This window comes from Capricornis sumatraensis, chromosome X (assembly GCF_032405125.1).
Source record: "Capricornis sumatraensis isolate serow.1 chromosome X, serow.2, whole genome shotgun sequence".
Taxonomy (NCBI): domain Eukaryota; kingdom Metazoa; phylum Chordata; class Mammalia; order Artiodactyla; family Bovidae; genus Capricornis; species Capricornis sumatraensis.
In genome coordinates, this window is record NC_091092.1 from 52973507 (window position 1) to 53045595 (window position 72089).

A 72089-nucleotide genomic window follows, 5' to 3' on the forward strand; every position below is an offset into this window, starting at 1 on the left:
CCTCTTCTCTCCACTTAATTTTCTTACTACACTACTTCTTCCTAATCTAATCTTATATTAATAAACAAATAAGTTTTTCTCACGCCAACACCGTCCACCCTTCGAATTCCCTGGATCCACCGGGGCTGGACCCCAGCAACTAGTGATCTCTCAAGGAAAATTAGAGATAGCAAAGGAATATTTCATGCAAAAATGGGCACAATAAAGGACAGAAATGGTATGGATATAACAGAAGCAGAAGAAATTAAGGAGAGGTGGCAAGAATACACAGAAGAACTATACAAAAAAGATCTCCATGACTCAGATAACCTCAATGGTGTGATCTCTCACCTAGAGCCAGACATCCTGGAATGTGAAGTCAAGTGGCCTTAGGAAGCATCACTACCAACAAAGCCAGTAGAGGTGATGGAATTCCAGCTGAGCTAATTCAAATCTTAAAAGATGATGCTGTGAAAGTGCTGCACAAAATATACCAGCAAATTTGGAAAATGCAGCATGGTCACAGAACTGGAAATATCAGTTTTCATTCCAATCGCAAAGAAAGGGAATGCCAAAGAATGCTCAAAAGTATCCAAGCTAGGATTCAACAGAACTTGAACCATTAACTTCCAGATGTTCAAGCTGGTTTTAGAAAAGACAGAGGAACCAGAGATCAAATTGCCAACATCCGTTGCATCATCAAAAAAGCAAGGGAGTTCCAGAAAAACATCTATTTCAGCATTATTGACTATGCCAAAGCGTTTGACTTTGTGGATCACAGCAAACCGTAGAAAATTCTTAAAGAGATGGGAATACCAGACCACCTGACCTGTCTCCTGAGAAATCTGTATGCAGGTCAAGAAGCAAGAGTTAGAACTGGACATGGAACAACAGACTGGTTCCAAATCAGGAAAGGAGTATGTCACCCTGCTTATTTAACTTATATGTAGAGTACATCATGTGAAGCCAGGCTGGATGAAGGACAAGCTAGAATCAAGTTTTCCAGGAGAAATATCAATAACCTCAGATATGGAGATGACACAATCTTTATGGCACAAAGCGAAGAAGAATTAAAGAGCCTCTTGATGAAAGTGAAAGAGGAGAGTGAAAAAGTTGGCTCAAAACTCAACATTCAGAAAACTAAGATCATGGCATCTGGTCCCATCACTTTATGGCAAATAGATGGGGAAACAATGAAAATAGTGAGAGTTTTTTTTTTTTTTTTTTTGGGGGGGGGTCCAAAATCACTGCAGATGGTGACTGCACCTGTGAAATTAAAAGACACTTGCTCCTTGGAAAAAAACCTATAACCAACCTAGACAGCATATTAAAAAGAAGAGAAGTTGCTTTGTCAACAAAGGTCCATCTAGTCAAAACTGGTTTTTCTAGTAGTCATGTATGGATGTGATGGACTATAAAGAAAGCTGAGCACCGAATAATTGATACTCTTGAACTGTGGTGTTGGAGAAGACTCTTGAGAGTCCCTTGGACAGCAAGGAGATCCAACCATTTCATCCTAAAGGAAATTGGTCCTGAATATTCATTGGAAGGACTGATGCTGAAGCTGAAACAAATACTTTGGCCACCTGATGTGTAGAACTGACTCATTTGAAAAGATCCTGATGCTGGGAAAGATTAAAGGCAGGAGAATAAGGGAATGACCGAGGATGAGATGGTTGGATGGCATCACTGCCTCAATGGACATGAGTTTGAGTAAACTCCAGCTGTTGTTGAAGGACAGGGGAAGCCTGGTGTGGTGCAGTCCATGGAGTTGCTAAGAGTCAGACACAACTGAGCGACTGAACAACAACAACAAGGACAGAACACCATGGTCTGCAATTTTATTTCAGAACCAGGTCATGTTGTTTCTGTACTTTTTCCTGTTTCATCTTCCATCCCTTCTTTTAAGCTACTACATCATAATTAAGCATTTTTCTTGTGACTAATATCTGACTATGTAAGAGAGGAAGGAGAAAAGTAAAGAAGAAACTTTCTTAATCTTTTAATACTCAGTCCAGAGATGCTACAGATATCAGTATTTATCCACAAGCCCAACTGCCAGAATACAAAGATGCATTTTTTAAATGCTCTTATTGGCATTATTATTATTTTTTTAATCAAGAGCAATGTTATGACTTATAAGAAAGGCCAATCAGGCATCTATTGTGTGAATTCAAACTCATTGGACAGACTCATTTTAGTGTGCTTTCCTTCCTGGGCAGTGATGCCCTTTGAAGACCAGCAAATGAGAGTCATCCACAGTCATGGTGATTCTCTTTTCCAGTTTCTAGAGTTTTCAGTGCTTTCCAGTCTCTATGATGAATGGAGGTTTGAGGAAGAGATAGCTTCTCATAATCCACATTGCATTGCATTTTTTTTATTGTTTAATGATGCTTATGTTCAGAGATATTTTGAAAATAAAATGAAAAGCATGGCATGTCTTCCCAAATCAATAGTTCAATATCTTAGTTACAGATACTACTGCCATTAATCTTGTTCTGTTTATAAAGCTATCGGTTATACATGATGTGGCAAGTAAATAAGCATGCCCTTGCATTGGTTTGGACTCAACAAGATAAGTATATTTTATATGTGCTTCACTTTAGGGAGGTGAGTATCATTATGAACCATTTAAATAAAACTTTTTTGCTCAAAAATATAATTTCCTTATCACTCTTTAAAAGTAAATAAAACATTTGCAGCTAGCTTTATGGTATGCTCAGTACACAGTGATATATGACAAATTTAAATTTAAATACATAAGCTATAGCCCTATATCTCAATTCATTTGTACTTTAAGCTATTCATTTGTATAACAGAAACCTAACCCTTTAATGGAATTCACTAGGCTCTGCTTGAGAACTTATCAATGTTGAGTGAATTTTGTAGATGGCTGTAAATGTTAACCATTCATTTCCTTATCACAATGATAATCTTCAATTTATGAATCCAGGAAGCAAATCGCTTCTTTAAAAGCTAGGTGCATGAAATCATATTCATTATGAAAATGGCTAGTCACATTTCCAGGAAGTGATTTTTACAACATTCATCAAACTCTTTCCCCGAGTAGAGGTCATTTTAGAAAGGAAGTAGCAATGTGGATATCAGTGTCATGGTTATCCATAGACTTTGAAATAAAGAATGTTAGAGTCAGAAGGGGTCGTAGAGATCATTTAGTCTTCTCCATCTTATGCAGGGAGAAAGTGAAGGCAAAAGAGGAGAAGGAAGACACTGACTAAGATTGCCCAGCTTAAGTGGAAAGAAGTCCTGTGTGTGTGCAGAGTCAGAGTCAGAGGGAGAGATTTACCCAGTGGTAGTCCTTCCTTTCATTTGAGCAGCTAGTATTTTGGTGACTTAGGGCTTCAATGAACATAACATAATCTTTTTGGAAACAACCAAAGTCTATATCTATTAAAAATGTGGGGAAATACTGTTATGCTATCTGCATGCATTTTCACATCAAAATCAGCATAGATGCAGAATGATCCAAATTTTAGTATATACTGCAATTAAGATCCAGGAGATTCAAGGGAGAAAAGAACCCAAGAAAAATCCTCAGGAAAACATGTGTCTGTTCAGACATATATCTGTAACATGGTATAATTTATATTGCCACTGTTTGCTTTATTTAGTATGTAAATTCCTTGAAGATCCAAGTTAGCTATTAATCTGAAGAACAAAATAACTATTTGAAACTTGCTTTTATGAGCAAGAATGTCTAATACTTCATTGTAACTTGACATGTTCTAGGACAACTCTGATGTATCCATCTGCATGGGCAAGGAAATCTAAGGACCTTTAGTTGCTCGTCACAATCCACTGACATCTGCTCTTTATCTCAGAGCCATCAGCAGAGCTGAGCAATGTTTATGAAGACACCTGGAGGTCCAGGGCAGGCTGAGGTAGGGCAAGGCTAAAAATGGAGTAAGGAAAATGGAAGGGCTGGGGAGTGGTGGGGGTGGAAACTGACTGTAAAAGGAGAAAGAGAAATAGAGACGGGAGAGAATACAACAAGGGGATTAAGAAAGGGCATCAAATGCCAGGATGTGATGTTACATCAAGTTGAAGATCCTGGCACTACTATCCTGCTATGAACGTTTTTAGGGTATTTCCAAAGTTTCCAAAAGACCATTTTGAAAAAAAAGACCAATATTTCAAAACATAAGCTGTTTTGTAAAGAATGAAATGTTCATAAATGCTATTAAAACACCACTTTTAACCCATAATACAGCAAATGCCTATATCTTTACAAGGTGAACTTCCATATGAGCCTATGGAATTTATATCATCAAAAGCATGAAGTCAGGTGTTTCAAGTGTTTCAAGAGAGCTTATGCTGTTGGAGCTTCGTTCATTTTAAACTAATGATTATTGCTCTGGTTAAAAAAAAAAAAACTATTATCAAAACCACAAGTAATCAAGAAAGTGCATTAAATGAGTATTGTGTTACTGCTTCCCACCAAAGAACAATTACTCCATGAGGCTTTTCTTGTCCCTTATGTTATTTGCTCGGAAAGCTAAACTGTCATGAATAAGACTTTCATGGTAACCCAGAAACTTCTCTATTTTGGCAACCTAGTACCAGATAGTGTCCAAAAATCACCTGGTTTTCATTTAGAAATATGCCACTGCATCTCAAATGTCCATTGATGAATGAATGGATAAACAAAATACGGTATATCCACACCATGGAGTATTATTCAGCCTTGAGAAGGAAGAAAGTCCTGACACATGGTGAAACATGGATGAACCTTGAGGACATTATGGTAAGTAAAATAAGTCAATAAGATATAGACAAATATTGTATCCTTTGACTTATATGAAGTGCCTAAACTAGTCAAATTCACAGAGACAGAAAGTAGAATGGTGGTTACCAGAGGGTGGGAGAGTGCATAACAGGGAAGCACTTATGGGTAAAAGGTTTCAGTCATGAAAGATGAAGAGCGTTCTTCTGATGGATGGTGGTGATGGCAGCACGACAGTGTGAACGTACTTGATACCACATAGCTGTATACTTAAAACTGTAACATGGCAAAAGTTATGTGTATTTTACCACAATCTTTAAAAATAAAAAGAAATCAGTCATAGGAGCTCCTCTAGGGCTCCTGATTTCCACCTGTTTTCTTGAATCCTTCTCAGTTACTTTAAGATGTTGTGAATCTTAAAGAATCTCCCCTAAAGCCTTCAGTGCCAAGTATGTCCTCACTGCCAGTTCTAGAGCTCTCTTTGTATAACATGTTCTTCTTTGGAGACTGAGCATTAAAATTGAGCCCATTAGAGCCTTGCTCCAGTCAGACCTCTCTCAATTAGCATCCTGCTTATAATGGCATACTCTCTCAGGTGAGAGGCCTTCCTCGCTGAGGGGCTGGGGCATTAATGGATGGAGTGGGTGGAGTGGAAGTTTTCTCAGCATAAGGAACAGTGTGATTCTGAGTCATCTGGTACTTGATTGCTTAATGGAGTTCAAGGGATGGCATCTAACCTTGGGGATAGTTGTTGATCTGCTTTGTTTCTGTCTGTAGAAAGCATTAGTCATTGTCCCTAATTTGAAAGGTCAGACCCTTGAAATTCTGCTTTACAAGAAACAGCCAGTTTGACTGCATTCTGATCCAAGGCTCTCAATCATGTACAAATGACTGCCTTGATATTGGATCTGTCCATTGCTGAGCTGTCATGGTACCCAGGGCAGAGCTAGTTCTACTCAGGGACTTGAAAGGGTTATAGAAACTAGATACCTGGAAAGTTCCCACTTATCAGCCCTGTCATTGTATCATTTCTTCTTTATTCAGGCCTATATGAAATCCTTGGATTTTTTTTTTATGAAAAAAAAAAAAATCCCATTAAAGCAGAAGGATAGAAGTGTTATTAAGCAAATAAAACAGATTTGCATTGAAACTCACTGGGAAAGTGAGAGAAATTAACATAAGAAATTAATTAATTCCTGGCTTGACACAGTTAAGGATTGTTTAGACACAGCAAAATGGGAGGTATCTATTTTTTAATAATAAAATAAGCCTATATATCAATATGCTTTTTCAACAAACATGACAGAACAAGCACATTATGATTTAGATACTTTGAGCATACATGCAATGATAAATTTAGTAGACTTGAAAAAAATGGCCTGAAGATCTCATAGAGGGTGTCATGTGGAAGAGACAATGGGAGGCACCTTGCTGATGAACTAAGCATGAAGCCACAGCTACACAACTGGAAGCAATAAACACCTATGATCTTCTCTCTTAAGTGTTTGTTCCTCATTCCTGCATATGAGGAAGGTTTTTAAGTTACAGTTGCCCAGAGTGACAGGTATTATTATAAGGTTGTTGCCTCCACTATTTTTGAGGCACTCTGTAATCTTAAATAAGAAGGGTGAACTGTTACTGAAACCAGTTCTCTACAGCCTTATTTCCATTACAGGTTAAAGTTCTGCACATTTGAACTGATGCTGAGCAGGGTGTCTTGTGTTATGTTCATACAAGTGATTGCCTTATATAAATATTAGTTTTAATTTGGGCACAAGAGGGACCAGATATTTTAGTGCCAAGTCCAGGCAGTTAGAGAAGCAGCACACTTCCATGTCACTGGGGCCATTGCTTAAAAGATGAAAGCAATGTAGTGATTTTCAAATTGATTTGAAGGAAAAGGCATGACTTTGCAAAGTGCCAGGAATCTGCTTGAGGCTTTGAGTTGCAACTCAGTTACTACCAGGGAGTAAACTCAGATGGTACATCTAGATGCCAGCACCCTCTTCTCTATAGATTAAATGCAGCCCAGCACAGATGGTTGGGAATCCTTTCTCTTACTTATACATTCTATAAAACCCCATCACTTTTTGCCATAGGAAAAATATCACAAATTATCCAGAAAATATTTGGTAGAGGAGGGTTGCAAAACAACCCTTATTCTACATGGCTGTCAAAGCACTTGTGGGCCTTCAGCAATTCTCAGTGAAATGACCCTTGTTTCCTCCTCAGAACCACCTTTCCCACTAACATAGGCTCTTCAGCTTTCATTCTAGATTTTTAAATTAATGCTCAATGGTGTCACAAAAATGTTGAACTTGGGAATTACACATTCCAACGTAGTGTAAGCCCCTCATTTTGCAAATGGCAGAATATATATTAGGTGAAATGACTTGCCTAAGGTTGTATAACTAGTTAGCAGTGGAATCTCTGTTCACTATCCCATGATTAATCAAGTTGTGACAATGCGCCACTGTTGTTAAAAAGTCATCCCCTCAAAATCACCTGTGAAGTGTGTTTTCTAATGGAAAATAAATTTACAGGATTTCAGGGAGACTCCTGTGCTATGTTTGTGTGTATATTTCTTTTCAATTTTTTCAAATAACATTAATGTTGTTACATGAACCCAGTTGCAATAATTTAAAACTATACAGAGAATTTAAGGTAAATACCAATTCTTGCCTCCAAATTAACTGACTTAACTGTTTCAATCTGGCTTTTCTATAGGCTAGTATGTATATACCAAAATTGTGTGTTTATGCTTAATTATACTGCAATGGCAAATCACTCCAGTACTCTTGCCTGGAGAATCCCATGGAGGGAGGAGCCTGGTAGGCTACAGTCCATGGGGTCGCAAAGAGTTGGACATGACTGAGCGACTTTACTTACTTACTTACTTTATTGAAATTAGTTTAAAACTATGCAGTATGGAAAAGACTTCAATTTACAAGCAAGATGCATGTCAGGAAAGTTTTGGAACCTGAAAAGAAAAGTTTTGATCAATTATATTCTATTTCCAATAAGATAAGCTGGAAACTTTGAGGGATTTTATTAAAGTTGTATTTTGTTTGCCTGCTTTCAAAGATTATTAACTAATATATATTTGTTTTGTAAAATAGATAATACAGATTGTTAATAATGAAATAAAAGGAATAAAATCACCCCAATCTCAGAGAAAAATCTCATTCTTTTGTCTCTATATGTTTTTTCAAACTCATAAATACATGTTGTGAGGTAGTCCAGTTAATTGTTTTAAAAGTCAATACTAGAGGTCTTTTTAGAAAAGAAAATAGTATTTAATTTAATTAGGTAAATGCCTTGATAAGTACTTTGGGATGAAAAAGATGAGGTCCCATGCATATGAATTGAAGAAAGAAAGAAAATAAGAAAATGTTCTGGAAAATCAAAGAGAAAAGACAGACATTTGATGTGAGACAGAGGCAGAGAGAGAGAGGAAATTGAAAACTGTGTAGTCAAGTAGGAGGATGGCACCTGTGAGGGAAGGGAAATTAGCCAGAGAAATTTAGAGAACAAGGATGCCAAATGGCTACACCTGCATTCAGTCAAGTCATCAGTAACACAATGCCTTGGGTAAGAATGTGAGCTCCAGTAGAGAGTAGGCTCCTTCTGAACCAGAGTAAACACAAATACTGTGTCTGTGACAGGTTGAATGGATAAAGTGATGGTTTGGGAGAATAAAGTAGCCCAGGAAGGTTAAAAACAGGAGTTAAAAAGGAGCAGGAATTCAGAATCAGAACTGAGCATGGTAACATAAATTGTCAGGAATTTAAATAAATATTGGGGGAGACTGGACTTCCCACTGGACATTTGATGGGAAATTAAAATTTGTCTTCAAATTTCAAATGTTAGAATGACTTCATCTAACATTGAGATTTTTCTGTTTTTCTCTGCTTATATATAATTTTACCCAAAATTTTAATGGTCATCTTGCTGTGCCATAAATATTATAACATAATTTTTTAAAACTTAGAAATAAATACAAATTTATGTTCATTTCAATGGCCTCATGTTTTGTTGTCATTGTTTAGTAACTAAGTTGTATCTGAATCTTTGTGACCCCACAGACTGTAGCCCACCAGGCTACTCTGTCCATGGGAATTTCCCAGGCAGGAATAATGGAGCGGGTTGCCATTTCCTTCCCTAGGGGATCTTCCAAACCCAGGGAGCGAACCTGTGTCTCCTGCACTGGCATGCGGATTCTTTACTGCTGAGCCACCAGGGAAAACCAGCCTCATATTTAATGGATATAAATAATATAGTTAATCTTTTATTAGTCTTCCATTTTTCATTATGGAAACAATGCACTACACATTCTTGTTAAGTAAAATGCTCACACAATTATAAAAACAAGGGAAGTCTGTAACATTGCTGGAAAACAGAAGGAACCCATCAATAGGCAAAAAACTGAGGATGTTCTAAAAGCTGTGATATGGTCAAGGGAAATACTTTTCTGTTCTTCTTCCACAGATGAATAAAACCCCAGTTGAGGAGGAACACTGAGCAGCAGTTCGTAAATCCCCAGGTCTAGTGTTGGCATGCAAATAAGCTCTTGGAGCTATGGGGTGGTGTGGGGCATGAACAGTGCAACCATCCGAGAACGACTCCACTCCGCAGACTGCAAGGCAGCAGGTCAGGGAGCTCGCGCATTTACTTTCTGCCCTAATATGGGTGAAGAGAGAAGAAATGGCTGCAACAGCCTCAGATAAGGGCAGTCTAGACAATTTGGCAAGGAGAAGGTCCTCTAACTCCATGCCACCATCACCAACAGAGCAAGAAACTGCTGGGTGCCATACTGTTCACAGGCATTCATTCCCTCCATATTTACTTATCAGCAACTAGATCCTCAATCTAGTAAAATACAACTACAAAAATGTAAAACCCCACTTGTCAGAAATAAAGTATTTGTATAGAAACCCATCCCAACTAGCAGAATTCTGTAGAGACCACTCTGGTTAGGGTGCGAAAAGAGAACAACTTCACAGACATTTGAAAAGATGTAGTCCCAAAGAAAGCAGCTAGATCAAGAAATAAGATTTCTCCCAATGAAAGAGATTTAGTCGGTAAAACTGGAGAAAACCATTAGATAAATTCGATTTTGTGTTTTCCAAGAATCCTGAGAGAACATTTCATAGGTAAAGACAAAGCAAAATGAAACCTGTCAAGATTGATTTCAGATTAAAAAAAAAAATAAAACACAATTACAGAATGAAAAAAAATTCCATGGAGACAGGGAACAGGAGATAGATTACTGCAGAAAGCCGAATCTGTAAAGTAGACATTAGAAAATTCACCCAGAACCTAGAAAAAATTTAGAGATAAACATGATAAGCAAAGAAATAAAGGCCATAGAATTCTTAAATCCTGATGATTGTAATTCTTAGAAGATAAAAAGGAACAAATGAAGGAGAAGCAATAGAGAAATAATAACAACAAACTCTGAGCTTAGGCTAATTAAGTTTTAGCTAGTTAAATCTTCTCCTGATTGGGGGGGAAATACAGGATGCTCATTCATGCTGCTGAAACGAATACATAGTGTAGCCAGTCTTTTTCTTTTGACATTTGCCAAATAGCAGAGGAAATCAGCATTTTTCCCTTGAGCAAAGAGACAGGAAGCTGAAAATATCAGCTGGCACTCCAAAGGACAATTATAGTGATTCCTTGGATGAGGTAAGAGGAGAAAGATAAAGAAAGATCTGAAAGTGGGATGAAAGCCTAAATGGAAGCTTACTGGTTTTCTGCCAAAGGTAAAAGTGTCTGAGGATCACGGTTTACCTCCAGGTGGACTATTTCAATTGTAGTTTCCTCCTAAGAAATAAGGAGTCCCACAGATGTCTTGTCAGCTAAACCAAAACAACAAACTGACAACGTATGTCACAGAATTTCTTTATATTATCTATAACAATATGTAGAAATAGACATATATATATGTATATAATCAAAGGTGGTGAACCATATTCTCCCATATAAATATTTAATTTATGTCACATGCCTTTGTGGGTTATATATTGTTTGTCTTGTAATAGTATTTAGATCCCAATGAAATTTAGTTCAATTATCTCTGTGCTTACTATATGCCAAACATGTATATGACTTCTGTGTTTCAGACTCTTTTTCTATTTGGAAATCAATGAGAGGCTAATTATCAGAAAAAGTACAGAGTCTCATCAAATGTCAGTGTGAAATCAAGGGAAACACATTAGTTCTCATTCCTATAAAAGATATTTCCATAGTTATTTTTTATATTCCTTCATAAAATTATTTTACAATGCATTTTAAAATATTCTGTCTGAAAGGATAATTTTTAAGAAAGTCTCATATAAGACTTTCTTGTATAAAACTTATATAAGACATTTAAGGTCTCCTTTCACTTTAAGAACAGGATAATACTGGCTTGATGCACCTTTCCATATCCTATTGAAGTTCAAGATTTTCCCAAGAATGTTATGACTTTCAGGATTATGCAGCTGGGAGGCAGGGGAGGTGTCTCAAATTCCCATGGTGCTCAGTGGTTTCCAGCCCCTGCTGTATTTGACCAGTTGATGGGTTGTCTCACTCTTCTAGGGAGACCTTCACTGGTTACACAAAATGACAATACACAGAGGGAACTTGTTTTTTTTTTTTCTTTCAAAAACAAAAACAAAAACAAGCCACACAGTTTTTTTCTTTCAAAAAAAAGACCAAGCCACACAAAGATGCTTCCTGCAGCGTCTCTTAAAAATAAATAAATAAATAAAATAAAAAGTGAGCTATATCTGTAGAAATCAAGGTAGAGCAACTTCAATACATTATATGAAAAATGGCAAAAAATAAATTAATAAAAGGACAACATGGAAATAGGCTTGCCCTCCCAAATATGGGCTCTTCTTAAGAACTCACAAGTCACCTTGAGTCACTTTTTTCCTATGGAAGAAGGAGTGAAAATGCCAGTGAACAAGAATGCTTTAACCCGACTGCCACTGCTCAGTAATGGGAAAGAAGTATTCCCCTTCAGAAGCCAGAGGAGGGGCCAGGTTTCCTTGACTGCCATTAAAAACTGCTTACTTTTAAAGATAACTTTCATGTCTATTTTAACACTTAGCCTCTAACACATCTGAAGATATAGAGAGCCTCATTTCCTTCCTACGTAGATCTTTCCCCATGATGAGTGACTGAGACCTTGCTTGGGTTTGGAGGTTTTACAGTTAGCTGCTCAATGACACTGGAAAAGGCAATGGCGACCCACACCAGTACTCTTGGCTGGAAAATACCATGGGTGGAGGAGCCTGATAGGCTGCAGTACATGGGGTCGCTAAGAGTCGCACACGACTGAGCGACTTCACTTTCACTCTTCACTTTCATGCACTGGAGAAGGACATGGCAACCCACTCCAGTGTTCTTGCCTGGAGAATCCCAGGGACGGAGGAGCCTGGTGGGCTGCCGTCTATGGGGTCACACAGAGTCGGACACGACTGAAGCAACTTAGCAGCAGCAGCAGCTCCATGACACAGGCTCTCCCTATAACTGTGAACTTAATAAGCCCTTGACTGGATCCTCTGAATATTCTAAAGAGTAAAGAGGAGTGAGTACAACCATGACTTTTTCACTTTTGTCTTCTTTGATGCTGAAGGACTGCCTAATTGAGTCTTTTGACTATATGCCATGTAGACATGTGGGATGATCAATAAAACTCAACAACTCATCAGATTAGTTAACCAAAGTTAAGGCCATGATATCAGAAATTAGATTGCTAAACCAAGTACAGCCCCAAAGATACTCCTTCAGTTTTATTTGCTGACAGTATGATGCCACCATTAAACTATAGACTCCAGAGGCTGATTAACTGGAATCCTGATGTTGCCAGCTTACTTGTGTGAGCTTGGAAAACTTCCTTCACCTCTGAGTCTCAATTTCTTCATCTTTAAAATGGGGATACTAATAGTAACTACATTAAGGTTTCTGTGAGGAAATAAAAGACTTAATATACATATTCAATGCTTAGAACATTGCCTGGTAAACAGTGGTAGCTACTATTATTTACAAAGGAGGGAGTTCCCCATCAGAGTTACATCCTAGGAACAGAAGATTTGAAATGACATCACTGCTGAAGTACTTGGCCACTCCCCCTCTCATCATGTATACTAGAATATTTGAGCATGACTCCACCATTAATAGATGTATGAGTTTCAATAAAGTGTATCATTATCAGCTCCTGGAAAAGACCCTGATGCTTGGAAAGATTGAGGACAGGAGGAGAAGGGGATGACAGAGGATGAGATGGTTGGATGGCATCATTGACTCAATGAACATGGGTTTGGGTAGACTCTGGCAGTTGGTGATGGACAGGGAGCCCTGCCGTGCTGTGGTTCATGGGGCCGCAAAGAGTTGGACACGACTGAGCGACTGAACTGAACTGTCTTGTAAAATTGAGATAACAACAGTACTTGCATCAAAAGGTTGTTATGATTTAATAAGATAATGAATGTATGAATGCTTTACAAATGCTAGTTATGATAGATATTAGCTGCCACTTTTGAAAATCCACAAGCAATTAAGAAGTTATATTAGGATTGAAAAATATAAGGCTTAACTTGTGATTTGAAAGACTTAAGTTTAAATAATGAAAAGTCTTCTTATAATGAGGATCATTAGACACAGAAGTAGAATCTTTTCAACATTGCATTGGTAGAATTAATTTTCTTAGGACTGACATACTAACGCCCTTTTACAGGACAATGGACTTGGCATCTTTAAGATTTTATGAAAGATTTTCTGTAATATGCTTAAATTCTCAGAACTAAAAATTCAATTGCATGACTGGTTAAGTCAGTTTTTATCAAACATCTTTAGTAATTTCTGTATGCTATTTCTAGATACTGTGTTCTGTGCCTCAGACCTTGAAAATTCATTTGGGAGGTATTTTTTAAAAGCTTTGATACTTAGGATATGTTCTTTCTAAAGTAATACGGAACAGATATTTGTAATTTCAATTTTATGAGACTTTGGGGATTTTCTGAAAACATTTTATAAGGGCTCAGCTCTGGACCACCTGATGTGATTATTCAAAACAAATCCTGGGAAATTTTACCCAATAAATGTTGAATATTTTGAGTCTCAATCTATGCAATTTTTGCATAGATTCTTTGGTTATAATGGGAAAGTAAAGAACCCCAATGCAGGTGGCTTTCATATATCTACAATAATAGAAATAGTTAAGGTTGATCAAGCACTGTTGGAACTTACTCACACACTCCACTGGCTTAGGAGAGAGAAAAAACTTATCCAAAGGCCTCTTATTACTGGTTTACTTCTGGATCATGGCACCCTCATACTCACTCTCTTGATCTCAGGAATCCAAGCCCTTCGCATCATACAATATCCTCCTAAACCCATCTTAAAATTTCATCAGTTTTGCCAACCTGCACAGCCTGGAGTTTCTTCATTTCATAGAACTCATTCAGGCCTCTGCACTCTCAACTTGACTAACCCCTTAGCTCAGTGTTCCAAAAGCTGCAGATAGGAGATGCTACTGACATTACTTCTAGCTCTACAGAAGAAAGAAATTTAATAAGGCTGGGGTAAGTAAAACATAAATTATTTTGTACATTATGAGAAGCAAGTTATGTTACTTTAGTTACTTCTATCTAAGTTAGTGAAATTGTTTTTCTCTTTACCATGTCTAATAATTAGAGCTCTCTGATTTTGTTTACCATTATTTGGAGAAATGTACACATATGCACACACACACATTCTGAGTTATATACAGAATGTGTATCACAGTTATCATAACAAACAATATAATACATGAGATATGCTTATACAGTGAACTTACTGAGTTGAATTGTTAAAACATAGATAGAGCCTGGATAACTATAACAACTACTATATAAAACTTTGGGGCATGAAGATAAAAATCTTCAGCTTTATAAACATGGTTTTTGTGTGCAAACAAATTCTATACCATTATTCTCCATTAGTAGTTCACCAAAAGACTTAGCTGTCAACAGAAGACATAATTGCTTATCTTTTCTATTAGTCCCCTGTTGTACAGTAGGTGAAGTACATTTGTGTCTGTGTGTGTGTGTACTCAGAGAGTCTTACATGAAGCATAACTTCTTTTCTCCTTGAAATAAATTTAGACAGCAGGCCATCAAGTGTACTTTTCATTATCTTCAATTAAAATATTCTTCAGTTTTACTGATGTAAGATAATGTGCACTTTTTATACACCCATAAAAGATTTATCAAGTCAAATGTACATGTTGCTCAAAACTGGCTCTAAGTTTTCCCTAGTGCCTAAGTCATTTTTTGTTGGTTAAGAAAGCATTTGAGCTCTTTCATGTCACTAGAAAAACTACCTAGTCCATTGCCAAACAATTACTTATTTGAAAAAATCAATTGGTGAATTTTTCAAACAGAGCACAGTTCTTTAATGAGTTCCCAATTAAAGGGTCAAATCTCAGCAATGATCTCTTGGTGAATCCTGAAATCTCTAGAAAATTCAGCTACTTAGACCTTATTTTATTTGTTATTAGGATATTCATTCAGATGAACTCACTATAATGAGTATGGGTGATGTAAATTTAGCTGATTCCAAGGAAATTAAACCATCTACTAAAGCACAGTAACCACTAGCAATTAATTTCTCTCAGTGTTTGCACTGCGTCTTTTCCCTAAGCTGTTTGTTAGACAAAATGTGAATATCTACTGTTAAACCTCAATCATTCCCAAGTCTAGAGTAATGCTCAAATGGCCTGTGTAGCCTTTAAACACACCTAGATGCAGAATTACTTTCAAATCAGCACTATTCACTTTTCTTTTACATAAAAGATTTGTAAATAAATGGGTGACCAGTGAAATGACAAAGTTTTTCTCTGGGTCCTGAATTGCCTGTCCAGTGGACATGCTTCCTGTTTTAAGAGCTCTCCTATAAGAAACTGGACCTTTGCACAAGGTCAGCTGTTGTCTACTTCGCCAGAAAGAATGCCAGTTAAAAATTCTAAGGTTGGTATGTGGGAATGAGTAAGACCTGAGCTAGCTGTATTTTTCCAACTTGACTTAAGATGTTACTGTGAACTAAAGTGTGCTTAATTGTCACTGGTGATAAGAATGTCTAAAAGAGAAATGATTGCAGAGGATCTCCAAACTGTGCATGAAAACACTACCACAGATGAAAATAGTACCTCAAATGAAAAAGGAAAGTTGCTTTTTATTTGTAGGAAAAATTTATTTGGTGGAAAGATTATTTTTCTTTTCTAATTATGAAAATACATTTGAAGACACTTAAGCCAATAGTTTCTAAATTGTATTCAGCACAAACCCTCATTGGCCACCTCATTGGAGAAGGGCCCTGGAATAGGGACAAACCCTTAGCCCCCAAAGCAGCTTTCTACCCTTTTTACAATATTTCAATGAAGCCCATTACTAAGAACACAGAAACCATCTGACTGAATAATTTCCCTTACTAGAATCCATAATTTTAATTTACTCAAAGTTCTCTTAGTGGTGAATCATTTGTTCTCATTATAGGCTGTGTGGAAATTAGTGGACATAATTAGGGTGCCTGCTCTACAAAGGAGCTATTGCTTTTTGCAAAGATGAGACTTGAATTCAGACTAAAGTTTTAGCTTTTGGCATTCTGCATAATCTGTCTGAAAAGCCTCTTCTTTCCTCTCCTTCAAATTCTGGAAAGGCATTTCTAAATGACTGGAATGCCTCAAAAGAAAATTTGGATATAAAATATCACCTGGGTTTCCTCTACCAATAAAACTACCAGACAGTTGAATGAAAATGTGCAACTTGAATAATCTGCTATTTAATTCCAAGCTTGTCAGACAGTCTGTCCACGTGCTAGGCTTATTGATAATCTACATGAGCTATTTAATTTGTCATGACCTTAGTTTGCTAAAAACCAAGATTCTTTACTCTCGATTTTTAAATAGTTTTCATCAGACAACCCACTGGAGGCTATTTGGAGCTGGAAATTTTATTAATTCCTGGATCCAAATGTGCTCTTTGTTAATTTAAGGGTCAAGGTAAATTAGAGTGGACATTGCCTTGTTCCTGCCCACTGGGTTGGGCAAGCCCTATGTATGGGGACATGGCTCAAAGTTTGATCCTAAGGTAGGAGGATTCTTAACTAACTCAACTCTGAAGGAGTGCCTTACCAAGTCAACTTGAAACTGCATAGTTTTGGTGGACAACCAGAATTACTGTTAAGAGAAGCCAAGGTGGAAAACAAGAAAATGGTGCAAACTATAAACCTGATAGGGAAAGTGAAGACAAGAGATCACCAGCAGTAGATTAGGTAACCTGGAGAGAAAGGTTAGAAACAAGGTCAAATGTGAGTAATGTGTATATTTCAGATGTAATGCAAACTTTATGATGAAAGAAGCTGTGTGGCCTCTTTCAAAATCATGTTTGACTCAAAGTCACTACTTACAGTGCAGCTTTGGGTTTATATCAATGACTTCTCCGTACACTGACTTTCACATGTTTAAAGTATGGATATTGATGCCTCCTTACAGATAGTGTTTTTAAGGAGTCAATGTGTAAAGGTAACTACTAAGCAGTAGGATTGTGATGGGCTGCCGAGGTGGCTCAGTGGTAAAGAATACACCTGCAATGCTGGAGACCCCTGTTCTATCCCTGGGTTAGGAAGATCCCCTGAACAAGGAAATGACTACCCACTCCAGTATTCTTGCCTGGAAAATCCCATGGATAGAGGAGTCCGGAGGGCTACAGTCCACAGGGTCACAAAGAGTCAGGCATGACTGAGCACACACATACACAGACACATAATAGATGTTTAGCAAACAGTCACTGTTATGATTACAACAAGTTTTTAGTAAAAATGAAAAACCAAAAGATAAATTTGTTTCTGAGCCACTTTGCACTAAGGGGTAGTGCAAAGAGGCACTAAAAAGCAACATGAAAGCCGAATACAGTCCTCAGAGAATGGAATAAGGTTCACCAATAATAAAAAATAAAATTTAGTGTTGCCTCTATACAAAGCCTTGTGCTAATAATGCACTGCATGCATTATCTCATGTAATCCTCAGGAAGACTGATAGGTATTGATTTCATTTTACAGTAAAGAAACCCAGGCTCAGAGATGTTAATTTGTCAAGGGTTCATTGTAAGTGGTAGGAAGTTGGGATTCAATTTCAAGTCAGTGTGATTCCAGAACCTATGCTCGTTTTATTATACAACACCTTGGCTCCATAACCAAGTGTACCTAGAAACACATTTTTTTCTTACTTGAGAGTTTTGGGACATGCTGTTTACTTTGTCGTGAATATTCTGCCTGGTTCCAGCTCTTTGCATATCCAGTCTTAGCTAAAGTGTTATTACTGCTTGGCCCTACCACCTGCCTAAATTGGGTCCCTGAAAGTATGAGTTCAGGGTTCCCTGGTGGCTCAGATGGTAAAAGAATCCACCTGCCAATGCAGATCTGGGTTCAATCCTTGGGTTGGGAAGATCCCTTGGAGGAGGAAATGGCAACCCACTCCAGTATTCTTGCCTGGGAAATCCAGAGGAGCCTGGTGGGGTACATTCCCTGGGGTGCAATAGAGGCACATACTAGTGAGCGACTTTCCTTTTCACTTTTCAAGTATTAGTTCATAACATGCCTTTCTTCCTTTATGTATCATTCTGCAATTAATAATCAGATGCCTGTGTACCATTTAATTATATGTCTACCATCAACATACCAGAAGCTCCATGAGGGCAGGAATCATACCTGTTTTGTTAATCACTTTTTTGCCCAGGCTCCAGCACAGTGGCTGGCACGTAATAAAAGCAAGTTTCCAGAAGTTAGGGGAATGGTGTCAATATTCGAGTGATTACTGATGGCTAATATTAATGGGCACTATAAATAAAAGAATAACTAAATGAATTTCCTGAAGGAAGTATAGTTTATATGTAATAACACTTGTTTTCTGGTGACTCATACTGTAAACAATCTGCCTGCAATGTGGCAGACCTGGGTTCGATACCTGGGTGGGGAAGATCCCCTGGAGAAGGGAATGGCAACACACTCCAGTATTCTTGCAGGGAGAATTCCATGGATAGAGGAGCCTGGTGGGCTTCAGTCGATGGTGTTGCAAAAATTCAGACACAACTGAGTGACTAACACTTAACTTGGTGTGAAGTGGTATTTCAGTGGGGTTTTGATTTGCTCCAGTCCATGGGATTGCAAAGAGTTGCACACGACTGAAAGACTAACACACATACAGACACTTAAAATGTGCCAGGCACATGGTATGGGCCTTGTATTCTTTCATTTCACAATCTAAACAAATCTATCAGAGAGGGGTTGTTATTATACTCAGAAACTGAGGCAAGTGGGGGTAATGAGCTGTTTAATATCAGACAACCTAGTCTAAAGTGACCTCCACACCCACAGAGAATAGAAAAAATTTGAAAAACAGGATGAATTATCATGATCTGTTCAGAGCTTATATGAAGAAATCTAGAAATCTTTCCTGAGGGATTATATACACATACACACACAGACATATATATCTGTGTCTGAATGTGATGATTCAATATTATCGACCTGCTAATTTTTCTCTAATTAGGGTAATTACATTAAAATCTTAATGCAACTTTAAAATTTTATTTTCAACAATCCAAAGAGCCAGCACATTGGAAAAGACTCTGATGCTGGGCAATATTGAAGGCAAAAGGAGAAGGGGGTGGCAGAGGATGAGATGGTTAGATAGGATCACTGACTCAAATACCACAGTATTTGAGTATGTGTGTGTGTTAGTCAATCAGTTGTGTCCAACTCAATGGACATGAATCTGAGCAAACTCTGGGAGATAGTGAAGAACAGAGAAGATTGGTGTGCTGCAGTCCATGGGGTCGCAAAGAGTCAGATAAAATTTAGTGACTGAACAAGAAAAAGAATAAACAGTTGTGGGTATTCAGGAGAAAACTAAAAAAAATTAAATGGCATATTTGCCATATCAAATATTAACTGGGCACTGTAAAGCTAGAATAGTTCAAATGCTGTAGTATTGACTTAGAGACAGAGAGAACAATGTAGGAATGGTGATACTTCAAATCTTGTTGGTTAAAGTGAATATATATATATATGTATATCTAATATCTATCTAAGATATATAAATATATATGCACACATATATATACATCTAATATATATGTATACAAATATATATATATATATACACTCAAGGATATTGAGGATAAACTGAGATGGACAAAACTGTATACCACAGTTTGTTGTGATACATGGAGTCAAAAGCTTTAGTGTAATCAATGAAACAGGAGTTTGTCTGGAAATCTCTTGCTTTCTCCATGATCTAGCAAATGTTGGCCATTCGATCTCTGGTTCCTCTTCCTCTTCAAAACGCAGCTTGTACATCTGAAAATTCTCAGTTCATGTACTGCTGAAGCTTAGCTTGAAGGATTTTGAGCTTAACCTTGCTAGAATGTGAAATGAGAGCAATTATGCAGTAGTTTGAACATTCTTTGGCATTGCCCTTCTTTGAGACTGGAATGAAAACTGACTTTTTCCAGTCTTGTGCCATGGCCGAGTTTTTCAAGTTTGCTGACATATTGAGTGCAGCACTTTAACAACATCATCTTTTAGGTTTTGAAATAGCTCAGCTGGAATTTCATGACCTGCACTGTTTGTTCGTAGTAATACTTCCTAGGGCCCACTTGACTTCACTCTCCAGGATGTTTGGCTCTAGGTGAGTGATCACACCATCGTGGTTATCTGGGTCATTAAGATCCTTTTTGTGTAGTTTTTCAGTGTATTCCTGCCACTTCTTAATCTCTTCTGCTTCTGTTAGTTCCTTACTGATTCTGTCCTTTACCATGCCCATTCTTGCATGAAATGTTCTGTGGCTCAGATCACGAGTTCCTTGTTGCAAAATTCTCTTTTTACTGAATATGTTATTAGTACAATTTGAAAGCAATTTGGATATATATGTTAAGAAGCAGGTATTAGCTCACAAAATAAAAGTTGAAAAAGTTAACTTAAAACTCAACATTCAAAAAACTAAGATCATGGCATCTGGTCCCATCACTTCATGGCAAATAGATGGGGAAACAATGGAAACAGTGACAGACAGACAGGAAGAGGGGATGACCGAAGATGAAATGGTTGGAAAGCATCACCAACTCTGTGGACATGAGTTTGAGCAATCTCCAGGAGTTGCTGATGGACTGGGAGGCCTGGCATGCTGCAGCCCATGGGGTTGCAAAGGGTTGGACACAACTAAGTGACTGAACTGAAATGATTAGCTCACATACTACAACCCATTTTAATAGCAAACCTAAAGAACAATGCCATTTTCCTGCTAAAAATCCTCCACTGTTTGTAGAATAAAACTCAGTCTCCCAACCATGATCTATGAGGTCCTAGAGGACTGGCCCCTGCTTACCTAAACCCCTCCCACTCTCAGCTTCACCTCCTGTGCTGCAGTTCACCAGTCTTCATTTTGCTTTTCATATTTCTAAGTTCTATTTCATCTCAAATTCTTCCCTCTTTGTTTGAAACATTCTGCTTTCACAGTGTAGCATGGCTGGCTTCTTGTCACTCAGGCATCAGTTCAGATACTGCCTCCTTGAAAAGGCCAGCCTTGATCACCCTATCTAAGGTAGGGCTCCTTTATAAATAAATTTCTCTTGATGTTTCTCACTTGTTTAGTTCTTTGGCTCAACACTCCATCCCCAAAGAATGTTCAAATTACTGTATAATTGCACGCATTTCACATTCTAGCAAGGTTATTCTCAAAATCGCTAGGCTTCAGCAGCACATGAATTAAGAATTTTCAAATGTACAAGCTGGATTTTGAAAAGGAACCAGAAATCAAATTGCCGACATTCATTGGATCATGGAGAAAGCAAGAGAATTCCAGAAAATACTTGTGCTTCATTGATTATGCTAAAGCTTTTGACTGTGTGGATCACAACAAACTGTGGAAAATTCTTAAAGAGATGGGAATACCAGACTACCTTACCTGTCTCCTGAGAAACCTGTATATGAATCAAGAAGCAACAGTTAGAACTGGACATGGAATGATGGATTGGTTCAAAATCAGAAGGGGAGTAGACAAGGCTGTATATTGTCACCATAACCTATTTAACTTATAAGCAGAGTGAAAGTGAAAGTGTTACTCATTCAGTTATGTCCCACTCTGCAACATCATGGACTGTAGCTGGCCAGGCTCCTCTGTCCATGGAATTCTCCAGGCAAGAATACAGGAATGGGTAGCCATTTCCTTCTCCAGGAGATCTTCCCAACCTGAGGATCAAAGCTGGGTCTCCTGTATTGCAGGCAGACTCTTTACCATCTGACCCACCCATCATATGAAATGCCAAGCTGCATGAATCAAGCTGGAATCAAGACTGCCGGGAGAAATAGCAACACCTCAGATATGAGATGATATCACTCTAACTTCAAAAAGTGAAGAAGAACTAAAGAGCCTCTGGATGAGGGAGAAAGAGAGTGGAAAAAGCTGGCTTACAACTCAACATTCAAAAAGCTAAGATCATAGCATCCGGTCCCATCACTTCATGGCAAATAGAAGGGAAAAAAGTGGAATCAGTGACAGATTTAATTTTGGAGGGGGGGGGCTCCAAAATCACTGCAGACAGTGACTACAGACATGACATTAAAAAACACTTGCTCCTTGGAAGGAAAGCTATGACAACCGAGACAGCTTATTAAAAAGCAGAGACATCACATTACCAACAAAGGCTCATATAGTCAAAACTATGGTTTTTCCAGTAGTCATTTACAGATGTGAGAGCTGGACCATAAAGAAGGTTGAGTGCTGAAGAACTGATGCTTTTGAATTGTGGTGCTGGAGAAGACTCTTGAGAGTTCCTTCGACAGCAAGGAGATCAAACCAGTCAATCCTAAAGGAAATCAGTACTGAAGATTCACTGGAAGGACTGATGCTGAAGGTGAAGCTCCAGTACTTTGACCATGTGATGTGAAGAGCTGACTCATTGAAAAAAAAGTCTGATGCTGGGAAAGAATGAGGGCAAGAGGAGAAGGGAGTGACAGAGGATTAGATGATTGAATAGCCAACTCAATGGACATAAGTTGGAGCAAACTGCAAGAGATAGTGAAGGACAAGGAAGCCTGGCATGCCACAGTCCACAGGTCCGCAAATAATTGTGAACATGACTGAAATAATTGAATGTGACTTAGCAACTGAACAACAACAACAATGGTCATATACCTAGAAAACTTCAGAGGAAACAAAAACTCCAACGAGAATATATGAGATTTTCATTAGATGGTTTTATATGAAAATAGTTGCACATAAGTTAACAACTCTTCTTTGAACACCAAGAGCCATTTATTAATAGGCTGGAAATTTAATCTAATCAAAAGACAATGATAATTATAAACATGCAAGAATAAATGCATCAAGAACAGTAAAGAATATATTGTGCAGAAAATTACAAAATTTCAATGAAAAAAATGTAGAAATGGAGATACATACTAGGTTCCTCATAAAACCAGTACACAAATTAGATGAAGTTCTCCTCAAAATTCCAAAGGATTATCCACTGTGCTTCTCTTGACACAACTTCTACCCTTCTCTCTCCTAACCTGTGACTCAGGAGGCTGACTTGTATGGATTACATTAACCCTCCCTATGTTCTATGTTGCATGGTAAGTTTTGGGCAATAGGAGGCACTGGCAGGAGTTCTGGAAGTAGGAGAATAAGGTCAGGACATTTTTCTCCATGGCATCCTCCCAGCCAGGTGCCACAGGTTGGATCTGCTTGCTATAGAAGTTTACAACTTTTGTTGTTATCCCTCTCCAATGTCGATATTCTCTCAGGACTCTGCCTTTCCTTCAACCTTCAAGACCTGGAGGTGGTTATGGCTCCTTGCTGTAACTAGCCTGAAAGTGCTTCACCATTTCCTTTCCTTACCCTTTATCTCATTCAAACATGTTCCTTTATCAAACTCTTCCTAATTATCTAAGTGAATGTGTCATTTGTTTCCTGTCAGGACCGTGACTGATAAAGATTTATTTTTGAAGCTTATTTACAGCAAATAATTATTGTCCAAGAATAGCTAAGAATTATATGAAAAAGAATAGCGAAGAGATTTGCCTAACCAGATATGAAAACTTACAACGAGACTATAATTCCACTGACATAGATGTGACAAACAGATAACTAAAAGAGAAATAAAAGTCCAAAGCAAAATGTTCAAGAGTATATAGGAACAAGTTTTTATTTCAGTGAGGAAAGGCTGATTTATTAATTAATGGTGGAAAAATCATTTTAATGAAGTAGAGAACTAATTCAGACTTTCATCTTCTACCAAATAAAAAATGAATTTCATATGGACTAACATATGCAGAGTACATCATGAGAAATGCTGGACTGGAAGAAACACAAACTGGAATCAAGATTGCCAGGAAAAATATCAATAACCTCAGATATGTAGATGACACCACCCTTATGGCAGAAAGTGAAGAGGAACTAAAAAGTCACTTGATGAAAGTGAAAATGGAGAGTGAAAAAGTTGGCTTAAAGCTCAACATTCAGAAAATGAAGATCATGGCATCTGGTCCCATCACTTCACGGGAAATAGATGGGAAACAGTGGAAACAGTGTCAGACTTTATTTTGGGGGGCTCCAAAATCACTGCAGATGGTGACTGCAGCCATGAAATTAAAAGACGCTTACTCCTTGGAAGAAAAGTTATGACCAACCTAGATAGCATATTCAAAAGCAGAGACATTACTTTGCTGACTAAGGTCTGTCTAGTCAAGGTTATGGTTTTTCCTGTGGTCATGTATGGATGTGAGTTGGACTGTGAAGAAGGCTGAGCAGCGAGGAATTGATGCTTTTGAACTGTGGTGTTGGAACAGCCTCTTGAGAGTCCCTTGGACTTCAAGGAGATCCAACCAATCCATTCTGAAGATCAGCCCTGGGATTTCTTTGGAAGGAATGATGCTAAAGCTAAAACTCTGGTACGCTGGCCACCTCATGCAAAGAGTTGACTCATTGGAAAAGACTCTGATGCTGGGAGGGATTAGGGGCAGGAGAAGAAGAGGACGACAGAGGATGAGATGGCTGGATGGCATCACTGACTCGATGGACGTGAATCTGAGTGAACTCCGGGAGTTGGTGATGGACAAGGAGGTCTGGCGTGCTGCCATTCATGGGGTCACAAAGAGTCAGACACGACTGAGTGACTGAACTGAACTGAACTGAAGTATATAAGCATAAAAGTTAAAATAATAAAGTAGTAGCAAAATCTAGAACAAGATTTATATGTTTCTGAAATAAGATATATTATACCAAGGAAAGCAAAAAGAAAAAAAAAAACAATATATTTAAAATTAGAATAACATGTATGGAAATTAAAAATTGTTAAATGAGAAGAAATACAACTTAAGAAAGACAGATGACAAAAATATGTGCATCACATATGGCGGATAAAATATAATGACCATAGCATACCAAGTGTTTCTACAAATTTTCTTAAAAAAAAAACAATAGAAAAGTTCAGCAAAAGGGGTCAAGAAGTACAAACTTACAACTATAAAGTAAATAAGTCACAGAGATATGATGCACAACATGGTTTCTATGGTAAATAATATTGCATACTTATAAGATGCCAAGAGACTAAATTCTAAAAGTTAACTTTTTATGGTGGATGGTAACTGGACTTATTGTGGTGATCATATCACAATGTATATAAATATTGAATTTTTATGTTGTACACCTGAAACTAATATAATGTTATATGTCAGTTATAACTTATAAAAAGTCAGCAAAGTTTTTAATATCAAATAATAGAAAATATACAATAGTTAATACAAGTTTAATGATGATGATGATGAAGTAAATGAAAGTTAAGTTAACAATGAGACATCATTTTCTTTACCCAAATGACTGGTTGAAATTAAAGGTTGATAACATCCAGTTCCAAGAGAGAATGAGGGGGAGATGGCAGTCTTATTAATGGTAGAGGGTGAATTATTGCAAATAATTTAAAAAGTGATAAAGAAATCTACTAAAATCTGAAAAAATTGACACAACAGTCTCACATTTGGGAATCTATTCAAGATCTCTGGGTTCTTAACACCACTAATAATAATATTGATAATTATTAGCATTTACTGATCAGTTTAGGCAATATGCTGAGTGAATTTATATGGATGATCTCACTCTTCTTAAAAAGTATACCGCATACTCTATTTTCATTTTTATCTTATGGTTTTAAGATCTAATGAAGCAACACATGTGAAAATAATATTTAAAGTGAAAATAAACATAAAAATATAAGCAAATATATTATTCAAATACCTGATTCTTTTTGTCTCTGTTCTCACCTTTGTTATTTTCTGCCTTCTAATAACTATGGGCTTTGTTAAAGTTAGGTTATTAATTTGAGATTTTTCTTGTTTCCTGAAGTAGGGATTTTTCACTATGAACTTTCCTATTAAAATTGCTTTTGCTGCACACCATAAATTTTTGTATGTTCTATTTATATTTTCTCAAGATATTTCTTTTCTCTTTGATTTCTTCTTTGATCCATGGTTTGCTCAGTAACATATTAATCTCCACATATTTGTGAATTTTTGTTTCTCATTATGTAATTAATTTCTCGCTGCATACCCATTGTTGTTGGAAAGAAGTTTGATACGATTTTTTTTTCTGTAAGTGTTTTATTTATCATTGAAGAAAAAACACAGCAGCAAGTTATGTGTTGGATTCAATAAGACCAAATAGTTAATCTTTAACATAGCTACTATACTCCAAAATTGAAGTCAACATAGTCATTACTACAAATTACTTATTGAAAGCTTGATATGATTTTTAACCAAGCTTCAACAGTACATGAACTGGAAACTTGAGATGTTCAAGCTGGATTTAGAAAAGACAGAGGAACCAGAGATCAAATTGCAAACATCCATTGGGTCATAGAAAAAGCAAGATAATTCCAGAAAAACGTCTACTTCTGCTTCATTGACTACACCAAAGCCTTTGACTGTGTGGATCACAACAAACTGTGGAAAATTCTTAAAAAGATGGGAATACCAGACCACCTGACCTGCCTCTTGAGAAATCTGTATGCAGGTCAAGAAGCAACAGTTAGTACTGGACATGGAACAACAGACTGGTTCCAAATTGGGGAAGGAGTACATGAAGGCTGCATATTGTCTTCTTGCTTATTTAACTTATATACAGAGTATATCATGTGAAATGCCAGACTGGATGAAGCACAAGCTGGAATCAGGATTGCTGGGAGAAACATCAATAACCTCAGATATGCAGACGATACCACCCTTATGGCAAAAAGTGAAGAGGGACTGAAGAGCCTCTTGATGAAAGTGAAAGAGAGTGATAAAGCTGACTTAAAAGTCAACATTCAAAAAACTAAGATCGTGGCATCTGGTCCCATCACTTCATGGGAAATAGATTGGGAAACAGTGGAAACAGTGACAGATTTTCTTTTCTTGGGCTGCATATTTACTTCATGTGGTGACTGCAGCTATGAAATTAAAAGATGCTTGCTCCTTGGAAGAAGAGCTATGACTAACCTAGACAGCATATTAAAAAGCAGAGACATTACTTTGCTGACAAAGGTCTGTCTCGTCAAAGCTATGGTTTTTCCAGTAGTCATGTATGGATGTGAAAGTTGGACTATAAAGAAAGCTGAGCACCAAAGAATTGATGCTTTTGAACTGTGGTGTTGGAGAAGACTCTTGAGAGTCTCCTGGACTACACAGATATCTAACCAGTCCATCCTAAAAGAAATCAGTCCTGAATAGTCATCAGAAGGACTGATGCTGAAGCTGAAACTCCAATACTTTGGCCACCTGATGCAAAGAACTGATTCAGTAGAGAAGACCTTGATGCTGGGAAAGACTGAAGGCAGCAAGAGAAGGGGAGGACAGAGGATAAGATGTTTGGATGGCATCACTGACTTGATGGACCCGAGTTTGAGCAAGCTCCGGGAGTTGGTGATGGACAGGGAAGCCTGACGTGCTGCAGTCCATGAGGTCACAAAGAGTCAGACATGACTGACAGACTGAACTGAACTGAAATGTATTAAGACTTGTTTTGTGGTCTAACATATGCTCTTGGAAAGTTTTTCATGCACATTTGAGAAGAATGTATCTTGTTTCTTTTGAGTGAAATGTTCTATAAATATCTATTAAGTTCTTTTGGTCTAATGTGTCCTTTAACACCTATAATTCCCTTATTGATTTTCTGTCTGGATACTCTATCCATTGATGTATGTGTGATATTAAAGTCTTTACCCTTATTGTATTGTTATCTATTTCTTCCTGTAGGTCTGTAAAACTTGCTTTATATATTTAAGTGCTCCTATGTTTGGTGCATAAAATTTTAAAGTGTTATACGTTCTTGTTGATTGACCCTTTTATCGTTATGTAACACCATTCTTTGTCTCTTATTAGAGTCTTTGTTTTAAAATCTATTTTGTCTATCATAATTGTAACTACTCTAGCTTTCTTTTGGTTTCTATTTGAATGCAGTACGTTTTATCATCCCTTCACTTTCAAGTCCGCTTGTATCCTTACATGTAATGTGAGTCTCTTGTAGGTAGCATAGAGATTTGTCTCTTGTTTTCAAGCATTAAGCCACATTTTGTGTTTTGATTAGATAATTTAGTCAGTTTATATTAAAAGTAATTATTGATAGGCATGTGCTTAGTGCCATTTTGTTCATTGTTTACTGGATGTCTTTGTAGTTCTTCTCTGTTCATTTCTTCTCTTGCTGTCTTCCTCTATGGTTTGATGATTTTCTGTGGTATGCTTATATTCCTTTCTGTTTATCTTTTTTTGTATTTACTATAGTTTTATGTTTTGTGGTTACCATGAAGGTTACATATGACAACTTATATCTATGACAGTAGATTTTAAGTCGATAACAGGATGATGGCATCACTGACTCAATGGACATGAGTTTGAGCAAGCTCCAGGTGCTGGTGATGGACAGGAAAGCCTGGTGTGCTGCAGTCCATGGGGTCGCAGTGTCAGACATGACTGAGTGACTGAACTGAACATTAAGAAAAGATAAAGCAACTATGAAAATCGAATTCTTTGAGTCTTGTGCATCATTTCCTTTATTTTTGAAAACATACTCCTTCAGTATCAAGCTGATATTTTTCAACATTTGAAGGAAGAAATTTTCTCCTATCTATAGTCCCTCTAGTATTGTATCTGAGAGGCACAGAAGGCTCTTAGTTTATAAGTGGCTAGGTTAATGGAAACAAGTTTGATTCTATGTCTAGTAAAATACACTTGTAGTTTTTTCCTACTTAGAAACTATATTGTTACTTGACACCAATATAAGTACTTTGAGTAAATTTTCCTTCTAGCTTATTTGAAGCTTTATTTTAAAATGGTTATTTTAGACAATGAGTAAATTTTCCTTCTAGCTTATTTGAAGCTTTATTTTAAAATGGTTATTTTAGACAAAAAGGCCTCTTTTGATGGTAGCAAATACATCCAAAAATTTCACCTGAGGGTGCAGATATACAAGAGAAAAAAAAATGTAGAAAATGGAGGAAGACATACTCAAAAGCAAAGGTATTATCTGATCTCTGTACAGCAACAAATAGCCCTTATCAACTGTGATGATGTGTAATGTTGCAGTGCAAGTCCTATAAGATATTATGATTAATGTGGATAACCCAAAATAATCTACTGAAGAATGATGAAAGCTCATATCTTAGTGAGCAAGCAGAAAACAAAATACTATAATAGTATTTTTCTATATGGCACTAATATTTATTTTCTAGAGGAAATTAGATAAAAATCTACTGATAGTAGAAAACATCTTAAAAATGAAAATAACTAAGAATCAAATTATCAAGGATTAGTCACAATTCCTTTGAAAAAAGCTTGCAAATTTTTCTGAATATAAAAATCAACACATGTATATTTATAATCCTGGCAGGTCCAATACTATAAAGTTAATTATGTTAAATGTTTAAAGCTGACTTTTTTCCATTAGAAGAAAGACATTCAGTTTCATCTTAACAACTGAAAATGGTTAAACATTTAAAGAAAAGTTCCCCCAAGTTGGAGGATATTTGCCTTCAAATTTTATTCTAAAACTATAATTGAAATAAACATGGCATCAACTCAAGAATGTGAGAGAAAATATGCAACAAAACCAATGGTTCAAGTGCTGTGGGAAAATTTTATAGTTGCTGGAGAAAATGTTAAAACTAATTCATAGCATATATGAAAATTATTTCCACATAAGCAAAAAAGGTTTAATTTTAAAACATTAAATCTTAATCTTAAGCCCTACAGAATTGTTCATGATGTGAGCTAAGAAAGTATAATAGTATGATGCAGAATACTTCAGAGAACATATTGAATATAATTACACTTTAATGCTAAATACTATATATGTACGTGGGTATATATATATATATATATATATACATACATGTGTGTGTATATATATATATATATATATATATATGCATGTATACACACACACACACACACACACACACATATATATGTTTTTTCCTTCTCCAGGGGATCTTCCTGACCCAAGCATAGAACACACATCTCTTGCAACTCCTACATTGGCAGGCGGATTCTTCACCACCTGCACCACCTGGGAAGCTACCTGGGAAGCCACCTGGGAAGCCACCTGGGAAGCCATATATATATATATATGTATATAGCAAGCCTATTAATATTGACTATTCAGAGGAGGCAAGGAAGGTATGGGTGGGTGAAAAAGTGAACTGTTGACTGCTTTAATGTGGCAATGTAGAAAAAAGTAGAGGTGATAGACTTACCTGCATAGAAACCACAAACTAAAGAAAATAAACTAAAAATCAATGAGTAATATTAGAAAATTGAATTAAGTAGTTAGTTTTCTTCAAGTCCATTTATATTTTTATGGTAATTAAAAATAATGTGACATTTTTAAACAATAAAAACAAAGATATTAAAGTTCATTCGGAATAGTAAATGACTTTTCTGAAAAACCTCCATTAAAAAGAGCAAAGAGGGGTATTTTTTTTGTAAGATACTAACATTCAGAAAACGAATGTTTTGGCATCTGGTCCCAACATTTCATGGGAAATAGATGGGGAAACAGTGGAAACAGTGTCAGACTTTATTTTGGGGGGCTCCAAAATCACTGCAGATGGTGACTGCAGCCATGAAATTAAAAGACGCTTACTCCTTGGAAGAAAAGTTATGACCAACCTAGTTAGCATATTCAAAAGCAGAGACATTACTTTGCCGACTAAGGTCTGTCTAATCAAGGCTATGGTTTTTCCTGTGGTCATGTATGGATGTGAGAGTTGGACTGTGAAGAAGGCTGATCACCAAAGAATTGATGCTTTTGAACTGTGGTGTTGGAGAAGACTCTTGAGAGTCCCTTGGACTGCAAGGAGATCCAACCAGTCCATTCTGAAGGAGATGAGCCCTGGGATTTCTTTGGAAGGAATGATGCTAAAGCGAAACTCCAGTCCTTTGGCCACCTCATGCAAAGAGTTGACTCATTGGACAAGACTTTGATGCTGGGAGGGAATGGGGGCAGGGGACGACCGAGGATGAGATGGCTGGATGGCATCACTGACTCGATGGACGTAAATTTGAGTGAACTCCAGGAGTTGGTGATGGACAGGGAGGTCTGGCGTGCTGTGATTCATGGGGTCACAAAGAGTCAGACACGACTGAGCAACTGAACTGAACTGAACAGTTACTGTAAAGATAAAATAATAAAATAATTTATTATTGATTCAAAACTACAGACATAAGTAGGTAGCTCAAATGTTATTTGGAAAATTCCATATTTATGGACTTAATTTAAACATACAATTTACAATTATATTATGCATTGTGGAAATACTGAATCTTAGAACATAAAACCCTGCAAAATGAACTGACATAGTTATTAGGTAAGAAAAGCAAGTTATGGAGAAATCCACACTGTATGATGTCAATTTTCTAGAAAAAAATAACAATCAAATACACTCTTCTCTGATTTCAGCAGGTTGATTATGCATTTGCTTGCACATGTAAAATTGTGAAAGTATGCTGCTGGCACATGTAACATTAAGGCAGGACAGTGGAAATAGGGAACTGCACAGGGATAGACTTTCTAATTTTTATGAGGGAATATTATACTTATTTTTAAATAAAGAAAATGTTTTTTTATAAAGCAAAATGGGCCATTTTCTTTTTTTGTGACTTATTTTGTACATGAATCCTTCATACAAATATTCTAAATCAAAGTGATTCTGATTCATATAAAGCAGATAAAAACATGTGCTTTTAGAATAAACAAGGCTAATAAAGAAATAATAACAAATATTTACTCACCAGAAAATTACTAGAGCTCAATGAATTCAGCAAAGTTGTAGGATAAAAAATTAATATACAAAAATCTGTTGTATTTCTATATACTAGCAATGAAGTATCAGAAAGAGAAAATAAGAAAACAACTCCATTTATCATCATCAAAAAGAATAAAATACCTAAAATAAACCCGGGAGTTGGTGATGGACAGGGAGGCCTGGCGTGCTGTGATTCATAGGGTCACAAAGAGTCAGACACGACTGAGTGACTGAACTGAGCTGAAGGAGACAAAAGATCTATACTCTGGAAACTATAAGGCCCTGATAAAAGAAATTGAAGAGAACAGAAACAGATGAAAATATACACTGTGTTCTTAGGTTGGAAGAATCAATGCTGTTGAAGTGATGACACTAACCAAAGCAATAAGTTACATGCAATCTCTATCAAAATACCAATAGAAGTTTTCAGAGAACTAAAACAAATAAATTAAAAATGTATGGAAACACAAAAGACCCCAAATAGCCAAAACAATCCTGAGAAAGAAGAACAAAGGTGGAGGAATTGGGCTTCCTGACTTCAGATTACACTACAAAGCTACTGTCATAAAAACAGTGTGGTACTGGCACAGAAACAAACACATAGATCAATTGATAGAGAGCCCAGAAATAAACCCAATTGCTTATGGCCAATTAATCTACAACAAAGGAGGCATAAATATACAGTAGAGAAAAGACGATCTCTTCAATAAGTGCTGCTGGGAAAACTGGACAGCTACATGTAAAAGAATGAAATTAGAACATTCTCCAACACTTCATACAAAAAGAAACTCAAAATAGACTAAAGATGCAAATGTAAGACTGGATACTATAAAAATCCTTGAGGAAAACATAGGCAGAACACTCTTTGACACAAATTGCAGCAATACTTTTTAGATCCATCTCCTAAAGGAAATAAAAGCAAAAATGAACAAATGGGTCTAATTAAACTTAAAAGCTTTTGCACAGCAAAGGAAACCACTGACAAAACAAAAAGACAACCTACCAAATGGGAGGCAATACTTGTAAATGATGTGACTGATAAAGGAATAATATCCAACATATATAAACAGCTCATACAACTCAACATAAAAAAGAAAAAAAAAACAGATTAAAAATGGGCAGAAGACCTGAATAGACATTTTTCCAAAGAGGAAATGCAAATGGCCCACAGGCATATGGAAAGGTGTTCAACATCACTAATCATCAGGGACATGCAAATCAAAACCACAGTGAGATATCACTTCACACCTGTCAGAATGGCTATCATCAAAAAGAATACAAATAACAAATGTTGATGAGAGAGTGGAGAAAAGGGAACCATTGTACATTGTTGGTGGGAATGTAAATGGGTGCTGACACTGTGGAAAACAATATGGAGGTTTCCCAAAAAACTAAAAATAGAATTACCACATGGCCCAACAATTCCACTGCTGGGTATATTTCTGAAAAACAACAACAAAACAAAAGCAGTAATTCGAAAAAAAAAATGCATGTACCCCAATGTTCACAGCTACATTATTTGCAATTGCCAAGTTCTGGAAACAACCTAAGTGTCCATCAACAGATGAATGGATAAATAAAATGTGATAAATACATGCAGATGGAATATTACTCACTCATAAAAAGAATCTTGTCATCTCCAACATGGATTAGCATCATGTAAGTGAAATAAGTCAGACAAACAAAGACAAATACTGTAAGATTTCACTTATATGTGGAATCTAAAAACACCACTAAAAACACAACTAACTATATGTGGATATAATCAAAAAGAAGCAGACTCATATATATAGAGCACAAACTAATGGTTACCCATGGGGGGGGGCAGGCAATAAAGGAGTGGGGAAGTGGGAGGTACAAACAACTGAGTATAAGATCGATTCAGTGATATATACTGTTCAACATGGGGAATATAGCCAATGTTTTATAATAACTGTACATGGAAAGTAACCTTTAAGAATTATATTAGAAATAAGATAATTTTGAAATTTTAATAAAAATTAAAAATACTATACTTAATGAATGGCCAGGACTTTGGTTCTCTGAACACTCCTCAATTGCTGACATTAACTTCCACTATTAAGTTGCAAGTTCCTACAACAAAGTATCAGTGAGTTTGGTATTCACACTGTTGGGGGAGATTAATATATTTTTTTTAACCTATCTGCCCTTTTTACTATTTAATATAAGTATTACCTTTGTAGTTTAAAATATTGAAACTTTTTTACTAGAAGAAAATATAGAAAAAATTGATTGTTTTCTAGATTTGCTTCATCACTACATAATGATCACAGCCTCAAAATTTCTTTTTTGTGAACATAAAAAAACAACTGTCAACTTTCATTGTGTGCTCATTTACTATCAGAAGCTTGTTGGTTGCTTCCATGTAAAGTGGCCCATTTAATTCTGACAACAAACAATAATAACTTCCACATCACAGATGTGTCCCAAGTGTCAAGTGAGCCAACAAAATGGGGAGTATTTTGGTGAGTTGAAAATGGTCAGAAAACATAATTCAGTTTATTAGGGCAAAATTCTGTTTCATGTGTAACAAATCACAATTCCTAAGAATATACATGTTGAATTTCATTTAACACCTCCTTATCTACATATGTAGGGTTTAAATGCCTTGAATAATCCTTCCTTGTTAAGGGTGATGATTAATTTTTTGTGTCAGTCCAGGTCCAATACATGAGACCGGGCACTTGGGGCCGTTGCACTGGGATGACCCTGAGGGATGGGATGGGAAGGGAGGTGGGAAGAGGGTTCAGGGTGGGGAACACTTGTACGCCAATGGCTGGTTCATGTCAATGTTTGGCAAAAACCACTACAATATTGTAAAGTAATTAGCCTCCAATTAAAATAAATAAATAAATTTACCAAAAAAAGAAAAAAATGTCCGGGAGAAATATCAATAACCTCAGAAATGCAGATGACACCAACCTATGGCGGAAAACAAAGAACTAAAGAGCCTCTTGATGAAAGTGAAAGTGGAGAATGAAAAAGTTGGCTTAAAACTCAACATTCAGAAAACTAAGATCATGACAACTGGTCCCATCATTCATGGCAAATAGGTGGGGAAACAGTAGAAACCATGGCAGACTTTAGTCTCTTTGGCTCCAAAATCACTGCAGATGGTGACTGCAGCCATGAAATTAAAAGTCACTCATTGGAAGAAAAATTGTAACCAACCTAGACAACATTTTTCCCTGATACCTCAGTTGGTAAAGAAGCTGCATGTAATGAGGAAGACCTGGGTTCAGTCCCTGGGTTGGGACAATCCCCTGGAGAAGGGAAACATTACCCACTCCAGTATCCTGGCCTTGAGTATTCCATGGACTGTATAATCCCTGGAGTCGCAAAGAGTCAGACACCACTGAGTGACTTTCACTTCACTTAAGACAGCATATTAAAAAGGAGAGACATTACTTTGCCAACAAAGGTCCATCTAGACAAAGCATTGGTTTTCCAGTAGTCATGTATGGATGTGACAGTTGGACTATAAAGAAAACTGAGAACTGAAGAATTGATGCTTTTGAACTGTGGTGTTGAAGAAGACTCTTGAGAGTCTCTTGGACTCCAAAGAGATCAAACTAGTCAATCCTAAAGGAAATCAGTCCTGAATATTCATTGGAAGGACTGATGCTGAAGCTGAAACTCCAATCCTTTGGCCACCTGATGTGAAGAACTGACTCATTTGAAAATGCTGGGAAAGATTGAAGGCAGCAGGGGAAGGGGACGGCAGAGGATGAGATGGTTGAATGGCATCACTGACTCAATGGACATGAGTTTGTGTAAACTTCAGAAACTGGTGATGGACAGGGAGGCCTGGCATGCCACAATCCATGGGGTCACAAAGAGTTGTACATAACTGAATGATTGAAATGAATTGAACTGAATTGAACTGAATTAAAATGTACAAGCTGATATTCAGGATTTTGATTCAATGAATAATTTGTTCAATAGCTACATTTGCCTACCTTTCTCATCTTCAATCACAAATCAGTATTTTCATATCTGAAAGTCAGTACTAAATTTGAGTTTTGTATGGCTGTTATTGTATCCCTGGTTGAGCTTGGCTTATTATATTTTCAACACAAAGCCCAGGTCCCATTCTACAGGTGGTCATCCCATATCTAAAACATAGGTTGGCCAGGTAGAAGCCAGGTAAAGACTTACACCAACCCCCCCCCCCCTCCAATTCTGATATTTTTTCTATTTGGCAGTGCATGACACTAACTAATTAGGATGATAACGTATTTAACCTTGGTTTTAATGTTGCATCAAATACACAATTAATAGGATTATATACACCAAATTACTTTATAAGTATTAACATAAATAACATGGGCATATAGAACAGAAGTAGGCAAAAATGAATAGCTTCCTGCTATACCAGTAATAATCAGTTGGAAAATTATCCACTGAGGACAGCAAGGATAAGCATAAAACATGTAGCAATAAAATGGTCGAGTTATTCTAGTAGCAGGTGAAACATTTTAGAAATCTCTTCTAAACTGTATCAGAGAAGGCATGAATATTGGCATGTATACTCTTCACTCCATCCACAAGACTGGATATTATATTTTTCTCAATTTACATTTTTACTCATCAAAAATGTATATATTTAAATTTGTTAATACAGATAATTTCATACATAAATGAAAACAGGGGTAACAGTTTACCCATCACTCATCTGTAATGATTATCAACTTATGGCTAGACATTTCCTTAATATCCCTATTTACTGCCCTGTGATCCCACTACCCACTGGATGACTTTGAAAAAAATTCTGTCATATCATATGTGACCATTTTTGTTTGATAGTTTGAAAAAAAAGTTACCTTTATTTTCAAAATAAAAGGGTATATTAAAGAAATACAGTATCATAGAAAAGAAATAAGGAGTATTTATCATGTCTGATTCTAAATGTCACTGTAACAATATATTATTTTGTAAACCTGGTATTGCCTTCAAAATTGACAGAAATTTCACTGAAACAAAATTGCAACTTGGCAAGATTAGAGATTTGCACATTTGTAAAAGATAGAATTACTGCTTCACAACATAAAACCAAATGTCTTCCATGGGAATTAAAAAGAAATATTAAAACATAAAACAAAGGGAATCTATTGTCCTGTAAAATGCCCATGATGTTATTATTCTCTGACAATAGAAAGTTGAAAAACAAACAATTTATTTTAGTAAATCCCATTTGATTTTCAAGGCAACAGTCGGGGAAATGCCTCTGGTATAAATGTATGTGTCGATAATTATTTGCTTGCATTGAAAGAAAATGGACAGATGTTTATATAAATGTCATTAGCATTTTGGGCAATCCTGTCAAGGGATCAGGAATGAAGTCTTATGATGGGAGATTATTATCATTCATCTATTTTTCTCACTGCATTACTAATTAGGATGAGGAAACATCACTTTAGCGAGGAAAAATTATAGAGGAAAACATTTAAAAAAGACAACCTGGGTCATTCTTGGGCTGTAATTAAGATCATACATATCACATCACATATCATTTAACAACCTCTGTCAAGGTTCAGGTTTTATGACCTGAAAAGAAACTATGTGCATACATATAATGTAAGTAATAGGAATGACAGAAACATAATATAACCTTTTCTGAGTGATTACTTACATGTCAAGCAGTGACTAAATGTTTTTATGAGCATCATACCACTTAACCCTCACAAAAAAATCCTTAGCAGAGAGATGATGTCATTACATCTGCTTCCTAGATTTGTTGTGCGGATCAAATGAGCCAACATATACCAAAATATTTTGGCAAATTGAGTTATCAGATCTATATAAGCCATTTGAATTGCAAAAATTCAATCTCATGTCCAGTGATACACATTTATTTATAATATGTTAAATTTCTATTTGAAAACCACTGGCCAATATGTCAGGATGTAAAAACTTTAAGTAAATCCTCTTATTAGCTAAGATTAAGCTCCAATTTTTAAACTGTAATGTTTTCTACATCAGAATTTGTTTAGCAAATTTAGGGTAGCCAGCCCTGAAAGAGTAGGCCAAAAATTTTCTACAGAAGCTTTTCTTTGGGGACCAAACATGAAAACTGATTCTGGAATTCTGTTTCCAGCACTGGTTGAGGTAGGAGCTTGCTACTCAAAGTATGGTTCAGAGATTAAAAGCACAGGCATCCCCTGAGTACTTGTTAGAAATCTACAGTTCTGGCCTCCATCCCAGATACACTTAATCAGAATATGGATTTTTTCAAGACCTCAGTGATTCCTATTAACTGTTAAGTTTGATAATCAATGATGTAGATGACCTAAAGATAGATTCTTTTCTTGAAAGCTTAGACATGTGAGATAAAATATGACAAACTCTTTTCTGAATGCAGCACTGAGCTCATAGTAGAGTAAAGGTTCAGGTCTGTGAAGGAGATTTAATGGGAAGTGTAAATAAATATGAAGAGGTAGCAAGTAGGAGAGTCCATGACAGGCTCAGTAAAATAACAGGTCTTTACACTAGTGAGCAGAACAATGGTAGCAGGGTTGTGAGCCCTGCCAAGGGAGGAAATTAGAATGTAACTCTCACAACAGGGACATCTAATAATTCTCCTAGACTAGGAATAGAATTGCATGAGTGTGCATCCTCAGTCGCTTCAGTTGTGTCCAACTTCACGACCCCAGTGGACTGTAGCCTGCCAGGCTCCTCTGTCCATGGGATAATCCAGGCAAGAATACTGGAGTGGGTTGCCATGTGCTCCTCCAGGGGATTTTTCTGACCAAGGGATTGAACCTGCATCTCCTGCATTGCAGGCAGATTCTTTACAGCTGAGCCACCAGGGAAGCCTTAGGAATAGAAGAAAATTTGATCAATAGTATATTTGCCAAAAACCTATGGCAAACATATTTTAATGATGAAATATATATTATTGCTACTACCAACAGGAACATAATGAAGAAATATCCCACATCATCAGTAATCAGAGAAATGCAAATCAAGACCACCTACCTTCATTTTATTGACAAAAATTTAAAGAACTACTGACACCAAGTGTTGGCCAGGATGGCAATACATAGCAGCTCATACACCGTTGGTGGGAGTGTGACTTAGTAGAATTCATTTGGAAAATGGTTTAGCATTACTTCCTAAAGTGGAACCTCTGCATAGCCTAAGACCTATTGATTTCAGTCCTAGGAAAGACTCAGGAGAAACTCTTATCCATTACAACAGGCAACAAATACGACTTTTCAGAGTAGTACTTGTCCCAGTAGTGAAAATCTGAAAACAGAACAAATGGCCATGAATAGGAGCATAGGTGAAAAAAAAAAAAACTGTAGTAAATACACAAAGTGGAAAGTTCTATAGTAGTCAGACATGATATGCCACAGCAGTGCACAAAAATAAGAATAAAACTTTATAGCAAAGTTAAAAAAAATAAAGCCCCAAAGGAGATTACATACAGCAAGAGGAAAGGAAGAAAGAGAATGCTGAATGGGAATCAGGGTGATGGTTACCTCTAGGGAAGGGGATTTCAGAGTATGAGTTGGTAGGGCTGGCTACCATCTGTATAGTTACATGGATGTTATTATCAATGTCCTAGTTTTTATTTTTAGTGATAGGCTTATGAGTGTTTCTTGCATTATTAGAGATAAGTATCTAAATAAAAATGGGACAAGCATGAACTTATATTGAGATCATATAACACACGAAGAATTGTGACCAATTTAATTCTTTGCACCTGAGGTAAAGTTAACACTATTGCTTTTTAGTTAAAATAACAGGAATTACTAGCATTTAATGAATTCTTAATTAAATGTTAGTGTGTTAACTGCTTTGATGGAGATTAACTTACTTAATTCTCACAATAAATGCCCGACACACATGACATTAATTCTACACAACAGATTTTTAATGAGTACTGTAGTGAATTAAACAATGTATGTCAAAACACTTTTGCAAACTGAAAAGTGCTATACAAACATAGGGGATCATTTGTTAGCAACTTTCCATCCCAGCTCTTTAAAATCCTCATTTTTGGATAATATACTGCTTTACAAACTTAGAACATATATACTAGATTATGAGTACATTAATAATTTTAATGAGCTAAGATTAACTGTGGTGTTGGAGAAGACTCTTGAGTCCCTTGGACTGAAAGGAGATCCAACCAGTCCATTCTGAAGGAGATCAACCCTGGGATTTCTTTGGAAGGAATGACGTTAAAGCTGAAACTCCAGTACTTTGGCCACCTCATGCAAAGAGTTGACTCATTGGAAAAGACTCTGATGCTGGGCGGGAATGGGGGCAGGAGGAAAAGGGGACGACAGAGGGTGAGATGTCTGGATGGCATCACCGACTTGATGGACTTGAGTTTGAGTGAACTCCAGGAGTTGGTGATGGACAGGGAGGCCTGGCGTGTTGCAATTCATGGGGTCGCAAAGAGTCGGGCACAACTAAGTGACTGAACTGAACTGAAGATTAACTTTATCTCAGTAAGTTTTTGTTCTTTATACCAAAAAGTCGTTGGTGTGTTTGAACTTTATGTGACTACATGCATAACTAAACAGGAGCTGGCAGCAAAGTCTCCATCAATACTTGACCTGAAGGATCAGATTCTAGGGGAAAAAGTGAATCTTTCAGGTCTAAAAGAGTTGAGGTGAAGTCAACTTTATACTGGATTTTATATGGTTTTATATCACAGCTGATAATTATGCAATAGGTGACTAGGAAATGACTTAGTACAGAAAATCCCAACCGAAAAATAGTAGGGAAGTCCAGAAACAGCTTGATTTGCAAGGCTCCAACTCTAAAACCTCCCCAGGACCTGGAAACGTCAGATACTTGTGACAATGACAGTGAAGGTAGGGCTAAAAGTAGGAATATTGGCTGAATGCCTGTCTATACATAAAGTAGTTAATAAACCAGAGCAGCTCAATCTCCTATCTTCCCATGAGCAACAGGTCTAGAAAATAGCATAGAAGGTTAGAGTAGGGTTACAGAGATCTCCGGAGAGGATATCTCCATAAAAAGTTGAAAATGAGAGATCCCTTGATGTGTGTTAAAGTGTTGAGAGATTGTATCTTTGCTGAAAGCATGAAAATAAACTAGTGATAGACACCTAGAAAATTATAACAAACTAACTTTGAGGGAGAAAAGAAGTACAAGTCCTATAAAAAGGAAATATAATCACAATATATTACCTGATTTAGCCCTGAACAATGTTTGTATTCATGCAATCAAAGCACCCTGCCTCATTCAATAGACCAAATGAGTACAACAGAAATAATATCAATATCAGTGTCTTTGGTCTTTTAAGATTAGATGAGAGTAATTCACCTAGAAATACTTAAAAGTCTATGCAAGAGGCAAGTAGTTCATAAATATAAAAAAGTATAATCATTACTGTTATTCTTAAGCCTGAGTATTATTTGAATGAGAAATTACAGGCTGGGAGAGGTTCTGTGTGCTATTTAAAGATGGCATAGCAAGTGATATCTGAACTTCTCTTTCTTTAAAAATAATAGTTTCCTTGATTGGTCATTTGAATGAGGCTCTGTGAAGAGACATTTTAAAAATTTAAAATCAGCATAGAAATATATATGGTTATATTAATACAACACTCAATTCCTTCTCCAACAGAACAAACTTTGAGATAATGGCTTGCTTTCCTATTAAAAATTTACATTCTTACCTAGCAGGAAATGAGTTTGACTAATGCTTCTAATGAGTTTACTTTAATCACTGTTCTTAAATTGCTATTCTTGATGCTAAAAGGTCTCTTAGGAATTGAGGTTTCAAAAGGTTACACAAATATACCTGAAGGAGCTGACAGCAAAATCCCTTTAAACAATAAACCTTGGGACTCAAATTCCAATTCCAGAGCTGAGGTCAAAGAGAAAAAGGGCATAGGGAACAGAGTGGAAAGCCAAAAGCACAGACAGCGAATCCCATGTGGCCTGAAATCATCTGTAGCACTCAGACAGTGATGATGATGATAACATTTCAAGGATCCTGGATTTAGTTGTACAATGCATGAAATGTATCAGTGCTTTTACTAGTCTAGAAAATTCTAGAAAATTACCTTAGAAGATGATTAGTTGTAAGGTACTTAATAAGGAGAACAGACAGAAAAGATAACTATCAAATAATAGCTGCCTTTTATGATAATTAATTTTAAAATCAAATGAAATAGCAGCTGCTCATAATTTACATATATCACTCACAAATTAAAAAAAAAATGTTTTAAAAGAAAGGGTACTACGAGCAAATATAGCCAAGGAAATTCTGGAAATGGAGATAATGATGGGGGAGATTACCAAAACAATAAATAGCAGCAGCAGCAAAAACAACCCAAGTGGCAACTCTATTCTGAATATTCAACAAAAGGAAAAAACATTCGATACCTTGAAATAACTTTCTAAGAACTGTTAAGAGTTTTTATGTAGAACACCAGCTTAAAAAAAATTAGTTTATTTATTTTAATTGGAGGCTAATTACTTTAGAATATTGTAGTAGTTTTTTGCCATACATTGACATAAATCAGCTATGGGTGTACATGTGTCCCCCATCCTGAACCCTGCTCCCACTTCCCTCCCCATCCCATTCCTCAGCACTGTAGCAGTGCACCAGCTTTGAGTGCCCCGGTTTATGCATCAAACTTGGACGGGTGATCTATTTCACATTTGGAAATATACATGTTTCAAGGGTATTCTCTCAAATCATCCCACCCTCACCTTCTCCCACAGAGTCCAAAATTCTTTTCTTTATATTTGTGTCTCTTTTGCTGTCTCACATATAGGTTCATCGTTACCATCTTTCTAAATTTCAGATATATGCATTAATATAATGTATTGGTGTTTTTATTTCTGACTTACTGCACTCTGTATAAAGCTCCAGTTTCATCCGCCTCATTAGAACTGACGCAAATGTGTTCTTTTTAATGGCTGAGTAATATTCCATTGTGTATATGTACCACAGCTTTCTTCTCCATTCATCTGCTGATGGACATCTAGATTGCTTCCATGTCCTATCTATTGTAAACAGTGCTGTGATGAACATTGGGGTACAAGTGTCTCTTTCAATTCTGATTTCCTCTGGGTGTATGCCCAGCAGTGGGATTGCTGAGTTGTATGGCAGTTATAGTTCCAGTTTTTTTAAGGAATCTCCACACTGTTCTCCATAGTGTCTATACTAGTTTGCATTCCCACCAACAGTGTAAGAGGGTTCCCTTTTCTCTGCACCCTCTCCAGCATTTACTGTTTTTAGACTTTTTGATAGCAGCCATTCTGACTGGCATGAGATGGTACCTCATTGTGGTTTTGGTTTGCATTTCTCTGATAATGGGTGATGTTGAGCATCTTTTCATGTGTTTGTTAGCCATCTGTATGTCTTCTTTGGAAAAATGTCTGTTTAGTTCTTTTGCCCATTTTTTTTATTGGGTCGTTTATTTTTCTGGTATTGACCTGCAGGAGCTGCTTGTATATTTTTGAGATTAATTCCTTGTTAGTTGCTTTTTTTGCTATTATTTTCTCCCATTCAGAAGGCTGTCTTTTCACCTTGCTTATACTTTCCTTCCTTGTGCAAAGGCTTTTCAGTTTAATTAGGCCCTGTTTATTTATTTTGGCTTTTATTTCCATTACTCTGGGAGGTGGGTCATAGAGGATCCTGCTGTGATTTATGTCAGAGAGTGTTTAGCTTATGTTTTTCTCAGGAGTTTTATAGTATATGGTCTTACATTTAGATCTTTCATCCATTTTGAGTTTATTTTTGTGTATGGTGTTAGAAAGTAGAACACCAGCTTTAACAAAATGTTTAAACACATGATCTGATCTTGGATTGGAAGGTCAAAATACAACCAGGTGTTAGATTCTTATAATTTGTTTAAGTTTCTAGAGTAATGGAATTTATTATTATTTTTTTATTTTATTATTTTTTTTAATTTTAAAATCTTTAATTCTTACATGTGTTTCCCAAACATGAACCCCCCTCCCACCTCCCTCCCCATAACATCTCTGTGGGTCATCCCCATGCACCAGCTCCAAGCATGCTGTATCCTGCGTCAGACATAGACTGGCGATTCAATTCTTACATGATAGTATACATGATAGAATGTCATTCTCCCAAATGATAGATTACATTTGTAAACTACTCATTAAAGGAGAACTTTAAGAAAAGTTTTAAAAATAAAAATGTTGAATATATGCTACACTAAAGGTTAAACTCTACTCTGAAACTACAATTACAATATATATGGGTTCCAGAATAGACAGAGTTATTCCTGCAACAGATGTGCTGAAAAGGTGTTATGGCAACTTGATATCTTTTATTAAAAAAAAAAAAAAAAATTGAAGTCCTACATCACCCAGTGTAATGAAGTACATTCCCCATTGGCAAGAGTCTCAAAAGTCAGAACTTTACTCCATAGAACATCTTGTCTTAGAGGCATGATACTTATTATGTAAGGTGAGAAATGAAACTGCAATGTAAAACTAAGTGTATTATAATCCTATGGTGTATTAAGGAAATATTCATTGTGGCTTTTCAGAGCATTTACTGATCATTCTGGTTATTTCTACTATAGTGAAACCTAGAAAGCCAATTAAAACCTATTGAGAAATGAAAGGACAGTTTATTCATTTGGGCAAACAGGAAAAAAAAGGCATAAAAACCGGTAATTTAAGTATATATGAGCTATAATTAAAGAGGCATTTGATAATAGGAGGCTTAGATTGCATAGGAGAGATTGAAAAGGAAATTCTTTGAGCCAGCTTGCAATTCTGAACACAAATCATTAAAAATAATTTTGAATCAATTATCTTTGTGTATAGTATTTTCTATGTATATGGGAAATTGAGATCTCCATGTCAATTAAAAAAAAAAGATATCAAAAGAGGTATTTGAATTCAGTACCCACTCAAAAATAATTAGGTAAGAATTATATAGAAATTACCTTACTAGAAATTGTTTCAGTTCAGTTCAGTTCAGTTCAGTCACTCAGTCATGTCTGACTCTTTGTGAAATTATTTAGGACCTGCTTTAAAAGTACTAAAAAATCTTCTGAGACCTATTCCAGGTGACTTGAATAAAAAATATATGTGCAAACATGATCTTATATGGAAAGATTCAATATAGTATAAAGTTATCTTTTTCTAAAATGCATTCTTAATATAAAGGTAATTAAGTAAAAAAAGATAAGAACCCCATGTACGTTTTTGGCTAAGTACCTTAAGAACTGAGTCTAGAGTTTAGAATTTTTTTTACATTGGATATGTTGTATATATGGGATATGTTGGCTTGCTCCTTGGAAGAAAAGCTATGACCAATCTAGAGAGCATATTAAAAAGCAGAAACATTACTTTGCCAACAAAGGCCCATCTAGTCAAAGCTATGGTTTTACCAGTAGTCATGTATGGTTGTGAGAACTGGACCACAAAGAAAGTTGAGCACTGAAGAATTGATGCTTTTGAACTGTGTTGTTGGAAAAGACTCTTGAGAGTCCCTTGGACTGCAAGGAGATCCAATCAGTCCATCCTAAAGGAAATCAGCCCTGAATATTCATTGGAAGAACTGATGCTGAAACTGAAGCTTCAGTACTTTGGCTACCTGATGCAAAGAACTGACTCACTGGAAAAGACCGAGATGCTGGGAAAGATTGAAGGCAGGAGGAGAAGGGGACGATAGGGGATGAGATGGTTGAATGGCATCAGCGACTCGATTGTCATGAGTTTGAGCAAGCTCTGGGTGTTGGTGATGGACAGGGAAGCCTGGTGTGCCTCAGTCCATGGGGTCACAAAGAGTTGGACATGACTGAGCAACTGAACTGAACTGGGATATGTAAGATAAACTAAAATAAGATTAGGGACACCTACAGTATAGCACAGGGAGCTCTGCTCAACGCTCTGTGGTGACCTAAACGGGAAGGAAATTTTAAAAAGAGGGGATATATGTATGCGATAACTGATTAACTTTGCCATACAGTAGAAAATAACACAATATTGTAAAGGAACTATAGTCTAATAAAAATTAACTAAAAAAAACCCTAAAAATGCATAATTTGAAAAAAAAAATTAGGGAGAGATATATCCCATACTAGTTTCAAACATAAAAGTACATCACTAAAATTATGTGATAATGACTTAAGAATAGAAGAGGCTGATTCATATTAATGTATAGCAAAAACCACCCAATATTGTAAAGTAATTAGCCTCCAATTAAAATAAATATATAAAATTTTAAAAAAATGATATATGAGGGAACAAGAGAAAAAATTATGAATTTTAAATAGTGTTGGGGGACTTCCCTGGTGGTCCAGTGGCTAAGACTCTGAGCTCCCAATCCATCCTGGTCAAGGAACTAGATCCCACATGCTACAACTAAGAGTTTACATGCCACAACTAAAGACACTGCACTGCAACAGATCTGGTACAGCCAAAGAAGTCAATCTTATTGGACATAATCAGCATTTACTCTAAGTCACCATATGTACCTCAGTGCTAACAACCTGGGTTAGTAATTACAATATTAACACATTTAAGTTGATGTGAAATATCAGTTCAGCTTTCCCCTCATCCCAGAAAGAAACATAAGATGCTGAAAAATTCATAAAGAAAATTCTTTTCGCTCCTCACTTTTCAAATATCAGTAACCAAAAACACCTTAATAAATGGATCCAGTTAATCCATAAGTAACTGAGTATGTAGTGAGGAAGTATAGTCTCCACAAGACAGGGAAAACAAAGGGATCTAAGGTGGACTGAATCATGCCATCTTTCTTTATATGTCTTAGTGCTGTAGCACTTCGAACAGCTGGCATCATTTTCAGTGAGATAAAATTAACAAAATAAAAATTTAAGAAAGAAAAGCCAATACTGTTCAGGCTTAAACAAGTCACTCAGTGTCATCAAACATCAATTTTCTCTATGAAAAGGATATGGGGGGCTAGGAGGGAGGTTCATGAAGGAGGGGATATGTATACATATAGCTGATTCATGTTGTTGTACAACAGAAACTAACACAACATTGTAAAGCAATTATCCTCCAATTAAAAAAAAAAAAAAGATATGAATTCAGTTCAGTTCAGTCACTCAGTCAATATCTGACTTTGCGACCACATGGACTGCAGCACGTCAGGCCTCCCTCTTTATCACCAACTCCCAGAGTTTACCCAAACTCATGTTCATTGAGTTGGTGATGCCATCCAACCATCTCATCCTCTGTCTCCCCTTTCTTCTCCTGCCCTGAATCTTTCCCAGCATCAGGGTCTTTTCCAATGAGTCAACTCTTTGCATGAGGTGGCCAAAATATTGGAGTTTCAGCTTCAGCATTAGTCCTTCCAGTGAACACTCAGGACTGATCTCCTATAGGATAGACTGGTTGGATCTCCTGGCAGTCCAAGGGACTCTCAAAAGTCTTCTCCAACACCATAGTTCAAAAGCATCAATTCTTCAGTGCTAAGCTCTCTTCACAATCCAACTCACATCCATATATGACTACTGGAAAAACCATAGCCTTGACTAGACGGACCTTTGTTGGCAAATTAATGTCTCTGCATTTTAATATGCTGTCTAGGTTGGTCATAAATTTCCTCCCAAGAAGTAAGCATCTTTTAATTTTGCCACTGCAGTTTCCATCTGCAGTGATTTGGGAGTCCCCCAAAATAAAGTCAGCCACTGTCTCCACTGTTTCCCCATCTATTTGCCATGAAGTGATGGGACTGAATGCCATGATCTTAGTTTTCTGAATGTTGAACTTTAGGGCAACTTTTTCACACCCCTCTTTCACTTTCATCAAGAGGCTCTTTAGTTCTTCGCTTTCTGCCATAAGGTTGGTGTCATCTGCATATCTGAGGTTATTGATATTTCTTCCAAAAATTTTGATTCCAGCTTGTGCTTCATCCAGCACAGCATTTCTCATGATATTAGAACTGGACATGTAACAACAGACTGGTTCCAAATAGGAAAAGGAGTACGTCAAGGCTGTCTATTGTCACCCTGCTTATTTAACTTATATGCAGAGTACATCATGAGAAATGCGGGACTGGAAGAAATACAAGCTGGAATTAAGATTGCCGGGAGAAATATCGATAACCTCAGATATTCAGATGACATCACTCTTATGGCAGAAAGTGAAGAGGAACTAAAAAGCCTCTTGATGAAAGTGAAAGAGGAGAGTGAAAAAGTTGGCTTAAAGCTCAACATTCAGAAAACGAAGATGATGGCATCCGGTCCCATCACTTCATGGGAAATAGATGGGAAAACAGTGGAAACAGTGTCAGACTTTATTTTGGGGGCTCCAAAATCACTGCAGATGGTGACTGCAGCCATGAAATTAAAAGACGCTTACTCCTTGGAAGGAAAGTTATGACCAACCTAGATAGTATATTCAAAAGCAGAGACATTACTTTGCCAACTAAGGTCCGTCTAATCAAGGCTATGGTTTTTCCAGTAGTCATGTATGGATGTGAGAGTTGGACTGTGAAGAAGGCTGAGCACCGAAGAATTGATGCTTTTGAACTGTGGTTTTGGAGCAGCCTCTTGAGAGTCCCTTGGACTGCAAGGAGATCCAACCAGTCCATTCTGAAGGAGATCAGCCCTGGGATTTCTTTGGAAGGAATGATGCTAAAGCTGAAACTCCAGTCCTTTGGCCACCTCATGTGAAGAGTTGACTCATTGGAAAAGACTCTAATGCTGGGAGGAATTGGGGGCAGGAGGAGAAGGGGATGACAGAGGATGAGATGGCTGGATGGCATCACTGACTCGATGGACGTGAGTCTGAGTGAACTCCTTGAGTTGGTGATGGACAGGGAGGCCTGGCGTGCTGCAATTCATGGGGTCGCAAAGAGTTGGACACAACTGAGCGACTGAACTGAACTGAACAGGCATTATTAATAACAACAATGGGCTTCCTAGGCAACACAAATGGTAAAGAATCCACCTGCCATCTCAAGAGACACTGTTTTGATCTTTGGGCTGGGAAGATCCCCTGGAGAAGGAAATGACAACCCACTCCAGTATTCTTGCCTAGAAAATTCCATGGGCAGAGGAGCCTGGCAGGCTACAATCCATGGGGCCACAGAGTTGGACATGACTGAGTGACTGAACATACACATACACAGTAATAACTATAATGATAATAGTAACAGTTAAAAGATAAGCAGCTTCAGAGTGTTAATTTAATTTTTAAAAACTGCACTAAGCAAGGATTACCTCCTGAAATCCTTGCAACATACCTAGGAACTAAACTGTTACTTCAGAGAGTGTCAAATGAAACAAAGCATGTATAAATAGTTTTGCCAATTTCTTATTAAAACATATACGTTTAGGGGGTGGTCCTAAGATGGCAGAGGACTAAGATGGGGTGACCACTTTCTCCCCCAAAAATTCATCAAAACATCATTTGAACGCTGAGAAAATACCACAAAACAACTTCTGAATGCTGGAGGAGGACACCAGGCACCCAGAAAGGCAGCCTATTGTCTTTGAAAGGAGGTAGGACAAAATATAAAAGATAAAAGAGAGACAAAAGAGTTATAGATGGATACTCATCCTGGGGAGGGAGTCTTGAAAGAGGAGAAGTTTCCAAACACCAGGAAACCCTCTCATCAGCAGGTCTGTGGGGAGTTTTGGAATCTCAGAAGGCAACGTAACCAGGAGGAAAAAATAAATTAAAAAAAAAAAAACTCACAGATTACGCACTTAATGGCAACTCTCAGTGGAGGAGTAGCCCACATGCTCGCATCTGACACCAGCAAGCTGGGGCTGAACAGGAAGGCACAGGCTCCGGCTGCATTGCTTAGGGTAAGGACCAGGCCTGAATGCCCTGAGGGCAATCTGAGGGAGCTAATGTGAGATAGCAACCCAAACTGTGGGATAGCCAGAGAGGAAAAAAAAAAAAAAAAAAGAGGAGAGAGAGATAACTTTCCTATGACAAGCTCTAACCTAAGGCACTGCCATGGCCGCTCATAGAACAAAGAACTGAGCAAATACCAGAGGAGAGTTAGCTGACTGTGGAATGGCCCATCCCCCGCCAGAGGCAGGGAGGCAGGCGGGAGACAGCCAGAGCCAGAAAGGTGCAAACTTGGCTCCAGAGATGGCATCCCCTACAAGACTGCAAGCAGGCTTCCAGTTGCTAACCAAGTCTTCCTGGGATCCTGGACAGTTGACAGTCTACCGGGAGGGTCACAGCCAGAGATCAGCTCTCCAGAAAAGACACATGGCACACCTGAGACAGAGTTCCCTTGTGTACCCAAGAAACCGAGCAGCTAGCATGGGGGAGATGATAAGACGCACTGTACCTGGGGAGAGTGTGCTCACCAAGCACCTGATCGTCTGAGCTGCTCAGACCTGGGAAGGGCACAAAACGCAGGCCCAACCTTGTCTGTGCCTTTGTGGAGTACCCAGGAACCTGAACTTGAGTGATGCAGATCTGGGAAGTGCACGCAACCCAGGGCCCACCTTAGATAGTTACCCAGTAGAGCAACCTGGAGCCTGAGCAGTGTAGACTGAGAAAGCACACACGCCGTGAGCAGGGGCAAACCCAGTGTGGCCAAGACACTGTGAGCACTCCTAACACATGCCAGTGATTTTTGTTTGTAGTGTTCATCCCTCCCCACGGCACAATTGAACAAATGAGCCTAAATAAATGACCACCTTCATCTCATTGTGTCAGGGCAGAAGTTAGATACTGAAGACACTTGCAAACAGAGGAAGCCAAAGTAAACAAAGAAAAGGGAATGGCTTTGGAACTGACAGGTGCAACAGATTAAAACCCTGTCGTTAGCACTGGCTACATTGGAAAGGGACCTATATGCCTTAAGAAGAAGTATAACGTGGAATAAGTAACTATCTGAAACTGAACTGACCACACATTGCCCTCAAAAGCTCCAGAGAAATTCCTAGATATATTTTACAATTATAATTTTTTAATTTAATTTTTTTTAATTTTAAGTTCTTTATTACTCCTTCAATTTTCATTTGTAAAATCGACTACTACCCTGAAAAAAAAAGACCCTATTTTTAAAGCAAATTTCATATTTTTTATATAACTTATGTGATTTTTTTTAAAGATTATATTTTTGAGTCTAATCTCTACTCTTGATTTTTAATCTTTGTTTTTTGGTATTTGTTATCAATTCTGTATCTTTAAGAATCCAATCTTCAGTACCCATTTTTTACTTAAGAGTGTGAATACTGGCTTGATTGCTCTCTCCCTTTTTGATACTCCTTTTTCTCCCCCAGGTCACCTCTATCTCCCCCCTCCTCCTTCTCTTCTGTTCTTAACTCTATGAATCTCTTTGGGTGTTCTGGGCTGTGGAGAAAACTGAGGAAACTGATCATAGGCTAGATTGACCTCTCTCCTTTTGACTCCCCCTCCTCTCTTCCTGGTCACTTCTAGCTCCTTCCTCCCTCTTCTCTTGTTTGTGGAACTCCATGAACCTCTCTGAGTGTTCCAGACTGTGGAGAGCAAATAGGGAGTTGATTACTGGCTGGACTGCCTCTCTCCCCATTTGATTCCCCCTCTTCTCTTCCTGGTCACCTCTGTCTCCCTCCTCCCTCTTCTCTTCTTGGAACTCTGTGAACATCTCTGGGTGTCCCTCAATGTGGAGAATCTTTTCACCATTAACCTAGATGTTTTATCATTGGTCCTGTATGGGTGGAGAGGTCTTGAGGCTACTTTAAGAATAAGACCAAAAGCCAGAGGCAGGAGGCCTAAATCCAAAACTTGAGAACACCAGAAAACTCCTGACTCCAGGGAACATTAATTGAGAAAAGCTCATCCAAAAGCCTCTATACCTATAGCAAAATCAAGCTCCACCCAAGAACCAACAAGTTTAAGAGCAAGACATGCCAAGCTAATTCTCCAACAAAGCAGGAACATAACCCTGACACAAAAATACAGGTGACCAAAAATCACACAAAACCCATAGACACCTCAAAACTCACTACTGTCCACTTCATTGCACTCCAGAGAAGAGATCCAGCTCCACCCACCAGAACTCTGACACAAGTTTCCCTAACCAGGAAACCTTGACAAGCCAATCGTCCAACCCAAACCACAAAGAAGAATCTCCACAATAAAGAGAAATGACAAACGTCCAGCATACAGAAAGGCCACCCCAAACACAGCAACCTAAACAAGAGGAAAAGGTAGAGAAATATTCAGTAGGTAAAGGAACATGATAAAAGCCCACCAAACCAAACAAAAGAGGAGGAGACAGGGAATCTAACTGAAAAATAATTCAGAGTAATTATAGTAAAAATGATGCAAAAATTTGAAAACAAAATGGAGTTACAGATAAATAGTCTGGACAAAGGATTGAGAAGATGCAAGAAAAGTTTAACAAGGATCTTGAAGACATAAAAAAGAGTCAATCAATAATGAATAATGCAATAAATGAGATCTAAAGCACTCTGGAGGAAACCAAGAGTGAATAACTGAGGCAGAAGATAGGATAAGTGAGGTGGAAGATAGAATGGTGAAAATAAATGAAGCAGAGAGGAAACAAGAAAAAATAATTAAAATAAATGAGGACAACCTCAGACTTCTTGGACAATGTTAAATGCCCCAACATTCAAATCATAGGAGTCCCAGGGAAGAAGACAAAAAAAAAAAAAAGATAAAAGGCCATGAAAAAAATACTTGAGGAGATAATAGTTGAAAACGTCCCCAAAATGGAGGAGAAAATAGCAACCCAAGTCCAAGAAACACAGAGTCCCAAATAAGATAAACCCAAGGCGAAACATCCCAAGACACATATTAATCAAATTAATGAAGATCGATCACAAAGAATAAATATTAAAAGCAGCAAGGGAAAAACAACAAATAACACACAAGGGGTTCCCCATAAGGATAACAACTGATCTTTCAATAGAACCTTTTCAAGCCAGAAGGGAATAGCAGGACATACTTAAAGCAATGAAAGAGATAAACCTACAACCCAGATTACTGTACCCACCAAGGATCTCATTCAAATATGAAGGACAAATCACAAGCTTTACAGACAAGCAAAAGCTGGCAGAATTCAGCACCACCAAACCAGCTCTTCAACAAATGCTAAAGGATCTTTTCTAGACAGGAAACACAGAAAAAGTTTATAAACTCAAACACAAAACAACAAAGTCAATGACAATGAGATCATACTTATCAATAATCACCTTAAATATAAATGGGTTGAATGCCCCAACCAAAAGGCAAAGACTGGCTGAATGGATACAAAAACAAGACCACTATATATGCTGTCTACAAGAAGCTCACCTGAAAACAAGGGACACATACAGATTGAAAGTGAAGGACTGGAAAAGGATACTTCAGGCAAATGGAGACCAAAAGAAAGCAGGAATAGCAATACTCAGATAAAATAGATTTTGAAATAAAGGCCATGAAACTAGACAAAGATGAACACTACATAATGATCAAAGGATCAATCCAAGAAGAAGATATAACAATTATAAATATACATGCACCTAACATAGGAGCACCACAATATGTGAGGCAAATGCTAACAAGTATGAAAGGAGACATTAATAGTAACACAATATGAGTAGAAGACTTTAATATGCCACTCACATCTATGGATAGATTAAGCAAACAAAATTAGCAAGAAAACAAAAAGTTTAAATGATACAATGGACCAGTTAGATCTAATGAATAGCTATAGGACATTTCACCCCAAAACAATGAAATTCACCTTTTTCTCAAGTGCACAGGGAACCTTCTCCACGATATATCATATCCTGGGCCATGAATCTAGCCTTGGTAAATTTAAAAAAAATTGAAATCATCTCAAGCATCTTTTTTGATCACTATGTGGTAAGATTAGATGACAAATAGAGGAAAAAAACTATTAAAAATACAAACATTTGGAGACTAAACAACACACTTCTGAATAACCAACAAATCAGAGAAGAAATAAAAAAAAATAAATCAAAATATGCATAGAAACAAATGAAAATAGAAACACAACAACCCAAAACCTATGGGATTCAGTAAAGGTAGTGCTAAGGGGAAGGTTTATAGCAATACATGCCTACCTGAAGCAACAGGAGAGAAATCAAATAAATAACCAAACTTTATACCTAAAGAAACTAGAAAAGGAAGAAATGAAGAACTCCAGGGTTAGTAGAAGGAAAGAAATCACAAAAAATTAGGGCAGAAATAAATGCAAAAGAAAGAAAAGAGACCATAGCAAAAATAAACAAAGCTAAAAGCTGATTCTTCAAGAAGATAAATAAAATAGACAAACCACTAGCCAGACTCATCAAGTAACAAAGGGAGAAAATCAAATCAACAAAATTAGAAATGAAAATGGAAAAATCACAACAGACAACACAGAAATACAAAGGATCATAAGAGACTACTATCAACAACTATATGCCAATAAATTGGACAACTTGGAAGAAATGGACAAATTCTTAGAAAAGTATAACTTTTCAAAACTGAACCAGGAAGAAATAGAAAATCTTAACAGACCCCTCACAAGCACAGAAATCGAAATCATAATGAGAAATCTTCTAGCAAACAAAAGCCCGGGACTAGACGGCTTCACAGTCAAATTCTACCAAAAATTTAGAGAATAGCTAACACCTATCCTACTCAAACTCTTCGAGAAAATTGCAGAGGAAGGTAAATTGCCAAACTCATTCTATGAGGCCACCATCACCCTAATGCCAAAACCAGACAAAGATACCACAATAAAAGAAAACTACAGGCCAATATCACTGATGAACATAGGTGCAAAAATCCTTAACAAGATTCTAGCAAACAGAATCCAACAACATAAAAACAGATCATACATCATGACCAAGTGGGCTTTATCCCAGGGATGCAAGGATTCTTCAATATTCTCAAATCAATCAATGTGATATGCCACATTAAAAAATGAAAAAAAAAATCACATGATTATTTCAATATATTAAGAGAAAGCTTTTGACATAATTCAACATCCATTGATGATAAAAACCCTCCAGAAAGCATGAATAGAAGGAACATACCTCAACATAATGAAAGCCATATATGATAAAGTCACAGCAAACATCCTCAATGGTGAAAAATTGAAAGCATTTCCCCTAAAGTCAGGAACAAGACAAGGATACCCACTCTTAACTCTGCTATTCAACATAGTTTTGGAAGTTTGGCCACAGCAATCAGAGCAGAAAAAGATATAAAAGGAATCCAGATTGGAAAAGAAGTAAAACTCTCACTGTTTGCAGATGACATGATCCTGTACATAGACAATCCTAAATACTCCACCACAAAATTTCTAGAGCTAATCAATGAATAGAGTAAAGTTGCAGGATATAAAATTAACACACAGAAATCCCTTTCATTCTTATACACTAACAATTAGAAAACAGAAAGAGAAATAAAGGAAACAATTCCATTCACCATTGCAAGGAACAGAATAAAATATTTAGGAATAAATTTACCTAAAGAGTTAAAAGACCTATATATAGAAAACTATGAAACACTGATGAAAGAAATCAAAGATTTCACAAAAAGATGGAGAAATATACCATGTTCATGGATTGGAAGAATCAATCTAGTCAAAATGAGTATACTACCCAAAGCAATCTATAGATTCAATGCAATCCCTATCAAGCTACCAATGGTATTTTTCAGAGAATTAGAACAAATAATTTCACAATTTGTATGGAATTACAAAATAAAAATAAACAAACAAAAGAAAAACCTCGAAAGCCAAACCAGTCTTGAGAAAGAAGAATGGAACTGGAGGAATCAACCTGCCTGACTTCAGACTATACTACAAAGGTACAGTCATCAAGACAGTATGGTACTGGCACAAAGACAGATATATAGACCAATGGAACAAAATAGAAAGCCCAGAGATAAATCCACGCACCTATGGACACCTTATCTTTGATAAAGGAGGCAAGAATATACAATGGAGAAAAGACAATCTCTTTAACAAGTGGTGTGGGAAAACTAGTCAACCACTTGTAAAAGAATGAAACTAGAACACTTTCTAACACCATACACAAACATAAACTCAAAATCGATTAAAGATCTAAACGTAAGACCAGAAACTTTAAAACTCTTAGAGGAAAACATAGGCAAAACACTCTCTGACATAAATCACAGCAGGATCCTCTATGACCCACCTCCCAGATTTATGGAAATAAAAGCAAAAATAAACAATTGGGACCTAACTAAACTTAAACACTTTTGCACAACAAAGGAAGCTATGAGCAAGGTGAAAAGACAGACTTCAGAATGGGAGAAAATAATAGCAAATGAAGCAACTGACAAATAAATAATCTCAAAAATATACAAGCAACTTATGCAGCTCAATTCCAGAAAAATAAGAGACCCAATAAAAAATGGGCCAAAGAACTAAACAGACATTTCTCCAAAGAAGATATGTTTATGGCTGACAAACATGAAAATATGCTCAACATCACTCATTATCAGAGAAATGCACATCAAAACCACAATGAGGTACCATCTCACGCCAGTCAGAATGGCTACTATCAAAAAGTCTACAAACAGTGAATGCTGGAGAGGGTGTGGAGAAAAGGTAACCCTCTTACCCTGTTGGTGGGAATGCAAACTAGTACAGCCACTCTGGAGAACAGTGTTGAGATTCCTTAAAAAACTGTAACTAGAACTGCCATGTGACCCAGCAATCCCATTGCTGGGCATACACACTGAGGAAACCAGAATTGAAAGAGACACGTGTACCCCAATGTTCATTGCAGCATTGTTTATTATAGCCATGACATGGAAGCAACCTAGATGTCCATTGGAATATGAATGGATAAGAAAGCCATGGAATACAGAGTGGAATATTACTCAGGTATTAAAAAGAATACTTTTGAATCTGTTCTAATGAGGTGGATGAAATTGGAGCCTCTTATACAGAGTGAAGTAAGTCAGAAAGAAAAACACCAATACAGTATATTAACACATATATATGAAATTTAGAAAGATGGTAACGATGACCCTATATGCAAGACAGCGAAAGAGACGCCGATGTAAAGAACAGACTGTTGAACTCTGTGGGAGGTGAGGGTGGGATGATTTGAGAGAATAGCATTGAAACATGTATATTATCATATGTGAAATAGTCCAGGTTTGATGCATGAGGCAGGGTGCTTAGGGCTGGTGCACTGGGATGGCCCTGAGCAATGGGATGGGGAGAGAGATGGGAGGGAGGGTCAGGATGGGGAACACATGTAAACCCATGGCTGATTCCTGTGAATGTATGGCAAAACCCACCACAATATTGTAAAGTAATTAGCCTCCAGTTAAAATAAAAATAAATAAATAAAAATATATATGTCTAAGTAAGGAAAACATGATTCTATGTCTGATAAAACCATCTGTATAAATCATAATAATTCCTATTTAAAACTTTCTTACTCAATCACCAAATTCAATCATCAGAGCAAAACACCCAAAGCAATATTCTGTTTGACTCCGTTTGTACTGTATGACCCGGAAAGTATTTCCAGTGACTTAACCATTTGAAAACCCTAGAGATGGAAAATGAATGATAGGAACTGATAAGCGTATTCAAAAAAGTTAATAGAGGGAAAATATACAGAATGAAATTAATAGATTTCCTCCATACTAGCAAGAATGATAAAAGATAAAGTAAAAGTAATCTATGTGCAATAAAGGAAAAAATTCTAATACCAAGGAATAAAAGTATTATGAGCTTTTTTTGATCTATATAAGATAAATGTGAACTCTCTCAAGCAATTAAATAACAAGCTTAATCAACTATACACAGATTCATGGTGGATAAGGAGAATCAATATTGTATAGATGCTAACACTTCAAGATTTATTATAGGCATAATTAAAATGTAATTATAACATTTTATAATAAACCATATTCATATTAACAATCATTTTCCAGAATAAATAAGGGAGATTGGCCAAGGAGTATACATATATATTTCAAAAGGCATAATGTGGGACACGAGAGGGTTACAAGCAGCATGATTAATTACAAAGTATAAATAGAATTTAGATACAATCATTAAAACAACAATTATTAGTGCAATAACTGAAAGAGAGTTTTAAGACAAAATTAGTGGATAAAATTCTGTTGGGAAAATTAGGGGAAAATATAAAATTAAGTGAGATATTCACATTATTTTTACCCAAAATATTGTATATATTGATAATAGTGGATCAATGGTTAAATGGAAACATACAAATAAAATTTTATACATTATTTAGCATTCTTTATTGTGAAAGAGAAAAGCAATATGAAGGGTAATATGTGCAACACTTTCCAGTTTTTTTCTGGGCTTCCCAGGTGGTGCTAGTGGTGAAGAACTCACCTATCAATGCAGCAGACATAAATACTGTGGGTTTGATGCCTGGGTGGGGAAGAATCCCTAGAGGAGGGCATGGCAACCCATTCCAGTATTCTTGCCTGGAGAACCCCATGGGCAGAGGGGCCTGGTGGTCTACAATACAAAAGGTCACACAGAGCAGAACATGACTGAAGCGACTTAGCATGCATGCAAATATATGTATGAATATATTATTATGTGAAAGGTCCCTCATGAGGCTATAGTTTCCTCAAGAGGGAAGGCTTGTGGGACCAGATACAGTGTGTGTGTAGCTGGATCATTTCATGTCATATAATCTCTTCAGCTGGAAAAAAATGCAGTTTGTTAAACCACAATAATTAAAAATATAATCAAATTGATAGATATAATGATGTTGGTTGAATGGGATATCCTCAGGGAAGTTTTTCAACTTATTCACTTCACAAAGTATTGTCAATGAATAACATAATACTTAAATGTAGAATTATTAAAGATAAATTTTGAAATAATTGACATAGGGATATGTACTCAGTACTCAACATTGTTGAGAAAAGAGAAGCAATTTGTAGAATGGTGCATACAATAAGCTCCAGGTTTATTAAAAAGATACATGTTAAATATGAGTTTAAGTATGAAAAACCAGTGGAAGTGCATATACCAAGATGTAGATCTGGAAGAGGAAATAAATGAAGGTAAAACTTTAACTTTCTCTTTAAGCATTTGGCATTATTTCTCTAGATTTCATTTTAATATATTAATTAGGTAGTTAAAAACATTTAGAGGGGAAAAATGCCCAATCTATAGAGAAACAAGGATAAGAATTATATTGGACTTATCATCAGTAACCATGTAAGGAAGAAGAGAGTGGAGTGAAACATTTAAAATATTTAAAGAAAAAAAAAACCCTATTAACCTAGCAATCTGTATCACACAAATTATAATTCAAAAATAAACATAAACACTTAAACATACCACCTGAAAGCATAAAATTCCTAAGCAAACAGGAAAAAAGCTCCTTGATATATTCCTTGACAATGATTTTTCTGGATATGACACGAAAAGCTCAGGCAACACTAGCAAAAATAAATGAGACTACATTAAACTAAAAAGCTTCTGCACAGCAAAGGAGACAATAAAATGAAAAAGCAACCTACAGATAAGGAGAAAATATTTGCAAACTGACAAGGGTCTAATATTCAATATATATATATTGAATATATATATATATATATATATGTATATATAACTTATAGCAACAAACAACCAGATTGAAAAATGGGCAAAGGACCTGAATAGACATTTTCCCAAAGAAAACATACAAATGGACAACAAGAACATGAAAAGATGCTCAACATCACTAATCATGAGGGGCCTGCAAATCAAAGCCATGACAAGACATTACTTCACACTTGCTAGGATGGCTATTAACAAAAGGACAAGGGATAACAAGGGAACCCTGTGGAATACTGGTGGAATTGTACATTAGTACAGCCGCTATGGAAATCAGTATGAAAGTTTCTCAAAAAAATATAAATAGAATTACTGTATAATCCAGCAATCCCACTTCTGGGTATATATCCAAGGACATTAAATCAATATCTTGAAGAGATATCTGTTCTTCCATGTTCATTGTGTGAATTATTCACAATAGCCAAGATATGGAAACAACCTAAGTGTCCCTCAACAAATAAATGGAAAAATAAATTATGGACTACATATTCGATGGAACATCATTTAACCTTCAAAAAGGAGATCCTACTATTTGCAACAGCATGGAAGAATCTTGATGACACTATGCTAAGCAAAATGAGGAAGACCCAGAAAGCAAAATATACTTCATCTCACTTATATATGGAGCCAAAAAAGTCAAATACACTGAAAAAGAGTAAAACCGTGGTTACTACATGGTGGGAAAGTGGGGAAATGCAGAGATGTTCTGTAGGATGAGTAAGTCTGAATTCTAATGTGCAGAAGGATTATACTGAATGACATGTATTATATATTGATAATTTGCCAAAAGAGTAGATTTCAGGTGCTCTCACCACACCCTTGAAAAATGAGATGGATATGTACATTACTTGACTACAGTAATCATTTCACTAATATGAAATGTACATCATGCTATATACTTTAAATATATACAGTCCTCATTAAAAAAATGTACAAAAAATTGATGAAGCAAAGCCTTTCCCAAAAGACAAATATTAAAGAAATTTTATGTCAGTAGATAGGCCTTGTAAGAAATGTTAAAATAAGTTAATCAGGAGAAAGGCAAAGTGTTTTCAATCGCAAATTCAGATCACCATAAAGAATAAACATCAGAGAAGGAATACATGAAGGTAATATAAAATATTTTATGTTTCTAGATCCTAACTGATTGGACAGGGAACTGTTCAAAGAAATAATAGTAAAAATATATCAAATGAATATACATGTATATATGGATAAGTGAAATGAATGACAATGATAATGCTATAAATAAGAGAAGGAAGCAATTGGGAATACTTTACTATAAGATACCTGCAGTACCCAATAAGTGGTACAGTATTATTTGAAAGTGGACTTAAGCTTGTTGTAAATGTATAATGCAAATTCTAGGGCAAATACCAAAAAAGTTTTAAGGCAATACAGTTTGTATAATAAGAGAGGAAAGTAAATGGAATCAACATAAAATGCTCTATTAGAACATAGTAGAAAAGGGGTAAAGTTATAAAAGAAATTAAAAACTACTATGGAAGATATTAACCCAACAATATCAGTAATCACTATGAACACATAAGGTATAAACATAGCAATTAAGAGACAGAGACTGTCAGAATAGATAAAAAATAAAAAGACCATAAGTAAAAGATCCAGACACCTCACCAAGGAAGATACACAAATGACAAAAAAGCATATGGAAAGATATACACATTCAGTTCAGTTCAGTCACTCAGTCGTGTCCGACTCTTTGCGACCCCATGAATCGCAGCACGCCAGGCCTCCCTGTCCATCACCAACTCCCGGAGTGCACCCAAACTCATGTGCATCGAGTTGGTGATGCCATCCAGCCATCTCATCCTCTGTCGTCCCCTTCTCCTCCTGCCCCCAATGCCTCCCAGCATCACAGTCTTTTCCAATGAGTCAATTCTTTGCATGAGGTGGCCAATGTATTGGAGTTTCAGCCTCAGCATCAGTCCTTCCAAAGAACACCCAGGACTGGTCTCCTTTAGGATGGACTGGTTGGATCTCCTTGCAGTCCAAGGGACTCTCAAGAGTCTTCTCCAACACCACAGTTCAAAAGCATCAATTTTTCGGTGCTCAGCTTTCTTCACAGTCCAACTCTCACATCCATACACGACCACTGGAAAAACCATAGCCTTGACTAGACGGACCTTTGTTGGCAATGTAATATCTCTGCTTTTTAATACGCTATCTAGGTTGGTCATAGCTTTCCTTCCAAGGAGTAAGTGTCTTTTAATTTTATGGCTGCAATCACCATCTGCAGTGATTGTGGAGCCCCAAAAATAAAGTCTGCCACTGTTTCCACTGTTTCCCCATCTATTTCCCATGAAGTGATGGGACCAGATGCCACAATCTTCGTTTTCTGAGTGTTGAGCTTTAAGCCAATATTTTCACTCTCCTTTTTCACTTTCATCAAGAGGCTTTTTAGTTCCTGTTCACTTTCTGCCATAAGGATGGTGTCATCTACATATCTGAGGTTATTGATATTTCTCCCAGCAATCTTGATTCCATCTTGTGCTTCTTCCAGCCCAGTGTTTCTCATGATGTAATCTGCATATAAGTTAAATAAGCAGGGTGACAATATACAGTCTTGACGTACTCCTTTTCCTATTTGGTACACATTAGGGAATAGAAAATTAAAAGAAGACCACTACTCACCTAATAGAAAGGACAAAATCTAAAACAACTGACACCACCAAATACTGGTGAGGTTGCTGAGCAATAGGAACTCATGCATTACTGAGAGGAATGCACAATGGTACAGCCATTTTGGAAGACAGTTTGAGAGTTTCTTACAAAATTAAATACATCTTTACCATACAATCCAACAACTACTTTCTACTTACCAAAAGCAGTTGAAAATGTAGGTGCACAAACTTGTGCACATATATTTCTAAAAATTTTATTCGTACGTGCCAAAACTTGAAAGCAGCCAACTTGTCCTTCAATAGCTGAATGAAAAAGTAGTGTGGTGCATCCAGAAAATGAAATATTATTTAGCGCTAAGAAAATTAGCTATTAAGCCACAAAAAGATATGTAGGAACCTTAAATACATTTTACTAAGAGAAGCTAATCTGAAAAGGCTATACACTAGATGATTCCAACTTTATGACATTTTTGAAAAGGTAAAACTATGGAGACACTAAAAAGATCAGCAGTTTCCAGAGGTTGTTGAGAGAAAGAGATGAATAGGCAGAACACAGAGGCTTTTTAGGGCTGTAAAATTACTTTGTATGATACTATAGTGATGGATATATGTCATTATACATTTGTCCAATTCCACAGAATGTACAACATCAAGAGTGAATCCTAACGTAAAGTATGGACTTTGGGTAATTATGACATCAATATGGGGCCACTGATTTTAAAAATGTACCACTCTGGTGGTTGGTCTAGGGGAGGGAAGAATAGGTGGAATTAGACAATTTTTAGGGCAGTGGAAATACTCTGTATGACACTAAAATGATGGATACATGTCATTTATGCCTTTGCCCAGATTCATAGAATGCACAACAAAAAGAGTGAGCCCTAATGTAAAATATCAACTTTGGGTGATTGTACATGTCTGTGTATATTCATCAACTGTTAACAAATGTGCCACTTTGGTGGAGGATGTTAATACTCCAGAAAGGTATGCATGTGAGGGGCAGGGAATATATAAGAAATCTCGAGAGAGATTCCTCTCAATTTTGCTATGAACCTAAAACTGCTCTAATAAAAATAAACCACGAACAAGCAAATATGGAAGGCTATCCTGGTGGCTCAGTGGTAAAGAATCCCCCTGACAATGCAGGAGACACAGGTCCAACTCCTAGTCTGGGAAGATCCCACATGCCATGGAACAACTCAACCTGGGTGCCACAACTATTAAGCCTATACTCCAGGGCCTGGGAAAGGCAACTACTGAAGCCTGTGCACCCTAGAGGCTGTGCTCCACAACAAGACAAGCCATCGAAATGAAAAGCCCACACATTGCACCTAGAGAGTAGCCCCTGCTCATTACAACTAGAAAAAACCCTGCACAGCAACGAAGACCCAGTGTAGCCAAAAATAAATAAATAAATTAGAAAAAAAAAAAAAAAACATGGAGACCTCTCTCGTGACTTTCAGTAGATGTAAGGAATAAAACTAATAGTGCCAATAATGTTAGTTAATTTTGTTTTTAGACAGAGGGAAAAATACAAAAACACAGAGCTCAGAACATATTACAAAGTTTATCCCTTATGGTTTAAAATGCTGGGTTTCAGGACACATGAATTCAAACCAAGATATGAATAGAACTCTGTAGATATCTATGATCTATTGTTATATGAGAAAAGCAAATTGCATAATATGTATAAGATCCAGTTTTATAAAATACAGCCCCAAATGCTATGTAAATATGTCTATGTGTATGTATTCATTTAAATATAGAAAAGTCTCTCATGTCATTGGCAAAGTGAATGAAGTCAGTTTTACTTCTAGCAATAGCTTTCCAAAGAGTAAACATATATATATATAATTTATATTTTATACATATATACTCTAAACTAGAAGTAGCAGTGGCAATAATTTTAATAAAATCAATACAGTTAGGACTGACCCAGGGCTGAGAATGAGTCAGATGATGTGCTTCTATGTGAGAAAGCAAAGGTGAAGTCGCTCAGTCGTGTCCAACTCTTTGTGACCTCATGGACTGTAGCCTACCAGGCTCCTCTGTCTGTGGGATTTTCCAGGCAAGATTACTGGAGTGGATTGCCATTTCCTTCTCCAGGAGATCTTCCCAACCCAGGGATTGAACCCGGGTCTCCAGCATTGTAGACAGACACTTTACCATCTGAGCCACCAGGGAAGGCTTGCCTGTAAATAATCACACCATTGCTATAGAGGAGATGTTCCCATTAGTCCGAATTTAGAAGCTTATCTATCACAAGGATCAAAGAAAGCAACAGGCCTGTACAGTCATGATGAATGCCAGTATACAGTAATTTTTTTTCACAGAACACAGAAATAAGAATTATATTTTGATATTTTAAAATAAGAATGTGACTATACCTACACACATATCCTGTGAACACACTCACGGTTGTGCATATACTGAGGAAGTCTGCTTAACAGCTAGTCTGAAATTTCATTTGTAGACCGCTCCCCCCCCCCCCCCCCGCCCAGTGGAAGATCCGATGGAGAAGGGATAGGCTACCCACTCCAGTATTCTTGGGCTTCCCTGGTGGCTCAGCTGGTAAAGAATCCACCTGCAATGAGAGAGACCTGGGTTCAATCCCTGGGTTGGGAAGATGCCCTGGAGAAGGGAAAGGCTGCCCACTCCAGTATTCTGGCCTGGAGAATTCCATGGACTGTATAGTCCATGGGGTCGCAAAGAGTTGGACATGACTTGGGTGACTTTCCCTTTCATTTTTTTTCTCTTTTCTTTTTTTTCAAACCAGAAGATCTGTAGTGAGTTGGGCTTTTACGTGATCACCTGAATATGCCTGGACTGGCTGGTATTAAATTTCCTCTGAGCACATTTTCTGATAACCTGTGTTTCAGAAAGGAATCTAGTTTCCTAGGGCCAAAAGTAAACGGCTTCTGACTGATCTATATGCTTGATACATCAAGGAATTTACATGACATGATATGTGTTTTTGTTATAACGATGTATCAAAATTCCAAAAACATTATCTATATAGAAAGCAAAGTAGTAAAAAATACTCATGGTTTCACTTATAAATGAAATTTTAAAAAAGTCAAACTCATAGAACTAGAGAGTAGATTGGTGGTTACCAGGGCCTTGAGGGTAGGGAAAATGGGAAGATTTCATCTAAAGGTACAAACTATAAAGTTATAAGATGAGTAAGTTCAGGATATCTATAATGTATAGCATGGTGAATATAGTTAATACAACTGCATACTTGAAATATGCCAAGAGAGTAAATCTCAAGTCTCACCACACACACAAAAATGGTAACCGTGATGATGGATATACTGATTTGCTTGTGGTAATCATTCAGGATGTATATGTATATCCAAACATCATGATGTACACCTTAAATATAAACAATTTTATTTCTCAATCATATTTCAATAAAGCTGGGAAAAATAGTCAGATGAGGTAACTTATACATAATATTTTTAGAAAAGGGACAAAGAGTATAAACTGAGAAATATCAATAGAGTCCTTAGGTTCAATGCAGTCACTCAGTCATGTCCAGCTCTTTGTGACCCCATGGACTGCAGCCTGCCAGTCTTCTCTGGCCATCACCAACTTCTGAAGCTTGTTCAAACTCATGCCCATTGAGTTACTGATGCCATCCAACCATTTAATCCTCTGTAGTCCCCTTCTCCTCTTGCCTTCAGTCTTTCTCAGCATCAGGGTCTTTTCCAGTGAGTCAGTTCTTCACATCAGGTGGCCAAAGTATTGGAGTTTAGCTTCAGCATTATTGCTTCCAATGAATATTCAGGACTGATTTCATTTAGGATTGACTGTTTTGATTTCATTGCAGTCTAAGGGACTCTCAAGAGTCTTCTCCAACACCACAGTTCAAAAGCATCAATTGCTTGGCACTCAGCTTTCTTTATAGTCCAACTCTCACATCCATACATGACTACTGGAAAAAACATAGCTTTGACTAGACAGACGTTTGTCTGAAAAGTAATGTCTCTTCTTTTTAATATGCTGTCTAGGTTGGTCACAGCTTTTCTTCCAAGGAGCAAGCATCTTTTAATTTTACAGCTGCAGTCACCATCTACAGTGATTTTGGAGTCCTTACTTTACAGAATGTGAGAATATAGTCCTTACATTACAGACATAAATAGAAACATAGAAATAAGAAAATAAATAGAGGAATTACAGGACCTATAATTAAAGCACAAAGCTGTATTATATAAAAGTGTTTTAAATAACAGATATATACCAATGCTTTCAAACATGAAGTTGATATTGTAGAGATGTTAACTTTTCTCAAATTCCTTAATGTTTTAAGGTAATCAGATGTAAAATCCCTATGGGAATTTTTTAGTGATTTGACAAATAGCTCTTACAACTTCACCTGAAAGAATATATTAGTGAGATTCAACAAAATAAGAAAAATATTGAAGGCCAGTGTATTAGTTTCCTAGAGCTGCTATAACAAAGTATCACAAACTTGGATGACTTTAAACAACACAGATTTATCATTTCTTAGTTTTGTAGGCCACAGACCCAAATGAAGGTGTTGGCAGGACCATAAGCTCTATGGATACTCTAGAAGGAGGATCCTTCTTTGCCTCTTTCTGCTTCTAGCCATCCAGAAATTCGTTGGCTCATGGTAGCATGGCTCTAACCTCTGCCTCTATCTTCACATGACCATCTTCCCTCTATCTGTGTCTGTATCAAAATTTCTCTCTTCTTATTAAGGATACGAGTCAAATTGGATGAAGGGAACCATCCTATTCCAGTATGGCCTCAACTGAACTAATTATATCTACAATAATCTACTTATAAGAACACAGTTTGAGATAATGCAGTATTAGGGCTTCAACATATCTTTGGGGAGGGGACATAATTTAACCCATTGTAGCCAGTAAGGACAAAAGTAACACTGAGTTTACTTCAATCAATGTGATACTTAAAAACTAAAGAAGAGTCAAGGAAATTAATGACTTTCCTAAAATTTGGTTATGTGCACTGGGTCTTTATAGGAAAATTTAATTTGATTCTTTTTTGGAAATGATATCAACTAATGACATCTATTCAGGTTTAAGTTGAATTTTAAGACATAAAATAATTTAGTATATGATGACCTAGAGAAATGTCTAGGAAAATATGCCAAAAAAAGAAAACTAATTATCAAGAAATGTGTATGATAACATTAATAAGCATTCGTAAAACTTTTATAAAATATTATCCTTGAAAAATGGATAAAAACAAGAAAACCATGGCATTTTCTATGTATGTATAAATTATTGTCTGTTTTTATGCATAGAGGGAGGTGGAGCACAAGTTTAATATAGATTATGGAAAAGGTGTGGCATGAATTAGGTTTTTTTTTGGAATGAATTAGTTTTCATGTCAGTCTGTTCAGTCAGTTTAGTCACTCAGTCGTGTCTGACTCTTTGCTATCCCATGAATTGCAGCACGCCACGCCTCCCTGTACATCATCATCTCCCAGAGTTCACCCGAACTCATGTGCATTGAATCGGTGATGCCATCCAGCCATCTCATCCTCTGTCATCCCCTTCTCCTCCTGCCCCCAATCCCTCCCAGCATCAGAGTCTTTTCCAATGAGTCAGATCTACACATGAGGTGGCCAAAGTATTGGAGTTTCAGCTTTAGCATCAGTTCTTCCAAAGAACACCCATGACTTATCTCCTTCTGCACTTCATCTGCAGTGATTTTGGAGCCCCCAGAAAAAAAGTCTGACACTGTTTCCACTGTTTACCCATCTATTTCCCATGAAGTGATGGGACCAGATGCCATGATGTTCGTTTTCTGAATGTTGAGCTGTAAGCCAACTTTTTCACTCTCCTCTTTCACTTTCATGTAGGTTATTAAATTTGTTAATTTTTTTAATTAATTTATTTATTTTAATTGGAAGTTAATTATTTTACAATATTGTAGTGGTTTTTGCCATACATTGACATGAATCAGCCATGGGTGTACATGTGTCCCCTATCCTGAACCTCCCTCCCATCCCATCCCTCAGGGTTGTCCCAGGGCACCAGCTCTGAATGCCCTATCTGAGGCATCAAACCTGGATTGGCTATCTATTTCATGTATGGCAGTAATTTTTATCTGTAAATTCTTTTCTTAGGGAAACTTTGAAAGGACTCATTTTAATTTTAACTATATTTACAAGGAGCATTTATATTTTTAAAAAATCAGTGAAAACATCAGCCACTCTTTTGGTTTTGTGTGTTTAAACATGTCATTTAACTTCTCTGAACACACACTTCTCATCTAGAATAAAGAACAAAATAACTACTTTTAATAATAATGATAGCTGCAATAATAAGAATGATAATAAAATCATTAACATTCACTGAAGGTTTACTCCCAGGTAGGAAGTCTTGAAGTGCCTCTCTATATATTGTCCCATAAAAGACCTGATTTGGATATCATCATTAATTCCATGTCATAGGACTGATGTTAGGACTGTCATTATTCAAGATTTGCAAAACACTTCTGTAAATTAAATAGCTACTTAAAAGCATAAAACATTATATTGTGATGACAACTGAGTCTATGATTGTAAAAATATGTTAAAATGAACATGTAACTCTTTAGAATCTACATACTCATTAACTGATATGCAAGTATTCTGTGTAATTTTTCTTACAAGTTGCTTGCTGTTACTGGTTTTATTTTAATTCAGCAATTATTTAATGAGCACACAAAACATTATCTGCAAACAAAATAGAAAAGAATACTCTTTATTGAACCTATATGTTCTAGTTTGGGGTAGAACATGACAATAAAGAAAGAAAACAAAGAATAAGATTAGATTAGATCATAAACAATGTAGTGCACAAAAACTAAAGACTCTATCAGAATAAAGAGACTAGGATTGGTGTAAAGATGGTCAGGTTGCTCCTTACAGAATGCACCAAGATGGTTATATCTGAGGAATGACTTGAAGAAAGTAGTAGTTATCAATGACACAAAATTGATTCCCAAAAGTTTGTGGTTTACATTAATTACTCGGGAGGAAAATATCAAGTTTTAATTCATTTGAAAAATTAAACACTAATGAAGAGGTTAGAGAATATTGCATTTACAAAATGATACATGCATATATTTTAAAAACACATGTCCATATTTTACATTCTTCAGATTTATAGATACATGTATATTCTTTATGTTCCTAAATCACATGTGAAAATCAAGCTCGGAAAATTCTGAACAGTGATAAAACATTGTAGTAGTTGTGTACTAAGAAATAAGCAAAAAAAATCACTGCTTTCACTTTACACCAATATTTTATAAAGACAACCTAATTTAGAACTAATTCACAATAGCAAACAAAAAAAACTTCAGCTACCCACTTGAGAAAACTTATTCAGCCTGGTGAATAGGGCTTCCTTGGTGGCTCAGATGGTAAAGAATCCACCTGCAATGTGGGAGACCTGGGTTTGACCCCTGGGTTGGAAAGATCCCCTGGATAAGGGAAAGGCTACCCATTCCAGTATTCTGGCCTGGAAAATTCCATGGACTGTATAGTCCATGGGGTCACAGAGTCAGACATGACTGAGCAACTTTCACTTTCAAAGAAATGACAAAAATTCTTCAAATGGATTTAAACGGAGGCTTTGGAAAAGGACTCACAAAGACACAACACAGAAGATCTGAGACAATAAGTCAATATCAAATATTTGTTTTCTCTAGTGCTATGGCAAATAAGATAAGCCAAATATGGTGTTAAAGAAATTAGAAAAGTGAGGTTACATTTTAGCTGTTAGTCTTCAGTAGGTAGTGGAGCTTCCCAGGTGGCACAGTAGTGAAGAAGCTGCCTGCCAATATAGGAGACACAGGTTTGATCCCTGAGTTAGGAAGATCCCCTACAGGAGGGAATGGCTACCAGCTCCAGCACTCTTGCCTGGAGAATTTGATGGACAGAGAAGCCTGACGAGCTGTAGTCCATGGAGTAGCAAAGAGTCAGATGTAACTGAGCATGCACTCACACACACTTTAGTAAGTGACATTAAACAAAGAAAATCTCAAAAGAAAGGTAATGAGAGATACTTGTGATTACAGATGTTAAATTGTTCATTAATTAAGAGTTTCATATTAGAACATTAATTTAAAAATGTAACACTAAAGCAAAATTGATCATTTAATGATCCTGGGCCAGTTTGGCATTTCTGCAATGTGGGGCAGACTGAAGAAATTAATGAAACTTTCACTTCATACAATGCACCCAGATGCATGTTGCATGTGCTGTAAAGCTGAACTTAAAAATATAACAAAATTAACACATATATATGGAATTTAGAAAGATGGTAATGACGATTCTATATGCAGGACCACAAAGGAGACATGGATGCAAAGAACAGACTTTTGGACTCAGTGGGAGAAGGAGAAGGATGATTTGAGAGAAGAGCATTGAAACATGTATATTACCATATGTAAAATAAATGACCAGTGCAAGTTCAATGCATGAAGCAGGGCACCCAAAGCTGGTGGTCTGGGACAATCTAGAGGGATGGGTTGGGGAGGAAGATGGGAGTGGGCTTCAGGTTGGGGGGACACGTGTGCAACCGTGGCTGATTCATGTTGATGTATGACAAAAGCCATCACAATATTGTAAAGTAATTATCCTCCAATTAAACTAAGTAAATATATAAATAAAACTAGGAATAAAACTACATATAACCCAATAATCCCTCTACTAGGCATATACCCTAAGAGAGCCATAATTCAAAAAGACACATGTATCCCAATGTTCATAGCAGCACTATTTACAATAGCTAGAACATGGAAGCCACCTAGATGTCCATTGACAAATGAACAGATAAAGAAGATGTGGTACATATACACAGTGGAATATTAGCCATAAAAAGAAGGAATTTAAGTCAGTTCTAGTGAGGTGGATGAACCTCAGTTCAGTTCAATCACTCAGTCATGCCCGACTCTTTGCAACCCCATGAATTGCAGCGTGCCAGGCCTCCTTGTCCATCACCAACTCCCGGAGTTCATGCAAACTCATGTCCAGCCATCTCATCCTCTATCGTCCCTTTCTCCTCCTGCCCCCAATCCCTCCCAGCATCAGAGTCTTTTCCAGTGAGTCAAATCTTCACATGAGGTGGCCAAAGTATTGGAGTTTCAGCTTCAGCATCAGTCCTTCCAATGAACACCCAGGACTGATCTCCTTTAGGATGGACTGGTTGGATCTCTTTGCAGTCCAAGGGACTCTCAAGAGTCTTCTCCAACACCACAGTTCAAAAGCATCAATTCTTCGGTGCTCAACCTTCTTCACAGTCCAACTCTCACATCCATATATGACCACTGGAAAAACAGCCTTGACTAGATGGGCCTTTGTTGGCAATGTAATATCTCTGATTTTTAATATGCTATCTAGGTTGACCATAACTTTCCTTCCAAGGAGTAAGTATCTTTTAATTTCATGGCTGCAATCACCATTCACAGTGACCTTGGAGCCCCCAAAAAATAAAGTTTGCCACTGTTTGCACTGTTTCCCCATCTATTTCCCATGAAGTGATGGGACCAGATGCCATGGTCTTCGTTTTCTGAATGTTGAGCTTTAAGCCAAATTTTTCACTCTTCTCTTTCACTGTCATCGAGGCTTTTTAGTTCCTCTTCACCTTCTGCCATAAGGGTGGTGTCATTTGCAAATCTGAGGTTATTGACATTTCTCCCAGCAATCTTGATTCCAGCTTGTGCTTCTTCCTGCCCAGCATTTCTCATGATGTACTCTGCATATAAGTTAATTAAGCAGAGTGACAATATACAGCCTTGACGTACTCCTTTTCCTATTTGGAACCAGTCCGTTGTTCCAAACCTAGAGCCTGTTAT